This window comes from Lygodium microphyllum, chromosome 3 (assembly GCF_053477565.2).
Source record: "Lygodium microphyllum isolate KBCC chromosome 3, Lygodium_microphyllum_v1.1.10, whole genome shotgun sequence".
Lineage (NCBI taxonomy): Eukaryota > Viridiplantae > Streptophyta > Polypodiopsida > Schizaeales > Lygodiaceae > Lygodium > Lygodium microphyllum.
Window position 1 is genome coordinate 109,097,545 of NC_141137.1, and position 72,089 is coordinate 109,169,633.

General features: G+C 39.7%; 1 protein-coding gene across 1 annotated transcript; it reads left to right on the forward strand.

Annotated features, from left to right (window-relative positions):
* The first annotated feature begins 6,983 nt into the window (after positions 1–6,983).
* On the forward strand, positions 6,984–53,075 carry LOC148038736 (serine/threonine-protein phosphatase PP1-like). The gene is made up of 4 exons (XM_087674580.1): positions 6,984–7,719; positions 51,306–51,865; positions 51,959–52,171; positions 52,767–53,075. Exons 1-4 carry the CDS (start codon positions 7,542–7,544, stop codon positions 52,779–52,781), a joined length of 966 nt encoding a protein of 321 aa, XP_087530706.1. The 5' UTR covers positions 6,984–7,541; the 3' UTR covers positions 52,782–53,075.
* Positions 53,076–72,089: the final 19,014 nt, after the last annotated feature.

Here is a 72,089-nt window from a genome sequence, read left to right on the forward strand (position 1 = left end):
CTCGCTTGAAACGCTTGAAACAATAAGTGGTCCATGGGTCTTGGCGGTTGAGCATGAGCTCCCACTTCAGCAATATCTTCCACCCCTTGATTATAAGTGTTTTGAGTCATGTGATCATTGTTTGTATGGCACGCAGACACGTAGTACACATAAAAAGTTTGGCACTCTGAGCATGGGTGAGTCTTTGGCTCTTGTTCATTCTAATGTTTGTGGACCTTTGCCATGTTAGTTGTTAGGAGGCATGAAGTACTTTGTCACATTCATTGATGATTACTCACATAAGGACTGGGCATATCCCATAAAGCTGAAATATGATGTTTTGGCTACCTTTCAATGTTGGCTTGCATTAGCTGAGAACCAGTTTGGGTATAGACTAAAATGCCTACAGCTCGATAATGGAGGTGAGTATGTCTCTAAAGCCTTTGAGCAGTTTTGCAATGAGAAGGATATTAAGTGTCTGTTGACTGCCCTGTACATCTCACCCTAGAATGGTATACCTGAGTGCATGAATAGGACAATATAGGAAAGGGTCTATAATATGCTTAGCCATGCAGGCTTACTGCAACAGTTTTTGACTGAGGCAATGAGTACAACCATAGACTTGATCAATCAATCTCCTTGCAGTTCTATTAACTTTCACGTTGCAAGGGAGGTGTGGTTTGGAAAACCTCCCTCGTATGATCATTTGTGCGGCTTTCCTTGGTTATGAGGCTTTTTGCCATGTACCCAAGGACAAGCGCACAAAGCTAAATCCTAAGTCTATGAAATGCATATTTCTTGGTTATGGGGATGCAAATGAGATAGGCTATTGCCTATGGGATCCACAGGCTCGGAAAGTCATCCATAGCCATGATGTAGTTTTCCACGAGGAAAATATGCATAAGTAGCATGAGCAGATAATCAAGATACGTAGGGTTATCTTTCAGGAGGATCCTTCTACTCCCAAAGCTAGTTAAACAACCTGCAGTAATGGCTGATGCTCTAGTAGTCCATGACCATGATGTTAGATAGAATGTGCAGGCTTCTCAACCTGCCTTGAGATGCTCTACTAGAGCCAAATGTCCTCTTGAGCCGTTTGAGCCCTCCGTTGATTATGTGGTGATAACAATGTAGGTGAGCCTCTCACTTATGATGAGGCCATGTCTCGTGGTGATAGTTACTATTGGGAGAGGGCCATGTAGTCGGAGTTTGACTTTTTACAAAAAAATCATACGTGGGAATTGGTTACTTTGCCTAGTGGAAAGTGTGCATTGCCATGCAAGTGGGTATACAAGTTGAAGAGCACCCTTGGACGCCCCAAGCCTGCCTATAAGGTCAGATTGGTTGCTAAGGGTTTTAAACAATAGCATGGTGTTGAGTTCAAGGAAGTCTTTTCTCCTATAATTAAGATGACTATGGTATCAGCATTGGTTATTTAGTTAGATTTGGACCTTTATCAAATGGATGTTAAGACAACTTTCTTACATGGAGACTTGCATGAGGAGATTTATATGTAGCAACCTAAGCGCTTTGAGGAAAAAGGCAGGGAACACCTAGTATATAGATTGAGAAAGAACCTTTATGGCCTTAAGTAGACACCTAGGGAATGGTACCACAAGTTTGATGCTTTTATGCATTCACAAGGCTATACACGCAGTGATATGGATTTGTGTTTATACACAAAGAAGGCTTGTGATTGTAGACTTTTGATTTTGGTACTCTATGTGGATGACATGTTGATTGTTGGGAGAGCTCTTGATGAGTTGGATGCTCTGAAAAGTCAGCTCAAGAAGAGCTTTGAGATAAAAGACATGGGACATGCCACACATATTCTTGGGATGCGCATTGTGTGTGACTGCTCTTAGGGCTTCTTTACTTGTCACAAAAGGAGTATATCCAGAAGGTCCTTAAGCGGTTCCGTATGCAAGATGTTAAGGTTATTGACTATCCTTTGCCTTCTCATGTGAAGGTGAGCCAAGCCAATTGTATGCAATATCTGATGAACAAAAGGCCGAGATGGCCAAGATCCCTTACGCATCCATAGTGGGCAGTTTGATGTATGCCATGATAACCACTCGTCCTGCATTTGCAATGGGAGTTGTGGCAAGCTATATGGCTACACCTGGTAGTAGGCAGCAGTGGGATGCCATCAAGGGTATCATGAGGTACCTAAAGGGCATAGTAGATATGTGCATATGTTATGGTGGCCAGGATATAGGAGTCATCACAGGATACATTGACTCTGATTATGTAGGAAATGCAAACAATAGAAAATCCACCTCTAGCTATGTGTTTACCTTTGTTGAGGGTGTTGTTTATTGGATGACTAGGGTGTAGAAATACATGGCTTTCTCTACTACAGCGGCCAAGTATGTTGCCACCATTGAGGCTTGCAAGGAGGCTCTTTGGTTAGGCTATTTGGTAATCAAGATGTGGAAACACCACTGCCAAACTTCTAGCTACAACTAAACCAATGTAGACAAATAGGTGGCAATTTGAATGCTTAAGATAGTAACAAAGGAGCAACAAGTCAACAAGATATGGGAGACCTAAATGACACAAGCAAGATTGAAGGCATGGACATATAGGACTTTCAATAAACTCCAAGTGAACACAAAAAGAGATTTGCATCAAGGAGCCAAATTTGAATCTCATCTGCTACTTCGAGCTTAATCGTTTTTCAAACTTCAACTATTTTAGCACAACAGCTACCAAGATGTTCAATCAACTCCAAAAACTTCAAACTCTCAATCAACAACAAGTTCTTCACAATGGCAAATCAAGATAAGGACCGAACACCTCTCAATAAGTGTGCGATCCTTATGTAGCATTTTGAATCTTTGCCATTCTTCAGATCTCTCATGTAAGGCTGAAAGCTCCATTGTACAACATTGTTATATTATTCAAAAAAAAGAAGAGAAAATCAAAATAAAAATGCATGCATGATCATTCAATTGCAGTTAGGGATTCTCAAATTAGGTACGTCCAGTGACATTGGTTTGCGTGTTTTGTCCCTAATTCCCTAGCCCTTTCATTCATCTCCCCTCCCCCCCTCCACACACACACACACACACACACACACACACACACACACACACACACACACACACACACACACACACACACACACACACACACACACACACACACACACACACACACACACACACACACATCGGGCGTATCAAGGGCAGGACGACATACTTAAGAAGCATGCCTTGCCTATGGTTAGACTTCCCATCAAGATGTGGAAACACCACTACCAAACTTCTAACTGCAACTAAACCCATGTAGACAAATAGGTGGCAATCTGTATGCTTAAGATAGTAATAAAGGAGCAACAAGTCAACAAGCTATGGGAGACCTAAATGACACAAGCAATGAAAGCCTTGGCTTGTAGACCAAATGGCAAGGATATTGAAGTAATGGGCCACAAGCGAAATGTTACTGCTTGTACCATTGGGTGGGGAAGGGAGTGTAGTGTGGCACATACAGAGGCTAAGGATAATAGTGAACACTTGGTCATTGTTGTAAGCTTTGTACTAGACATCCTTGTTAGCTCATTTAAGGTAACCATGTAGCTCTTGAGCATCTTCATTGGATATGGTATCATCCTCAAAACTTAGATAGTGGCATATAATGTATCTTCAATCGAGTATTGGGGCATTCTCAACAAGGTCCTTACACACATTCTCTGGTGCACTTGGAGACTTATGTTATTCCATTACAAATGTGCGCCGTGTTTATTGGATTACCTAAATGGTTTAAGTACCCCATTGTTCATGTATTTAGATGAGGGTGCAAAGTTCATGGCCCTTCTTCTATCGCAATATGTATGTTGGAGGTTGGGGTGCTTTTTTGAAGCTCTCACACCTTTTCTCAAAGGATCTTGGTTGCTTAGTACTTGCATTCTTCTTTTAGTTTCCTACTTATATTCACCTTATTATGATCCTAAGATGAGTTGCATGTCATAGATCTAGTTTAGGTTATTATGTTTTGGTAGTGAGGTGTGTAAACATACTTAGGACCACTACGGCCCCCTTTTTTCATATCTAGAAAGTATTTTCCCTCGGCCTTGTATATATGCCTATTAACTGTAGGATATACTTAGTCTTGCAAATCTTCTCTTTTGATACATCTCTATACACTCTATGTTGTGTGCTCTCAAGCTTCCCCTTCTACAAGTTGAGTGTATGCAATAAGTGAACTTTTGGAGGGAGCTTTTTTGGCAATCTCCATTTTATTTCACATAGTCCACTTGTCTCATTTCTTCTTATGGGCATATTTCAAGCACCACTACTAGCACTACCACCTCCACAACCACCATATATTCTTCTCCTCTTCCTTATCACTACCACATCAACCAACACCACCAATTCTCTCTCTCTCTCTCTCTCTCTCTCTCTCTCATATATTGAGTGTTCTGCTACATGAGCTCAACATATTAGGATCATTGAACACATTCTTATTCCTTCAAGAGCTTTGACACATGAATCAATGACTATCTCTCACATAGCCTCTCGCACACACATGCAAGCATTCATTTGTAATAAGTGACACGACCTTCTTTTAATCCCATGAAGCATGTACTTTGCACACTCAACAATCCAAGTGAGTGCTCCTTTGATGCTCAGCCCTCTATGACCTCCACATGTGAAAGAGAAGCATAGGCATGGCAAGAGAGAGTGCTTGGAGATAAAATGAGCCTGACCTTCTTAGTCCCTCACCCTCACTCTCACCCTCACTCTCTCACTCTCTCTCTCACTCTCTCTCTCACTCTCTCAAGTAAGAAGGCAAGTGTACAAAGTTTGCACACACATGAATAGATTGCTCTATTCGTTCTCATCATTTTTATATACATTTTTAGTGTTGGAGTTTCCCCATCCCTTTTAGGCATCTAGCCTTCTTTTGGGCCTCAAGACTGGTACTCTCTTATTGCATGCTTTTCTTATGGTGACAACAAACTAGAACCTTTGTGGTTTTCCCTCAAGAGCCTATGCTATCATTATAGCTTGCACAGGATCATGCCTGACTTGTCAAATTACATGATAAATTAATACAATTATTGCAAGCTTTTTGTATTTTGAATATACAAGTGCTTCATGCACATTAAGTTGGGGCTAATAATCCAAATAATAATTAGAAAATTAGACTTCTTTCTAGTACTTGCTTGCACATTGCACAATGCTTATTTCTTGTCATTAATATTATCCCCCTCCTAGACAAGTGCTAGTTCCATGGCACTCTCTATCACATAGGTGGCCTGCTTCGGCTTGCATCAAAGACATGGATGCTAGGGACTGCCATGTGTTGTCCTCAGATAAATCCTTCAAACTATTGATGGCGTAGAAGCTTCTTGTTGTAAGGTAGTGGTGGTAGGCATCTTGGTTGTTCAAATTGGTGGTAATCTTTACGATTCTCTTGGTGGGTTCCTATGGTGATTAGTCTTGTGGCAAGTTTTCATGGCAAGTCAAAGGTTAGAAGTATTCGGTCAAGGATGGAAGAACTTGAAGAGAAGCTTATGGTGCATCACTCCTTGGCATCTTCTATACCTCTAATTAAAAAAACCTCTCGTGTAGTCTCCCCCTAAGTGAAAATGCTAGTCTCCTTTTCATGCACATGACATAATGTTGGTTTGGAAGATGGATGAAACTCCAATTGAAAGTCCTATATGTCCATGTCTCTTTTTTGTGTGTTGAGACACCATCTTCATTTTCACCTAACCCCATGCTCATATGCCCATAAAGATCTATGATTGTGCCCCACTTCTTGACCTACCTTCCTCTCTATTCAATCATGTCGCACCCCCCTTAAGGCAATGGTGATGTAATTGACAAATTTTCTTTCCATGAAAATTACCATAATGTATTCTATACCACCTATGCTCGTGTGGGTCACTCACTCACGTATATGATTTGTACACACGTACATTTGTATCCTAGATAAGCTCCATGAAGATATACATGCCAATCACATCTCTTGCCATTAGTAACTTCACATAAACTCTATGTACTTCTTGATTCAATTAGAAAGGAAGTCGATCCTCAATCCATGTAAATTCAACTTCCCTCACACCACTTCTTGCATTAGTACGTTAGTCCTATATGCGAAGACCATAAATTGAGCAAGATTTTAAAGTGTTTTAAAATTGTGGTAGTGTTTTCTCCATTATGAAGAAACATAATAGATTTGAGGTCACCCATGAAGGCCATTTAGGATTAGATTTTACAATATCTTGATGTTGCATCCAACTTATCAAGGTATTGATGATATGTGCAAAACAACTAGGTTTGGGCCCAAAATTCAACCCTTTTGAGCTTGCCCGTGGCATTACTAAGGCTGAAGTTGAGAAGCTACAAGTGTTTTTCACTTCACACGATTCCCTTTGTTAGTAAGGGTGAAGTTGGTGGGCCTAGAAAGCAATGAATTGATTGGTTTGTAGTTTGCTCATTCTTTGATGTCCATGTGGCACACTACTAGATTGGGTGGTGTGATAGCATGACAAAAGCGTGAGAGCCCTTCATTGCCATATGATCGTGGAATCAATTGAAGTTTGCTAAGTGTTGAGGATTTTCAATCCTACTACCATTACTTGAATTCGCTCTATTGTCATATGACTGTGTCATTGATTGAAATTTGGTAAGTACTTAGGGTCTGTGTTAGTCGAGTTTGCTTTGAGCTTTGAGAAGATAAAATGAAACGAGGCGTTTCACGCATCCCCTCTCCATGAAAACCAAGGTTTTGGACCCTACTCCCGTTAGTCAAATTTGCTTGAAGATTGAGAAGATAAAATGAAACGGGTCGTTTCAAGCGTCCACTCCCCATGCAAACCACTCCTAATACTGGTCGAATTATTGCTCGTGAGTCGTGAGAGATACAGACACAACCGAGTGGGGACAAGTGTGAAGCGGGCCTATAAAGGGGTGTTGCAACGAGGAGCTACTAGCAGTGGCAGGGGCCCCTTCCCGCCCACTTCTATTATCTTAATATTGGTTTTGGTGACCCTTCGGCAAACATGGATCTTTCTTTGCAAAAGGTCGATTCCCTGGCGCAGCTCCTTTTGCGTCAGTCATCCATCCACACACAACACACAGAAAGAACGAAAGAAAGAAAAGCAAGGGCCTTTCCCTGTCTCGCTTGTACAGAGGCAGCTGGACTAAGAGCATAGAGGACCCTTTTATGGAAGAGCAAGGAGAGCTTGGAAGCCCGGGTCCTGTGTAAGAAAGAAAGCCAAGGGCTTTTCTCTGTCTCGCTTGTTACACAGGCCGCTGGACTAGGAACATAGAGGCTTCTCTTGTGTCAGAAACAGCAGACAAGGCTCTCTGCTGATCGTGGCTCCAGTGCGATAGCAGAAGCTGCTGCTCCATGTGAGTAAAGACACAACGTTGTTCTCGTCCTTGGGCCTCAGCAGTGATGGGTTCTCATCAGCCGACGCTTCGCATTTAGCATCCGGCTCCTCGGTGCGCACACATACAGGTGACAGATCGATTTGCGGAACCTGGTACACGATCCACCTTATCACCGTCCATCGTCTGGGCCGGAGCTCCCACCTTCGTGCCCACATGGACCCTTCCTTGCTAGATGATATCATTACAAGACTCCTTGAGGTCAGGTTTACCAGGCCTGGAAAACAGGTTCAGCTTTCTGAGGGAGAGATTAAGCAGCTTTGCCAGTATTCCAGAGAGATCTTTCTCCAGCAGCCCAATCTGTTGGAACTTGAAGCACCCATCAAGATTTGTGGTATGCTCCATTATCAATTTGATGGAATATGACCTGTGTTTTTTCTCCCTCAAAATTAGTATGCTTTGCGCAATTTGAGGAGCCAATAAGTAGCTGTTATCTGCCGGAATTTTACTTGAGATCAAGGGAGTCTCTGAGTGTAGTGTATGTAAGTAGTGGTTTTACATGACTTTATTGGTCTTTCAGAGATCAATCTATCCAGAATGTGCTGCAATTTGCTTGGCTTTCGTTTGCTCAAAATATTGGGATCTCAGCTATAAAGCGGCTATAATCCCCTCAATGGAGTTGCTGGAAGTCAATGTATCCAGAACACGAACAAGTGAGAGGGATCCAGCAGGATTGAACACCTCAGTTGGAGGAAAGTAATCCTTCAAGATGTTTGTGGTGTTCACAGTGGCAAACTGCATTGATGGGACACAGTTCTAAAGTTGAGAAAGAAGGCTTTGATGCTTATCCTGATTGTTCAGGATGAAGATGACAAAGTTAATCTTTCAAAAACCAAGTTGTTGAGTCCTGTGATACAAGAAGTTTCTTTTGGCTCTGCTTTTGTAGAGCTCTCGGAAGTCTTCAAATGAACAGTCAGATCTGTTTTTCAGGAAAGTAGATATTACATATCCAATTCGTGGAGTCCTATATTAATGATGCAATACAGTTCTGTTTGTTGGTCATGGATGGTGATGCACAATCAGATCATTATTAGGAGTCCTCTGAAAAATTCTTCAGCTATCTGCTGTTTAGAATCATTTCCAGAGTGGGCTTTCTTGCTTCTTGGAGTTTCATCCAAGCAATGCTTTTGGGTCCTACATTTACCCACATTTTTAACAGCAAGCCACTCAGTGAGTATAAGCAGACCAAGTATCTGATGATTTCAAGGGGACTGAGCAGTTGCTGCAATGCAAGAAATGTACTTAAATTTTAAATATATAAACTTTCAAAGGGCTTTCAAGCCTTAATCATGTTGCTTTCATTTACCAAAGGTAATGCCAACTGAAGGACCCTCTTTCTTCTTGTCCAACATTTTTTCTTTGTCATGAATGTACAAACAGTATGCTGTAGAAGCTCAGCTGAAAATTTTGGTAAAGTGCTCCATTTATCTATTTATGAGTGTATCCGGATACTTGTCCTTTGTTTTGTGAGTGATGCTATGTCCATTCATTGGTAAGAGCGGTCGTAGAGTGGGGGTTCAGGGTTTACTGAACCACAGGATGAACTTTGCTGCCATAAAAATGAGGGAGCAAGTACAGGTACTTAATATTTGACAAGAACCTTCAGTTTCAAAGAGGTGATTGGCAAAATAATGCCAAAGATTAAAGAATATTTGGTATAGACTTGTTGAGAGCCAGTTCCTCACCTTTCTGCTCACTGATATACTAATGGTATAAAAGAAAGATTGTGCATATTGCATGTTTTTGGATGACAAAGTTGAAGAAATGACAACCGAGAAGTCGTTCCGAATACCTAAGATGGATAACTGTTTTGTATCAGGAAGCATGCATTTCATCAAGATTGATTGAAGTGTTGATCTGTTCAGATTTGAAGAACTTTAGTGGATCTCTATGAGTATTTTGTTGTGCTTTGCAGTCACACAATTGCTTCAACAATGCCAGTTACATCCGTAGTATGCAGATGCATTCTTTGATGATAGCATGGTGTATTCAAAGATGGGAAAATGGCATCAAGAGCATGTGGCAAAATTTTGTCGAGTTATGGAAGCATCATGTGGGAAGAAGAGCTTGCAAAGATTCATCTTGAGAAGTGAAGGCTACTAGGGGAATGATCCAAATGTGAGGCTATAGTGGAATGGTCCAAAAACGATATTTATACTTATTATACATAATTTCTCAATACCATGTTCCTAGTACAAGATGTATGAGGAATTTACAGCTTTGTTGCATGATTTGATAAAGAAATTTGTTAAGTTCAAGTGAACTGATAAAAAAATCCTTGCTGATCAGGGTGTCACATCCACATCATGGGTGGGTGCCTTCAACATTAGTTATTGACCACTAACCATTAGGTCACTAAAGCAAGGGGCCTTATAATGTGTTAGCAGTGTACATATCCTTGGTGTCAGAGTGCATATCCTGGGAGCTGGGATCTGCTTTTAGAGCGCGTTTCAATTCTGAGTTAGGTGTATTAAATGTGGCTCATTGGTATTTTGGGCCAGATTAAGTGCTAGCCGACTGGTCATTATCATTTCATTATTCTTGTCTAGTTGTAGGCTGCTCCCCTCCTCCACTCAGTCATTCAGCAGATAGGAGCACATTGCTTCTGTTGGAGAGAGGGAGATGGCGCACTTTGTTGTCTGTCCTCAGCTTGTAACATTGTACTGCTCTTGAGCCTTGACATATGGGTTCCATTTCCTGAGTCTATTCTCTTTGAGCTCTTTTGTGTTCTTGCTGTTCTTTTGTGTTTTTGGCATTTATGGAAGATACATCAGCACCTTTTCTTTGCTTTCATGGCTTCACACTTTTTTGATATGGCATCAAAGCCTGTGTCTCTTGGTTCCGATGCTGGTTGCTGTGATTGACTGCTATTGTCAGGTCTAATATAGAAACTTGTGTTTGCTGCTGTCTTGATCTGGGCATGCCTAGGTGACAGCTCCTACAGCTGGGTGACAGTTTTCAACCACTTGGTAGCCTGTTGCAGGCTATGTTTTTGCTGCCCAACCTATGTTTTCTACTATACAGGTTGTGTTTTGGTTGGACAGCTGCCGTTTTTGTATTTGCTGTTGACATCTTGTTGGTTTTGTGGTTGTTTTTACATTTTTTTGCAGGTCTGATCATTCTCAGCTTGGTCTGGACGCATTTAGAGAGCAGATCACACTTGTCGATTGTTGTGCTTTTGTCACTATACTCTCTTCACGCCTATTCCCATCTGTGTTTTTGAACTATTTGCTTGAATTGCTGAACTCATGATGTTGGGCTATGCATTCCACAATGCCTCTCTCCTATACCCGTTACCTTACTTTATCTTCTTTGCATCTTACCTAAATGGCTCCTCCATGTTGCAATACTAATGACAAGCTTAAGGGACTTGACTGTCTTACTTGGGAGTGCTATTATGAAAGCTTGGTTAGTGTAGAAACAACTTTGGTATATCATTTTAGGATCGGCCTTGTGTCCCTAAAAGCCCTCTTCTAATCTAGAGGATTGGGACAAAGATAACTATTAGGAAGCTGATTTTGACTGGGACAATGACGATGCCAAGGTATATTTAGCCCTTGTTCAGTACATGTTGAAGGAAGTTGTATCAGTGGTTACCTCATGCAAGATATTTTTAGACTTCAAAGGTGTGGGAGAAGCTTCAACTTTTATATGAGGCTTTGTTAACCATGCTAGCTATGACATTCTATGGATAGCCAAAGACTATCATGTTTGAGGTGATTAACACTATTGAGTTACTTCTTCTTAGGGTAACCTAGATCCATGATCAGCTTCATAACTTATGGTCTGGCCTTCCCAAAGTCCAACTTGTGGGAACTACTTTGTACAAGCTTCCTCCTGAATTTGATGTGTGGCTTATGTCTTTTGAGCAAATACATGCTTGTTTTAATCATATATGAAACATCCCTCGTAGGATCCAACCTGCACACGAGACATAATACATGCCATATTCACAAAAATAAGGAATTGGACATTAGACTTACCTTCCAACCATAGAGCCAAAAGGCCTCACCCTCAAGCCTAGGAGTAAGCAGCACTTCAGGTCACAACCACATCCCAAGGGTTGGTATCCCATATCATCAACTGACACCATCCCAGTTTATAGATGTATCAGCCAACAGGCCAAGAGTCCAAGAGTGGCAATCAAACAATAATGTGCATAATAGGCCTTTGAATCCTAAAAATAGAACTTGACTACCCATCCCCGAAGTGTCCTTAGCACATTCGGACTGTCACTTATGACATGTGACCAATGCTACAAGCATCCATGACACATGTGGATGTCCAAGGATAACCCTTACGACAAATGTAGCGACTTCCAAGTAGCCTTTGCTTGGGCTGTTTTTTTGCTCGACCAAATACTTGAGATAAATGGTCTGACGGGATTGTTTAGTCCTAAGGTTGAGAATCAATTTGGGTTTGAGTGGAATACATCAAGCAATATCTTCAAGTTGCAAGACTTTTTGAATCGAAATTGTCAGTTCCCCTTGTTCCAATTGTTCTTTCAAATGACTAACGTGGAAGACGGATGGTAAATCTAGCTTGTAAGACATGCTTCTTATCTTTTTGGTAATTTAGAAGGGACCATTATACCTTGAAGATAATTCATAGCACTTGCCGGTAGTCATGGAATAAGAGTTCTTTGGAATTTCAAGGGAAACCCATGTGCCCTCCTGAAGTTGTTGAGGAGTACAATGTTGGTAAGCATAAAACATGACACGATCTTGGGCCGTTATAATGCTTTCCCTTATAGTCGTCAACATCTTTAGGATATTGTGTAAAAAGACAACCATGGATTGTATTTTTACCTCCTTGATCTTGGTGGGAATTGGTGTTTTTGGCTCATAACCATATATAAGCATAAAGGGACTATAATCGGTAGTTAAATGCTTAGTACTACTACAAGCAAATTCAATCTTGAGAAAGATAACTCTCCAGATTAGATTGTCTATGAGAGACAAATGCACGTTGCATATTCTCTATAGTCTGATTTGTCCTCTTGTTTTGTCCATTGATCTTAAGATGCTCTGAGGATGGTATATGCAAAGGTGTCTAGGGCTTAACGCGTCATGACATGCATATAAAATTTTCTTGTGGATATCTTGATCATCAAACAAACACATATTGTCTTGTTTTGAAAAGTAATCGAGAATGGAATACTCTTCTGCCATCTTTCTCTAAGTAGCTATCTTTTAGGCATTTGGACTACCAAAGCTTTTTGGGCTACTATATCCCTCTTGAACTAGTTGGTAGATCTTACCAAACCGAAGATCGTTTTGGCAACTCCCTTTGAGAGAAAGGTAGATGTCAATTGTAGTTTTGGAGAAGGACAAGGCACTGTTTTTGGAAATTTGACTTAGTTCCATCCTTTCTTTAGTAAATCTTGAAGCCAAATTATTGCATAAGCTTTGTCCATCTCATCTTGTGGTCATGGGGATTGGGCTAATCACAAATGCATTTTAATGAATGGTGGTTAGTCCAAATAATGAACCAAGTGTCGTATAAATGATGACGCCAACTTTTAAGTGTGTGGATGACCACTAACAATTTCTTCTTTTGGGTGGTGTGATCCGTTTGGGTATTGGTGAGCTTATGGCTCTCAAATGCGATTGATTGGCCGTATTAATAAATAATAGTATCCATAGTTTAATTAGTTGCATCTGTAAAAACCTCAAAGGGTTGATTTGGATTAATGATGCGCAACATTGATACAACGCTAACCAACCATTTTATTGTTTGAAAGCATTAATCAAGCTTACCAGTCCTAATAGTGAGTGAACTAACGTGTTTTTTCTTGTTTTGGATACCCTTTAAGCTAACATGTTAAGGATTCAACAATATAAGCATAGGTCTTTATGAATTTTCGATAAAAAAACCAATAAAATTCAAACAAGATTTTACTTGTCTTGTGGTTCTTGGAATAGGCCAATCAAGCACTCCTCCAATCTTTTTGGGATCAATTCAACTCCCATCAATCGAGATGATGTATCCTAGATATAATAGTTTGTATGAAAAAATTTGCAGTTGGATAGTTTTGCAAACTTGCTTTGGTCTTAAGAGACGTAAGACAATAAATTAATGGTTCGCATACTCCTTCTCCAACTACTATAAGTACGACATTGAGGAAAATAACTATTCACTTATTTATAGTAAGTTGGAGGAGGAGCATGCTGGAAATTATTCATCATCTACAGGGAAGTTGTGGGAGCGTTAGTCAATCCAAAAGGGAGGGCGAAAAATTGATTATCCATACCACAGATGCAGTTTTTGGGACATCCTCTAAAGCTATCTGTACCTAAGATTGATCTTGGTGAAACATTGGACACCACAAAGTCGATCTATAAGGTCATTCATTCGAGGTAACATATACTCGTTCTTGATGGTTACCTTATTGAGACCTTTATAATAGACATAGAAGTACATTGTGTCATTCTTCTTTTGAGCAAGAAGGATAAGTGCAGCCCATGAAGATTTACTTGGCTCAATAAAACCCTTAGCAAGATAATCGTAAAGTTGCATAGGTATCTTGTCATTTTTCAGACTAAATGTTGTCAAGAGACGGGATGGATAATGGGTAAAGTATTGATCCTATGGTCTTGTTAGCAGATTAGTCAGCTCAGGTGTGAATCTATGCTATAGAGGCTACAACATTCTATGTAGTATTTATTTGGCATTTTCTGGTGCCCTTTTTTAGGGCTAGAGAGCATTTAATGTTGACCGACTAGCATTAAATGCTGACCGATTGCATTTAATGCTCCCCCCCATTTTATGTCTATATATTGCTAGGGCTCCTTCTTATCTTGTGTACTTCAGCCATCATTTGTGGATTCTTCTGAGGAGAGAGGAGCTGGTGCCAGGGTGCCCACATAGCCAATGACTCACTGTTGTATGTTTCTGTCTCGTGTTCGATATGGATTCCGTTTCCCGGGCATACATCTGAGTTCTCATCTGTATTTGTGTTTATTCTTTCTCGTCTTGTGTGAGGCATGTTGCTTATGTTTCCATTGCTGCACCACTTCTGACATGGTATCAGAGGCACATCTTGTTGGTACGGTACTCTACAAGCTTCCTCGGGAATTTGATGGCGTGGCGAATGCTTTACGAGTGTAGACATCTACGACTCCTGTCAGTTTTCTTCATATGTCCTTTATGCTACTTGAGCGTGAGGCTACTTTGCGACTACAGGGGAGGCTTCCGTCACATTATGGAGGTTTAGGTGAGGCTCTTGCAGCTTCAGAGAGGGGCTTAAAGATGAAGAAGTCGAAGGCCCAGTGTTATCACTGTGGCAAGAAAGGTCTTTTAAGGAAGGACTGCAAAGAGGTAGCGGCTTCCAAGAAGATAAAGGAGCAGAAGATGAAGTGGGATGCGGACTTCTCCGACGAGTCATCTTCTGCCTTAGATTCCGATTCCGATCCTCCCGCCAAGGCAAAGTCCAATGCACGGAAGGGATCCTCTTCTTCGGATCATGGGAAGGGCTTAGTGTCCCCTTCCTCAACTGCTTTCTAGTGGTGGTGATGCAGATATCCCTCACGACTCTCTAGTGCCAGAGAGGGAGTGTGAGAGGGTGGTGAGATGGGGCAGCCATGCCTCATCTATATGTCTATACAGATGCACAGGATCTAGAGAGGGACATCCCTGACGCATGGTGCGAAGTTTGGCAGGTACAAATTCTGGAGCTAGGATTGACATCCAGGTTCATGATGGGCTGGTTACTTGATAGAGAGCGGGAGGCTTTCGTCTGGAGCTCACATGAGGGGACACTTTGGCAGTTTTGGCCGAAGGCGAGGATTCCATGATCACATGTTTAGAGACATGTTTGACAGATTGGTCTTGTATGTCCTGAGTGACATAGGTGACATAACACAGAGAGCTGCTATGATTCTTCTCTATTTTCAAGTGGTGCTGTTATGATCGACATCACCGTTAGATACTCTCCGAGGCATCTTGGTGGTGGGCTGGTCACTCACTGCTTAGATATCCATGGTTCTTCTGGTGGTTCTATGTTGTATAGTTTATGATACCCCATCATTGTGCTATTGTATTGTATCAGATCACCCCTAATCTAAGAGAGGGTGTTAGCAGATTAGTCAGCTCAAGTGTGAATCTGTGCTGTAGAGGCTACAATATCTTATGTAGTATTTATTTGGCATTTTCTGGTGCCCTTTTTTAGGGCTAAGGAGCATTTAATGGTGGCCGACTGCATTTAATGCTCCCTTCCCATTTTATGTCTATATATTGCTAGGGCTCCTCCTTCTCTTGTTTACTTTAGCTATCATTTGTGGATTCTTCTGAGGAGAGAGAAGCCGGTGCTAGGGTGCTCACACAGCGAGTGACTCACTGTTGTATGCTGTTGTCTCGTGTTCGATATGGATTCCATTTCCCGGGCATACATCTGAGTTCTCATCTGTATTTGTGTTTATTCTTTCTCTTGTCTTGTGTTTCAACAGTTTATTTCAGCATGTTGTTTATGCTTCCATTGCTGCACCACTTTTGACAGGTCTAATATACTGCAAGATGCTAGAAGCCCGTCAAGTAATTCGGACTGAAAGACATCAACATATGCGTGTAGAATCGGATCTTGATTCATGTTTGAATATGCATTAACATTACTATTGAAAAAAATTGAATTAGATTGCTAATCAGATGATTCAACTTTTTCAATGAGACAAACCTAAGCAACAATATCTGGATAAAAAAAACATCTACTAAATTCCAAAGTTGATATCATATGTACATTAGTTTTTGTGATCCTAGAGGGTAAATAGCCCTCGATCACATGATAGTGACAATTCAATTTAAAAGATAGTATATGAGTTTTATAGTCAATATATGTAACCAGCCTTCCTTCTGTGGATGGGTGGTAAATCCCTGATTACAACTTAATTACAGACAATTACAACACCCGATTGGCCCCAAAATTGGCGCCCCTTTCAATATTTCTTTAGCTTTATTGAAGAAGAAGTTGATTTACAATAGGATTCTCCCAATCCCTTTCGGTATTCCAACTCCCCTTGCTGTTCAAAATCACCAGCATGTCTTTAATTTGATTTGCCCTTTGATTTTGGGCAATCAATTGGCCTTCACCCGCTTTGATGGAGATGGAATATGCCCCAATTTCAATTTTTTGCTGGTCCCTCCACTTGAATAGGCTAAAAGACAGCTTCAGCCCTGTTAAGTTCAAGTCTCGGAGCTTCTAATTTTTGGCACGCTTCTTGAGGTTGCTGCAAAACCCTAATTTTTGTCGCAGATTAGGGTTTACAGCAGAGAAATCTGGAATTTCTCAGCCTCCAAGGGTCCAAATGCTTAGATATTCGGAGCAAGGCTGTGAAATGGTTGGGAGATAAGAGGAAAAGTTGTAGAGAGAGAAAATTCAGAGTTTTGTCGCGAAGAATGACTGAAAATCAGTCAAATGCAGCTGCTGCCCTGCCACAAGAGCATGTAGATGCAAAGAACTGAAGAAAATCAATCATTTACTGCTGCTGCCTTGCCTCAATAGCCTGTAGATGCTGTCTCCTGCTGTTGATTGGTCTTCTTTTGCCCTTGGCTGCCTCAAAAGGTCCTCCAATGGCTGCAAATTAGACCAGCAGCCTCCCCTCCCTCTCCCTTGTAGGCTGAATTTATAGAAATGCTTCTCTCCAGCCTCTAAAGACGTTTTTCAATCTTGCATGGGCAATTTTGACAAGTGGTAGCCTTCCCAAAGGGTTTTTTCAGCATTTTTCATAATTAAATATTAATTTTCAGTCTTTAAATACTGAAAATTAATCTAATAATTATTTCGGTGCCCTGAAAAATAATTTGATTGGCCAATAATTAAATTGGCTAGGCAACTTCCATTCTCGAGCGTCTCTACGCCATCTTTGACCATCAGATTGATGTTAGGTATTATTAAACGCTACTTCTCTAGTGTCACCAGCTGACACTTATGACTAAATGAATGACTTATAGCAACTTTTGCCTTTGACATCCTGTGATTTGTTCGAGTCTCGGGCTCGTAAATTTACTTTAACCCTAGTTGCACCTCACATGTGCAACATTTACTTAATTGTGTGATTAAAAATTAATCCACATGTTAAGTGAGATTTTAAAAATATGTGTCCTCATGACAATATACAAAGAGGAATATTTATAAAAGAACCATGGTGTGCCATGAATGCCATTGATATTGTCAAGGCTCATTAGTTGGAAGTCCAAGAGCTCATGGTATTGGTGGATTGAAAGATCCAAGCTTGGTACCATCTAATCCTAGCAATCCATAGTAGGGCCCTCCATATAACGTAGATGATAAGCTTGGTTAGTGATAGGTACAATATGGAGTTGCACTTTGTACACTAGTTGACAAGAAAGAAAATTGTGAGTAAAGCCATTATTGAACAAAACACTAACTTGTTGGCCATTCATACAACCGGTGAACTTTAAAGGTCATGTGGGCAAAATACAATTTTATTTATGGAGCAATCATTGCAACTACTTCATTAATGATGCAATCTTCTAATAAAAATTCAAAAGAAATACTTGCAGTCTGTGCAATATTAACCAAAGCCTTTGAAATAGACTTTGTTTTCTTATTCTAAGGACACTTTGTCACCATGAAAGTACCCCATCTAATGGCAAGCAAGGTAATGACCCTTTCAACGATTTTCGCTATGAGCTACTTTGTGCTTATCAACCTTTTTCTTACACAACTTTGAAGGTGATTGTTGTCGAGGCAGAGTATTTCTTTGACTTGAAGGTGGAGACAACTCAATGGGATCTTCTATTGAGTTGCTACCTCTACTTGTAGTTAAACTGTTATGAAAGGCTTTTGCATACCTATAGATGCTCTCTAATGAATGTAATGGATCCGGGAGCATCTCATTTTGCTAGTTTGATGGTAGTTCGAAAAGTTTTATATATATAAAAATCATGTAAATCAATGCTTGAGGATCATCCAAAGCTTTTGTTTTATGAAGAAGATCTTTGAATACGCGTCCAAAGTTTTTTTTTTCATATCGAGCTCAAACAATTTATGAAAATTTTCAATTCAATCATTTGTTACAAAATGTTTTCGAAAAAAGAATTGAAAATTTATGCATGTTTTCTGCTTGGGGCATAGCTGCATTCCCTAAGCATATGCCTTCCCCTGTAATGTAAATTATATCAATCTAATACCTGATACGTGAGCATCATCAAATTGATACAAATCAAAATAAGTTGTTCATTTGGCCAACCATGAGTGAATGTTTGTCTTGTCACATTTCTTTTTTTTCTCTTTAAGGGGATCATGTTGAAATTGAGAGAGGCAGTGTCCTTAGGGCTACAGACACAAATGGAAAATTGGGAGTGCATATCTTGGCCAATTGCCATTGCATGTCTTTGATTTGAGCTTGAAGAATTACGACTAGTGACAAATTTCCATTAGATTTCATGAAAGAAGATGCTTCGAGTGTAACCAACCTTTTGTATATCAATTGTTACCAAGACATATTGGCTCAATGGTTCAATTTAATTTGATACTTATATACTTTGAAAGGTGATTTGTATTATTTGAGTGTTTTAAACTATGATCAAGTGTTTAAGGTTGGCCAATGGCCAACCTTGAAAGAACACCCTATAATTATACTTGGGTCGTCATCATCGAGATCTCTAAGAGAAATCAAAAGTTTAGTTAAATTGTTAGATTGATCGGAAAGCTTAGATGATTAAGACTTTTCCACTTGGTAATCACAATGACTAGAAGCCGATATAATGAGTGGTTTTAGAAAGTGAAATTAGTTGCTCATGATCAAAGAAACAAACCATGAACTAGTGGAGTTATATAATGAAGCTTTTCAAAATCTGAATTTGGCGACTCCTAAAATTTAAGAGCTTACCATTTTTAGAAATTACTCAAATGGAAATTCTGTTCGTATCAGAGGCTCCGAAATTTCGGAAGTAATAAATTTGCCTTTAACAGCTATCTTAAATTCTTAACCATTTGAGAGATTTTTAGAATAAAAGGCTTAGAAGCTTTTTTCTTTAGAAAAGTGACATGTGGTATCTAGAGTAAGACATGTCTCATTTTGAAGAGATAAGTATCTTTACACTTGTTATTTATAACCTTTACTTTCTATTTTTGAGTACCCAAGGTTCACACCTATATATTGGAGGTCTCTCTCTTCATTTTCAATAAGCTCTCATATTGAAATTTTAGCCACATGCTTTGTACTTCCCTATCTATCACTCATCCAAGAAGCACTTTCTACTTTGCTTGATCTAGTCCAGGCACTAAATAAGAAAATCAATTGGCTACTTGGAGTATACAGAAAAAGAGGGTTTCAAAACCCTCTTTTTCAGAATTGCAGCAAATTATCCCTTTATATTTGGTTCAAACACTTAGTGCCCGAGGTTTGTTTCAATAAATTCTTATAAAGGGAGAGGGGCTAGTTTCCCTCTTAACGTGGTGTTGACTCTCATCTTTCTCTCTCTCTCTCTCTACTAATTTTCATGATGATAATGTTAGTGTAACAAATGCGGTAGCGCATGGACAAGACTTAAAGAAAATGATTACAAGAGAAAGGAAGAGAGAAAAGGGGCAGAAGAACGCAAAAATCTGTAGTCAATGAATGCTAAAATGAAGAGGATAGATATACAAGGTCTGTAGATGTATCTCCTTCAGCTGAATCTCTTCCACCAGCACTTGAAAAACAAGTGTGTGGGGTAGATTGCCAAGTGGGCTAAATAGGAGGAAAAAATACAATGAAATAATGTAGTTGGCAAGCAAAAAACTGGCTGATCTAATTAAAAATTGTCGACTATAACATAAATGAATAAAGTAATTGGAGATTAGTTCTCCAGCTGTGACATGGCACCATCGCCTGCATGAGAAACTACCCGTATACTGTGTTTGCTAAAAATGCCCACTGATTGACAGGAATAATGAATAATGCCTTCTGAGAGTACCTTCAAGAACTGGCTGCACCAATGGTAACTTGAGAAATGCTAGTCAAGGGGATGAATAATCTATTACACCCACTCTCAGATCTTGGATGCAGTATAAGGTGTTGTCGTAGAAGAAATTGAGAAGTGCCTTCGTAAAGAAATCTGTAAGATTATCCTCCGCCTTATAGCAAACCACATCAATAGTCTCATCCAAGATTTTCTTCGGAATAAAATGGTATCGAATCTCAATGTGCTTCGACTTAGCATGAAACACTAGGTTTAGCGCCAAAGCAATGCAACTCTCATTGTTGCAATGAAGTGTCGTAGGATTTGTTTGAGGGCAGCCAAGCTCTCCTAGTAACCGTTGATGTTGTACCGTCTCACATGTGGTAGAAGATCCTATACTCTTGCCTCTGTGGAGGAAAGGGCAACAATGGGATACTTTTTGTTGCTCCACGAGATAACACTTGCACCCAAAGTAAAACAATATCTTGTTGTTGACCTTTGGTGGTTAACATATTCGGCCCAATCTGAATTGTCTAGCCTGTAAGAACCAAAGGGGAATTCGATTGCTAGATAATAAATACCAAGATCGGGGGTTTCCCTCACGAACCGCAAAATCTGCATTGCAGCTTGCCAATGTACCATCTTGGGTACACTCATGAACCTGGCCAACAGACCTACAGGAAAGCATAAATCAACCTGAGTGTTAAGAAGCCAAATCAAGGACCCAATCGATTGCCTGTAGTGGGTAGCATCCGCCGCTGAAGAATGTGCATAGGTTGTAGCCTTATAGTTTAGATCCATAGGAGTAGAAATGGCCTTACATCCCTCCATCTCAAACGTGGCCAAAAGCTCTTGCACATACCAGTGTTGGGAGATGAAAATCCCCCTTGGAGTTCGGTAAATCACATGGCCTAATGATAACCATCTGAGTTATAGGTGCAAAGGTGTCATGGAAATCCACCCTCAGTTGCTGGGCAAAGCCTTTTGCAACGAGCCACGCCTCGTGCTTATATAGAGTACCATCATTGTGATATTTGGTCTTGAAGACTCATTTTACGCCAATCACCTTCTTATGAATGGGCCAAGGCACAAGATTCCAATTGCCATTCCACTCAATAGTATCCAACTCTTGCTTCATAGCCTTCTTTCAATGCTGTGATTGCAAAGCTTCCTTCACGGAGGTGGGCTTCCTATCTTGTATGGCACAGGTCATCAAATAATAGTTAATACAAATAAGCTTGATAGTATGTGTTTGCTTCCTCCAAGATTGCCGCAATCCATCCTGTGGTTGCCACTTCTTAGGGACTCCCTCAATCCCTAAATCATAGTGTGTCTCGTGTCTTACAAGGAGGAGGTTGGATCGCTCCTCTACGTGCACCGTTTGCTGAAGTCTCTGGTACATCCACCAGTGGTGGCTCATGCGAGGAAGCCGATGGGGAAGTAGTATTCTCATTCGTAGATGGAGCATCTCCTTGAGGCACGAATGAGCTCCAAAGGTATTGTCGTTAGTGTCCAACTATCTCATGGATCTCCAAGCACGGGGTGCTCATCCCCCTTTGAGATTGAAACTTCCACGAATCGAACATCTTGACTCATTAGACATCCCGGTTAACGGGATCATACAAATGGTAACCCTAGGACCACAAGTTGTAGCCCACAAACACCCGTCTTTCAGAAATTGCTTCAAATTTATCATGCTATGTCCTCAGAATGTGGACATAGGCGTCGTACCCAAAAATCCTAAAATAAGAAACATCGGGCTTAGACTCAAAATACACCTCATCGGGTGTCATACCAACAACAGTCAAAGTGGGGGATCGATTTAGGATTTGGACTGTAGTAGCCACAGTCTCGGCCCAAAGATACTGAGATGTCTATCTATGCTGCATCATGGTGCGAGCCATCTTAATCACACTTCGGTTCTTTTGCTCTAATATGGCATTCTCTTGAGGTGGGTGTGTGTTTGCAAACTCTTGGTGGATACCACGATCTGCAAAAACCTAGCAAGCTCATTAGAAACAAATTCTCCACCCTTATCGGATCGTAATGTCTTCGGATTTAGGTCTGATTGGTTTTCCTCAAAGAGCAATCAATCCTTGAAGTGATAGAATACTCTCGACTTCAACTGTAAAAAATAAGCCCATGTTATCCTGCTAAAATCGTCCACAATTAGCATGAAATACAAGCTCCCCTTAAGGGACTCCGTCCTCATAGGTCCACACAGATATGCAGATACAAGCTCCAAGGATGTTGAAGGTCGCCTCGAAGCCTTGTTGGAAATGACATCACGATGCTGTTTCTCACGAATGCAAGATACACAGTTGCTGGCTTACCACAATGCCCGGCATACCTTGAACAAGTAATCCCTTGGAAGCCTTCTGAAGGCAATCATAATTTAGATGGCCAAACCGAGCATGCCAAAGCTCAGACTGTGTTTGAGAGGGAAGAAAAAGAGAGGTCAAGGTAGAAGGAGATCTTAACTTGTAGACTCCGTTCTCCTCATAACCAGAAGTAAGCACTTGTCTCGATCCATGATCAATAATCCGTAAGGAATCCTCGTCAAACTCAACCAAGAGTCCGAGGGTACAAATCTTGTGTATCGAAAGCAAATGGTAACCCAAGCCTGGCACATAAAGCATCTTTGAAGTATGAGCACCACCTTGCCCATTTGGAATAAGTTGCATATTACCCCTGCCTTGAATAGGGACAGAAGAGCTATCACCGACGAGAAATTGTCCATGCAAAGGCTGCAAATGTGTAATACTTGCAGAAGGAGTTGTGTGGAGAGGCACCATTGTCAACAATCCACTCACAAGAATGTGGGGTTGTCAATGTAGCATTAGAAGCCCTAGAAATTGAGACCTCAATCACCTCCAAGTTGAGGAAGGTAGCTAATGAGGGAGTAGCCACTGCTCTTGAATTCTTTGAAGACTTCTCCTGCTTCTTGTCGTTCTTCTCCTTGTCAAGGCAATCCTTCTCCTAGTGACTTGTCTTGCCACATATGTGACAAGTGGGATCCTTCTCTTTATTCTTCTTTTATTTGGCCTTTTTTTTTTTCTTCTTTTGGTCCTTTCCTTTCTTTTGAGAGAACTGGCTTGTCAATGCCTCCGATTTGGAAGCATTTTGTCCTTTCAATTGCTCCTCTTGGTCCAGAACCATTGGAACCAACTCTTTTCAATAAAGTTTCTTTGTTTGTCTTGAATCAATTAGGGCGGAGTAAAATGCATTGAATTGGGACGGTAATTGAGAAAGAAGAGTTATTGCCATGTTCTTCGAGGTAATTGCCTTCATTGCATTTTGGACTTGCATCTGCAATTGCTGAAGCTCATTAACATGCTTCCACATAAAAGAAGACTTGTTAGTACTCAAAGTCCTTACCTGAACCTCTTGGGATACCTGCTTCATCATGGTCTTTCGATTGTACATGTGATCAAGCTCCAACTGTATGTCCCAAGCCATAGTCAAGTGCTTGATGTGAGCAATGATGGTTGGAGTGTAGGAGAAAAAGAGGAAAGAACGGATGTAGACATTCAATTTGTCCCAATTCGCTTGTACCTTTATCAACTCGGCTTTCTCATTTGAAGAAAGCTTGGAGGCATCATGAGTTGTAGGATGGTCTATAGCCTCGGCCACAAGCTTTGCCAAATCATAAGACTCTAAGATGGTAAGCATCATTACATGATAGATGTGGTAATTCTCCCCATCAAGCTTTTGATCTATAGGAAGAGCCGGTAACAAGGGGACCTTATGGTCCGTAATAGCTTGAAACTTCTCGTCAATCTTGGTCGACATTGTAAATAGAATGACTTGCACAAAACAAGGGCAGCCCCCTCTGACTCCACACACGGTGCCGGTGCTTGCCAGGGCTTTCTCCACTTGTCCTCAAAGAGTTTCACTCGTTGGAGGCAATGATAACTCAAAATCTGCAGTAAAAGGCTGAAAACGTAGCCTTTCCTCCTTCACGAATAACGAAGGCTTGCAGAAAACAACTTCACTTCTTCTCTATGAAACCATCCTTCCTTCTCTAATAGGGTGGTAAATAACCTGATTATGTACTAATTACAACAAGCATAAAATTCACATAAATTGAAAATTCACACTTTATCATTTTAATCTTGGACATTGGACACACTGTTGGCCCAAAAAGTGGCACCCCTTGTGGTATTTCTTTATCTTGTATTGCAAATGGAAGGAGTACAATTGAGATCCTTTGATCTCCTCCTTGATCCAAGTGCTTCTTGCTGTCAAACTAACCAGCAAGCCTCCAAACCAATTTGCTCGTTGTTTTGCTTGGGGGTTGGCCTTCACCTTGCTCCTTGAAAGACAAATTCAGCCCCAAATCTGATATTGGTTGGTTGGCCTTTTAAATCTCCCTAAAATTCCTCAATTTTAGTTGTTGGAATTCAAGTCCTAGGCCCTTAATTTTGAGCACATATCCCGAGTCTGTTGTCGAAATCTTGATTTTTACTATAAATTAGGTTTTACAGCAGAGATTGATTGAAATCTCTTCCTTTGATGGCTCAAACTGTTGGAAAATGCTGAGATGACTTGAGAGATGGTTGGGGGATGAGAGAGAATGTTGTAGAGAGAGAAATTTTAGAATATTGCGAGAAACACTGAAAAAGTGTTGGTGCCCTGTTCAAACAACCATAGAAGCTGTCACCTATAGCTTAGGACCTCCACAAGGATTGCTGCCCTCTCCTGTATGCTATCACTTGTACTAGAAGGACCTTGGGCTGCGGTCACTTGCTCTTGGAGGGCTCCAAATTGTTGTCACATGTTGTAGGACTGATCCTTGGTGGTTGCAAATCATATCAGCAACATCTCCTTGCTTTCTAATAGCCTCCTCCTCTCACACAATGGTTGGAGTAGACATCCACCAGCCCCTAAAAACTTTTGTTGCGAAGAATCCTCTTGATCAGGTTTGCCCATGATCAATTAGCCCTCCTATGCTGCTTTGATACCATGTCAAAGTGTAGCGAATGCGGAAGCATATGGACAAGATTGAAAGAAAATGAACACGAGAGAAAGGAAAAGAGAAAAGAGATAGAAGAACATAGAAATTTGCAGTCAATGAATACTGAAATGAAGAGGGTAGATATGCAAGGACTGAAGATGTATCTCCTTGAGCTGAATCTCTCCCACCAGCACGTGAAAAACAAGTGTGTGGGGCAGGTTGCCAAGTGGGCTAAATAGGAGAAAAGAATGCAATAAAATAATGCAGTCGGCCAGTAAAAAATTGATCCACTTGATAAGAAACTGCTGAATACAACATAAATGAATAAAATAATCAGCCATTAGTCCTCCAGTTGCCACATGGCACCATCGCTTACTTGACAAATTGCCTGTACATTGTGTCTGTTGAAAATACCCATTGACTGACATGAATAATGAATAATGCCCTCCGAGAGTATCTTCGAGAGAATTGACTGTACCAATGGTAACGTGAGAAATTCTAGTCTAGGGAATGAATAATCTCAATCAGATAATTAATCCAATTGGTTAAGTTCAAAGTATTCTCATTCTCATGTTTTTCTTGGTGCTTACGACAAGGTCTTTGGGCTCAACTTTCTCACCATGGCAAGAGATGAAGAGGAGAATTTTGGTGAACAACTGGAAGGCTTCCGACACAAAGATACAATGATACAAGAATCTGGAAGTGGATCTAGAAATTCAAGCTTTGATGGAGAGAGGGGCTAAAGCACGGGTTGAAGTGAAGGTCTTTGAAGATTTTCTTACCGAGAAGGCTCTTGAGACATATGGTATTATGACTGTGAAGGCTTACCTTAGCATGAAAGGTATTAATGTTATTGATGCAACTAAGTCTATGAAAGGCAAGTTGTAACACATCTCCTATCATTCGAGGATCCACACAAGTTGTGACTTCAAAGTCTCATCATATACAAGGTATCTCCTCTTATCCCAAGAATCCCTCCATGGAGAAAGACAAGGAGAGAGTCAAAGAACTGGTTATTTTCATGGTAGTTGAATCTCCAAATATGCGATTAGCAAAGGAAAAGGATGCTAAAATAGACTTCAAGCTTGGAGAGAAGAGAGTCAAGTTTGACATCTTCTATGGTAAGAGAGATTTTCAAAAAGCTATATCTTTTACTAGACAATTTGATGCCGCTTTTAGTAGTGAAGATTGTATAGAAAAATCAAAGATTAGGATGGTTAAAATGCATTAGAAGGATGTTGCTTTAAATTGGTGACTCAAAGTTTATTTAAGGAGGAAAGAAACCCAGGTCGTGGAAAGAGTTTAAGGAGGTTTTCAACAAGAAGTTTTTGCCTTCATCCTTTGAAGACAATATGTAATAAGAATGGGATGAGTTGAAGCAAAGGCAAAGAGATAATATTGAAACATATATTAATAATTTCTTTTAAATTTACATCTCTTAATGAAGTTCCTTCCAATATGGAGATGAGAGTTTATCCATGGATTACATCCAATGGTATGGTGAGTTGTCAAGATGACAAAGCTTGATATTTTGGAAGCAAGCAAAAGGACTACATATGCCATGGATGCTTGGTAAAGCCTCAAAAGAAGAACCTCAAAAGAAGAAGACTATGATGTTTGACCAAAAGAAGTTAGATAAATAAGAACCAAAGCATGAGGATGGAGATATACCATCTTTGCTATTAAAAAATAAGCTAATATTTTTGTAGTTAGTACAATATACAAGAGGTGAGTGATGTTTATCTTGTGGAGAAAAAGGACACATGGCTAGTCAATGTCCTAACAAGGCAAAGAAGGAAAACTAGCCCCAAAAGACACCTCAAGTGAATGCTGTACCTACGGAATCCTTGCAATAGGATGAAACTTTATCTTAGAAAAGGAAGCTTTTTATGCCACTAACAAGCCAAACTACCTCTTGAGCTGTAGAACAAAGTGCACGACACTTGGCCTTTGTAGAAGATATGGCTATGATAGACTGCTTTTTACTTCTCTACGGAATAGCTCCTGATCTGAGGGAGAAAGCAAAACCTATAGTGGAGCAAGGAGTTGAAGGGGGGAGAGAGGGAGAGGAGGGGAGGAGTTGAAGATGGAGGGGTGCCAATAGGTAATCGGGAAGAAAGGGAAGAGGCGAATGGTCTTTTTTTTGGGGGGAGGGGAAAAATTGGAGGATTAGTTGATGATGAAGAACCACCTAGGTCCTACACAAAAAGCACTATCAGTCAAATCATTAGAGGCCACAACCTCATCGAAGATCACATCCTTGCTCACATCGATCTTTCGTGTCTGTGGGTCGTAGAGCCTATAGTCCTTCATGGTTGTGCTGCAGCCCATGAAGATAAGCTTCTTTGACTTTAAGTCAAGTTGCTGCCTTGTTTCTTCTAGTTCTCATGGACATAAGCATCAAACCCAAAGATGCAAAAATGGGAGATAGAAGGCTTCTTCCCAAAGAAAGCCTTATAAGGAGTCATATCTTGCAATGGTGGAGTTGGATAATTGTTACTAATATGTATTACTATAGCATGCGTCTCACCCCAAAGAGAGCGAGGTAGAATTCAATGCTCAAACATTGATTGGGCCATTTCAAGAATGGTTTGATTGGCGTGCTTCACCATACCATTCTTAGATGGAGTATTCGGATGGGTATATTTCATTTGAATGCTGTGCTCCTTGCAAAACTTAGAAAAAAGGGTAAAATAAAACTTACCACCAAGGTCAGCTTGAGCACCTCAAACTTTGAAGGACATTTGTGTTTTTGTAAACGCCTTCCACTTGCAGAAGGTGGAGTACACCTCACTCTTCGACTCCAAGAAGTACAATCACATATGCTTGCTGAAATCATTGATAATTAGCATGAGATAGTTGGCCGTCCTAAGGGAAGCTGTGCATATAGGTCCGCATAAGTTGGTGTGGATCAACTTGAGCGGTGTAGTAGCCCTCCGAGAGGCAACCTATGGATGAGGCTGCCTATGTTACTTGTCTCACAAGCAGCTAGGACACAAAGTGTGAATGAGAGGAAAATCGTGTAATCCCTTCACTAACTTCTTTCGAGAAGCTTGTCAAATGGAGTTGAAATTTAGGTGCCCATAACGAGTATGCCAAAGTAGCCCAAGCTCGTGGGAAGTCCATGTAACGAGTGTAGTGAGCTTGCAAAGCTTGCTCTCTGGAGTACCTGTCCAAAAGATAGAACTTGTAGAAGCATCCTCAATAGTCACAACATCCTTTGTAAAGACAATGTGAGTACCTAGCTATGTCAAACCATGGACAAAGAGAAGATTAAAGTCCAAATCTGGTATCTAAAGGACTTGGCCGTTGAAGGTTGTTGATCTGGCAAAAGGGGAATAGTCCCCACTCCATGAATTGGCATAGAAGAATTGTCAACAATGCTGGTCGAGATCCCTCTAGAATGAAGATCATGAAGCCAATCCTATTGGTAGGTGGTTAACAAGCCATGGCTTCTCCTTAGTGGAGGAAGTAAGGGTTGTATCCTCAACCTCAAATAGATGCACAAAAATAGACTTGGTAGTAGTAGGGGTGAGGGCCCATAGTGTGGTGGGCCCTTGGGCTTGGACTTTTTCTCATGCTTCTCATCTTGTTTCCTATCGTTATTGTTGTGAAAGTGTGCAACGGAAGAGAATCACGAATATGGAGAGAAAAGGAGAGAAGAAGAAAAAGCGAAAAGAGAAGAATGATCCACACTGAACAAAGAAGAAGGCTGAATACAATGAGAACTGATCAGTCCCTACATGCAGCCCAAGGTGTTAGTGAGGGCACTGGATCAGACTGAATAATGATGACTGTACCATCAATAGTGTTTGAGACGGTGACGGAGACGGAGAATATACAACTTACTGTCCATGTCGGAGAAGGAGAAGGCTGCAATCACTGACAGAACATTTGTGAGGTAGAAAAGTGACTGCCCCAACCTGCCAGTCAGCTATAGATAGCTGAAAACCTCAAAATCTGGCTGATCAGCTGTTAGGAGTGACAAAAATCCTAGCCAACCTGCATTAATTGCAATTGGCAGTAATAGAAAATTGCAAAAATGTTGACGTGGTCTCCCTGGACAAAATGGCAGCATCCTGGAACAAAATCGCCATAAAGGTCAATGAAATTGATAACACAATTTACTAGCAACCAGCTTCCTCGAAAGGCTTAATGGTGACTTCAACAAGAATCTCATTAATTGTAGTAGGCTCATGGTCTTGAAGAATCTACGACATAAGGGCATTGTTCACTCTTAGTGAACTATCCCGTTGGGCGTGAATCTTGGTTGATCTACATGGACCAATAGGTGTCTTAGTGAAATGAGTAATCCTTGACTTTTGCATGAGCTGATAAACACACCTAGGAATGATGATAGACTCATCTTGTTGCGTAGGAGACCAAGGACCCTTCGGTACTTGCACCCCTTTGTGGAAGGGACTTTCCCTCACTAAGGAAAGGTAAATACCCCTCATCCGATGAAGAAGGCTTTGTCTTTGATGGCTAAGTCACCCTAGAAGAAACGTGAGGAGATGAGAAAGAGGCAGGAATACAAGTTAGGAGAAGAAGGAACCTTAAAGGGTCGAAGGGGAGAGGGAGATAGTGTAGAAGAGGAAGGAGGGGGAGGAGTTGTAGACGAAGAAGGGGTGCGAATGGGTAAGCTGGAAGGAAAGGGAGGGTTGATGGTTGGGGGGGGGGAAAAGGGGATCAATTCATGATGAAGAACCACTTGCAATAGAAAAACTGTCATGAGAATATGTATTTTTGAAACCTCACTTAACATGTGGATTAATTTTTAATCATACGATTAATTAAATGAGACATATGTGAGGTGCAACTGGGGTTAAAGTAAATTTATGAGCCCGGGATCCGAAGAAATCACGGGATGTCAAAGGCAAAAGTTGCTATAAGTTATGCCACATAGGTACTTGGTGGTATCTGGTGCTTTGTTGGCCTAGGTCATCCATTTGGCCATAAGTGTCGGTTGGTGGCATTAGAGAAGTGACGTTTAATGGTACCTAATGTCAATTTGATGGTCAAAGATGGTGTAGAGATAGTCCGGAATGGAAGTGACCTAGCCAATTTTAATTATTGGTCAGTCAGATTAATTTTTAGGGCATTGAAATAATTATTAGATTAATTTTCAGTATTTTAAGACTGAGAATTAATATTCAATTATGAAAAATGCTGGAAAAACCATTTGGGAAGATTGCCACTTGCGAAAAATGCCCATGCAAGACTGAAAAACGTCTTTAAAGGTTGGAGAGAGGCATTTCTATAAATTCAGCTTGCAAGAGAGAGAGAGGGGAGGCTGCTGGTCTGATTTGCAGCCATTGGAGGACCTTCGGAGGCAACTAGGGGCAAAAAAAGACCAATCAGTCGCAGGAGACAGCATCTTAAAGGCTGTTGAGGCAGGGCAACAGCAGTAAATGACTGATTTTCTTCAGTTCTTTTCATCTACATACTGTTATGGCAGGGCAACAGCTGCACTTGATTGATTTTCAGTCATTCTTCGCGACAAAACTCTGAATTTTCTCTCTCTACAGCTTTCCCCCTCATCTCCCAGCCATTTCATAGCCTTGCTCTGAAGATCTCAGCATTTGGACCCTTGGAGGCTGAGAAATTGCAAATTTCTCCGTTGTAAATCCTGATTTACAGCATAAATTAGGGTTTAGAAGCAACCTTGGAAAGCGTGCCAGAAATTGGAAGCTCCAAGACTTGGATTCAACAAGGATGATGGTGAATTTCAGCTAAATTCAGGTGGACTAGCCAACCATTGGGTTCGGGGCATTTCCATCGTCTTTGAAGTGGGTGAAGGTCAATTGAGTAGCCGAATCAAGGGGCAAAATAGATTGAAGACTTGTTGGTCACTTTGGACAGCAAGGGGAGTTGAAATACCGAAAGGGATTGGGAGAATCCCATTGTAAGTCAACTTTTTCTTCAATAAAGCTGAAGAAATAGCGAAAGGGGTACCAATTTTGGGGCCAATTGGGTGTGCGTTGTCCAAGATCAGTAGGTAAATTTGTATTTTCAGATTTGCATTTATTGCTTGTTGTTGTAATTAAGTTGTAATCAGGGATTTACCACCCTATCCGAGGAGGAAGACTGGTTTCAAGAACCATCAATTGGATCCTCGAAGGTTGTAGCCTCATCGAAGATCATATCCTTGTTGACCTTGGTCTTTCTTTTATTCAAGTCATAGAGGCGATAGCCCTTTTTGGTCATGCTATAGCCCACGAAGATAAGCTTCATCAACTTTGGGTCGAGTTTACTCTCTCTTTTCTTCTTGTCTAGATGGATATACGTGCGCACTTGAAGATGCAAAAGTAGGATACGGAATGCTTCTTCCCAAAGAAAGTCTCATAGGGAGTCGTATCCTTTAATACTGAAGTAGGGGACCTATTGCAGAAATGAATTGCTATAGCCATTGCCTTGTGGGAATAAAGGGCCCTCATGCCTTTTATATGTGCTCGGGTGTGAACACATCCTTAGCACACTTGTACTTTTATATATATATATCTATCTAAAAACCTAAAGAGGTACACTCGTCATTGTATCCACAAGTTGTGCTCACTCTCCTCTCTACTCTGCACTCTCTGTCTCTCTGCTCTTTGGCGTGAGAAAGCATTGCGTGTCTCGATCCTCGTGCCACTGGTCACAACAAATTGGTATTAGAGCGGGTTATGGGCGTGAGGTAACTAGCGGCAGGCAACAGACAGTTGAGGGGACTAGGCTCAGGTCACACACTGCAGACTAAACAAGTTGCAGGTGGCTGACAGGTAGCGCAGGTAGGCGTTAGCAGACGGCGGCGAACTGGACGAAGGCCAGGTGGCGTGCGACACGTCGTGGATGGTGGAGAGCAGGTGACAGTTGTTGCAGGCATTGTGGGTGACCAACCGACGGGCTGTAGGTGTCAGATAGAGACGGCGTGCGACAAACGGCGGGATGGGCTTCATCGACTCATCATGAACCTGACGGGTCATGAACTAGAAGGGTCAATGAACCTCGTCAGTGTTAAAAAAAATAAAATCAAAATTCTTCTTTTAATCCCCTCAATTATCCCTTGTCTTGGCGGGAGTTCATGCACTGGAGGCACATATCTCAAATTTGTGCAAAATTGAACCAGAAAATTGGGGCTTTTCCCAGATTTGGGGATTGTGATGCAGAGCAAGATCATTTGTATCAAAAATTGCAGGAATTTGTGACATTTTGCCTCCAACATTTGGGGCTTTTCATGTACATGCAAGAATTGGGCTGAAATTTACCCAATTTCTTGACATTGATGCACATTGGATCCCGTGCAATTTGGGGCTTTTGCTGTTTGGGCAAAATTTGTGCGCCATTTGGTCAATTTATGTACATGCGGGTTTAATTCCATGCAATTTGGACATCTAGCACTTTGAAAAATTTGGGGGTTTTGCTGAAATTGCTCTATTTTGGCAAAATTGGCCTATTCTATGCATGTCAGAGACAGTGCAGATGTATGGTTGATGCTTTGAGTACAAAAATTTTGGGGCTTTTGACCGTGCATGTCAAATTTTGTGCCTGTAGGTTTATGTACAACAAAAATTGCAGCTAAAATTTGGGACTTCTCATGTAATGTGATGTATTTGCCCTTGAAACAGCTGTAATCAGTTGTGGAGTGTTGTAGCACAAGGTTTAGTGCTTCTGAAAATTTATCTGCAGATCTGAAATTTCTGCTTTCTACGTGGTTATTTATTGCTGGTTGGTACTTGTTTGTACCTTGGTCACTTATGTGACAGTTTGGGCCTGCATTTACTGAATTTTTTGGTCACATTTGGGCTGAAAATCATGGCTGGCAGCAGTAATCTCATGCACATTAAGAAGCTTGAAGGAGCACATAACTTTGCAGTCTGGCAAAAACAGTGCTACAATATTCTGTTGCAAAAGAAGCAAGGAAAGCCGATTAAGACCAGAGGGGCAAAGCTTGCAGATATGGAACAGGAAGATTGGGATGAGTTAAATAAGCTTGCATGCTCAACCATTGAGCTATCGATTTCCGATACCTTGCTTTTTAACATTGAAGGTTTGGATTTTGCCTACGCTATTTGGACTCGACTAGAAGAACTGTATGCACAGAAGAGTGCCACAAGCAAAGTGTATTGGCTGAAAAAGCTTATGGATTTGCGTATGAAAGAGGGTGCAACAATGTCTACTCACTTGAGTGAGTTTAACTCCATTTTTAGCTAGCTGGTTGCCTTGAAGTTCTTGATTGATGAAGAATTTAAGGCTACATTCTTGCTTTGCACTCTGTTAGAGAGTTGGGATACATTTAGGATTGCTATGAGCAAATCTAATGCAATTCTTTTGTATGTTGATGTAGAGAGTGCTCTACTCATGGAAGAAATGAATTGGTAGAACAATGCATCTAGTAAGTCTTCTAGTGCTTTGGATACTAGGGGCAGATCATAGCAGAAAGGCAAATCTGAACACAAGGGACGCAGTAAATCATGTGGCAAGGATGTTGAATGCCATCATTGTGGCAAGAAGGGTCACTTTAAACGTGACTGCTACAAATGGAAGAAAGAAAAAGGAAAGGGCAAGAAGACAAATAATAGCAAGGAAGAGAAGAAAGAGAGTCAGCCCAAGAAGAGCAGTGTCAAAATTGAAGAGGTAAATGTAGTCACTCATGACAGTGACAGTGGGAACGATGTACTCTTGGTCTCTTCACACTCTAGTACACATGCCTTACTTGCAAATACAAATGATAATATGCATACTTAGATTCTCGATTCAGGTGCTTCCTCTCATGTCACCCCTCATCGTGAATGGTTCTCTGCCTATACAAGGGGTTGACATGGTCTTGTCAATTTTGGGGGCAACTATGCATGTGACATTGCAGGTATTAGCAGTGTGCAGTTGCAGTTTTAGCATGGTTTTGTCTTCACACTTCAGCATGTATGACATGTACCTTAGCTCAAGAAGAGCTTGATTAGTGCAGGGCAACTAGATGACGATGGATTACATACCACCTTAAGAGATGGGAAATGGAAGATCTGTAAGGGATCTAGAGTGATTGTCAGAGGTTGCAAGAGTGATACGTTGTATCCACTCCATGTATCTAGTGTGAGTGATCATGTTGTTGCCGTGACCGAGCAGCCAAGTGTTTCTTTGTGGCATGGCCGGTTGGGACACATGAGTCAAAGTGGAATGAAAGTACTTTCTCGTTTGGGTTACTTGCCTTGTCTTTGTTATGCTGATTTTGAGCATTGTGATCATTTTTTTAATGGTAAACATGCATAGACGTCTCATAAGACGTCTCTTTCATTGAAATCTTCTCCTCTAGAGTTAGTACATTCCAATTATGTCAGATGCTAGGGTTATCTTTAGGAGGAAAGAAATACTTTGTCACCTTTGTCGATGATGCTATACGGAATATATGGGTTTACTCTATTTGTAGCAAGGATGAAGTGCTTGATAAGTTCAAAAATTTCTTGGCATTGGTTGAAAATCAGATTGATAAGACACTTAAGTATCTTCGCTCTGACAATGGTGGGGAATATGTGTCCAAGGCCTTTCAGGCATTTTGTGACAGCAAAGGGATAAAGAGGGAGCTCACTGCCCCTCATAATCCACCCTAAAATGGAGTTGTAGAGTGTATGAGTCGAACCATACAGGATAAGGTCCGTAGGATGCTCTCTTATGCTACATTATCCCATGGTTTTTGGGCAGAGGTTGTTATGACAGCTGTACACTTGATTAATTGGTCACCAAACAGGTCTTTGGGGGGGGGGGGGAAGTTCCCCAAGAAGCGTGGTCGGGCAAGCCACCTTCGTATGCACACTTGAAAGTGTTTGGCTGCGAAGCATTTGTGCACATTCGTAAAGAAAAATGCAGCAAACTTGAGCCAAAGATTTGTAAATGCATTTTTATAGGATATGGTGACGAGGGTGAAATAGGGTATAGATTATGGGATCCCGAGTAAAGGAAAGTAGTAGGCAGCAATGATGTTATCTTTCGGGAAGATCCCATGTGTGATTTCTTCAAGTTCAAGACTCGTAAATTTACTTTAACCCTAGTTGCACCTCACATATGCAACATTTACTTAATCATGTAATTAAGAATTAATCCACATGTTAAGTGAGGTTTTAAAAATACATGTCCTCATGACAGTCCTCCCCCTTGAAATCCTTGCAATCGTCCCCGATTGCACTCCCAAATGCATCAAAAGCAAAGTACTACATTGGAATTTTCATAGGGCTTCATAATCAACACAACATTGCGCACTGCTGTTCAACCATTCCTATGCCTAACATATGCTGAAAATTACCAGCAACATAACATAACATAAGACTCGCAAAGAATCTCAAAAACATTGCCAGATTATCATGTGACATGTCTATTTCTCATGAGCTCAACTCATTTGGCAAAACCAAACCATAGCATAGCATAGCCAAGCATAAACCATGGCTAAAACATCAATGGCATCATTTTATATGTTGTTGTCCATGGAACTAGATGTAAACCATTGAAAACTGAGTATAATCAGATCATAAATTGATCAGTTTGCTGATTTAAGAACTGATTACCAACTGCTGCAAATGTGACCCCAAACCGATCACAAACTCATTGCAAAAACTGACCAGCAATCAGTGCAAAAACTGATGCACAATTGATCCAAAAAGTGACTATAAACGGTTCTCAAGCTGATCAAAAACTGAGCTGAAACTGATCAAAATTTTTGTCGCAAAATTGAGGCAAAATTCATGCTAAATTGATCATAAGTTGATGCAAAATATAGTTCCAGTGCTCGGGTGAAACTCATACTCATCTCCATACATCTCACAGTGACTAGTACACCAAGTAGTGATCTCATGGCAAATATACTGTCAGCACAGTACCTTGGATGCATGCTGAATACATTCGAGATCCACTACATACGAGAGCTGTCCATAACTGGAGGAGGGGAAGTGCTACCTCCCCCTTGAGCATCAGGCAATACTTCGGACCCTTGCTCTGCTGAACCTGAGAACTAAAGTCGGCTCTAATCGGAAAGCATCAAGGTAAAGCTGCAACAACTGAGGATGGTCTGCCAAGTCATCCTCTTCCATCCATTTGGCATCAATTAGTGAATAATTCTGAAATTTCACCAAGTATCTCTTGGAAATTTCACCTTTGACCTTTCTTTCCTTATGTGTCAAAATCTGCTTAGATACTAAAATCTCATTTAGCTCCTCAACCTCAGGCTGAATTTCAGTAGATATATCCTCTGGCACATCACTATGAAAAGGTCTCAACAAACTGATGTGAAAGGCATTATGTATCCGCTAATGTGGAGGTAATTTCAGCCAATATGCCACATCGCTGATCTTCTCCAACACCTAGAAGGGCCTATAGTACAATCTTTCTCTTTCTTTCATCTTTTTCAGCCTTGTCTTTTCAAAACGTAGCAATACATAATCACCCTCTGCAAACTACAAAGCACGTCTGTGTCGATCAGCTGTCCTCTTTTGCTTTTCTTGCGATCTTTGAAGTGCATATTTTATCTTTGCATAGGCTACATCCAAGTTGTCCACATAACGATTAGCCTCAAAGATCTTATCCTTAGTTTGTAGAATAGGTAGTACCTTCTTGCCACCCTCAATCATCTCAAATGGAGCTTTGCCCGTAGATCTATGCATTGTGTTGTTGTAAGCAAACTCAACAAAGGGCAAATACTGCTCCCACTGTGTCTTGTGGTTTGAAACATAGCACCCTAAAAGATCTAACACTGTGGAATTTTCTTCCTCAGACTGACCATCTGTCTGCGGATGGAAGGATGATGAGAATTTCAGCGTGGTACCCATATTCTCAAACAAGCCCTTTCAAAATAAATTGGTCATTCGGGGGTCTCGATCACTAACGATCGACTTTGGCATACCATGATATTTAAAGATGTGCTGCAAAAATAATCGTGCCATATGATCAACCTTTATTTTCTTCCTCACCGGAATGAAATGGGCTTGTTTGCTAAACTTGCAAATAATATTCCATATTCCATCATTCCTTGTAGGTGTCTTAGGAAGCTCAAAAATAAAGTCTATTGCAATGTTTTGCCAAGGGCTATCTGGAATAGACAAGGGCTGCGATAAACCCGGCATCTTTTTCCTATCGTGCTTTACCTTCTGGCATACGATGCATGTCTTAACAAACTGTTCTACATCATGCCTCAAAGCTGGCTAATAAAAGAAACACTCCATTGCCTTGATTGTGGCATCAATACCTGTGTCATGCATACGGAGGAACATGACTTTCAGTGATAACTCTAGGCCTTAACTGCCTTGTGACACATAGTCGTCCATACATCATTAGAAATCCATCTCTTAGTACAAAGTGTTCATGCCTTTGGCCATTGCAAAGTTGATCATAAACATTAGCAAAGTTCGAATCAGCAACATATTGCTCTTTCATGGCATCCAACTCAGTGTGATAAACCATGCCGATGACTGAAATTTGTGGCTTACGTGACAGTCCATCAACCACGACATTCTTTTTACCATTAATATGTACAATTTGAAAATGAAACATAGAGATGCCCATCTCATATGCTTCTCTAACAACTTTGTATGCGTCAGAAAGTACCTCAAAGTTTGATGGTTTGTCTACATTGTAAAATCAACCCTTAACAAATAATATTTCCACGTAGATAGTGCATGAATTACAGCCAAGAGCCCTTTTTCATAGATTTGCAAATTCTTTTTTGCACCGTGGAGAATTCGGCTTTGATAAGCCACAACTCGGTCGTCTTGCATAAGAACAACCCCAATGTTGTTACCACATGCATCACATTGAACTATGAATGACTTCCTTAGATCAGGCTACACAAGCACATGATCTGAAGTCATCTTTTCCTTTAACTTTTCAAATGTTGAAATTTCCATTGCTGTCGATCTAAATGGCACATCCTTCTTCTGCGAGGCATGCAATGGAGATGCAATTTCAGCAAAGCCGCGTACATACTTCCTGTAGTAAGAACATAAACCCAAGAAGTTGCGGATCTCATGCACATTCCTCAAAGGTGGCCATGATCGTATTGCTTTAATCTTTGTAGGGTCCATGCGAATACCATCAACCGATACAATATGCTCCAAAAAGTGAATTTTATGCAAGAAGAATTCACTTTTCTTGTCATTGATAACTAGTCTATGGTCATGCAGTTCATTGAACACAATATCCAAGTGTTTTCTATGCTTCACCTTGTTCTTTGAATAGACAATCATGTCATAAAAAAAAGTGCCCACAAATTCTCTATGTGGCCTGAAGATACGATCCATTATTCAATTAAAAGTGGCAGGAACATTCGTAAGTCCAAAAGGCATAACAAAAAACTCATACAATCCAAAAGATGTCCTAAAAGCTGACTTAGGCACATCTTCTGGACTAATGCATATCTGATGATACCCACTTTTCAAATCTATACGGCTAAATATGGTTGCCCCTTGCAATCTATCCATAATATCATCAATCTGAGGAATCGGAAAGCCTTTCTTTATTGTGATCTTGTTCAGGGCACGATAATCAATGCACATACGCCATGAACCATCCTTTTTTTGCACCAAAAGCACTGGAGAACAAAAAGGAGATGAGCTGGGCTGAATCAACCCTTTTTCTAACAACTCATTTACCTGACTCATAATCTCCTCCTGTTGGGCTACACTGACTCTGTAGGGTGGCTTATTAATTAGGTGGGCTACTTCCAGGGATAAGATCTATATCATGATCTTCTAGCCTTTCAGGTGGTAGTTGCCTTGGAAGTGACTGAGAGAAGCAATCGGCATACATTTTCAGAAATGACATGCGATCCTTCTCCAACTTAGACATGTTTCCAACATTTTCACTATCATCTTTATCCTCAGTGTAAACCAAGTACGCTGAAAGATGATTTTTCATTACTTTGGAAATGGCAACTGCAGATACAACATAGACAGATTCACCTTTCAACTTTACATCAAGTGTGAGTACCTTTCCCTTATGCTGAATAGTGATCCTTTTTGCGGGAGAATCAATCACTGCATGCATATGGTGACACCATGGCATACCAAGCAATACATCACAACCCTCAAGTGGAGCAATGAAGAACTCTTCGCTGTCCACATATCCTTGTATGTGCAACCGAAATTTTCCAATGAGCGGTGTGATAGGCTTTGCATGGCCTTTACATGCCATTTCAACTTCCCCCATGGGTCCCATCTCATCCTCTCTGATGCCTAGACGGGGGGCCATGTCAACAGAGATAAAGTTGGCTCGTGCACCATTATCAAAGAAAATCAATGCATGCTGATACCTAATTTGCCCCATGCTCTACACAACTGAGTAGCATCATCATTGGGCTGATCACTAAAAATATTGGACACCAATTCCAGTGATGTTTTGGGCTTCTTTCCTTTAGAATCTCCCCGATTTTCTGATTTTTCGGCTTGCTGCCTATTGGGACAGTCCCTTGCAATGTGACCCTCTTGTTCACAAATAAAACATTTATTTGTAGCTATCAATTCCCTACATTGTGCCAATGTTTTACCGGAGATGGATGCCAGAGTGTGCAACTTGTAGAAAAAACAAGTGATCTGCCTCACCCCAATTAGCATGGCATGCTATAAATAGCAAAAAACCAGCCAAACTGGCTGACCTCCCATAAATGCCATGAAAAATAATAGTTGGCATGCTAAAACTGACTGACCTGCACTAATTGCTAATGAAAATGCTGACTTGGCACTAAATAGGGTAAATTGCAAGTGGAAAGGCTGTGCAGCCCGTGGCAAAGCTGGAAAATGGCTGCCTACTCGGTGTAAACACACATGACACTAGCCGAGAAAGAAATGCACACAAATTTGAATGCGGGAACACAATCAAAACTCCAATGTCTCCATTAGACTTTGACAATGCTCACAACCAGGAGATGATAGAATGACAAAATATGGCAGGCTAACAAATTTCACCCAAGACTTGACCTTCAATTGCCTTGGCGGGTCAAATTTAGCCCCACAATTGGGATAGGCTATCTTTTGAAATCCTTGGCAATTGCTTCAAGCCTAGCTACTGATTTCTGCGTACTAAGTTGTCAATCTTTGGCATGGGTCCCAAGGTGCACCCTAATTACTGCTGTAAATTAGGATTTAGGATTTACAGCAGTAATCACTTTGATGTCCACTAAATTTGTCTGAAATTTGCTACCAATGGCTGAGAATTACTGAGATAGGTTGAGGAAAGGCTGGAGGAAGAGAGATAATGCTGTTGAGGGAGAAAATTTAGAGTTTCATTGATGGAAACTCTTCAAATCTGCTGCTGTGCTAATCAAAGGTGCCCTATTTGCTGAGGCACATCACCATGAAAATATTCAACAAGCTCACATGAAGGGCATTGTATATCCACTAGTGTGGAGGCAATTTCAGCTTATAAGCAACATCACGGATCCTCTCCAACACCTAAAAAGACCCATAATTTCTCATACTAAACTTCGGATATAATCTTTCTTTACCTTTCATCTTTTTCAGCCTTCCCTTTTCAAAACTCAACAATATATAATCGCCCTCTGCAAATCTCAAAGCATGTCTATGGCATTCAATTGCTCTATTTTATTCTGTGGAGACCTCTAAAGTGTATACTTTAACCTTTTGATAGGTTGCTTCAATGTTTTCTACATAGTGATCAGCCTTAAAGATTTTTTCCTTTGTGTGTAAGATAGGTGCACTTTCTTACCACCCTCCACAACCTCAAATAGAGCCTTGCATGTGGAAGTGCACATTGTATTGTTATATGCAAACTCTACCAAAGGCCAGCACTACTCCAATTGTGTTTTATGCTTAGACACATAGCATCTCAAGAGATCTAGTATTGTGGAGTTTGCCTCTTTAGACTGATGTTTAGTGTGGGGATGGAAGGACCAATAAGATTTTAGCGTGGTACCCATGTTTTCAAACAACTCTTTCTAAAACAAACTGGTCATGTGAGGGTCTTGATCATTGATGATCGACTCTAGCATACCGTGGTACTTGAATATATGTTGCAAAAGTGAGTGTGCCAATGATTAGCCTTTATCTTCTTCCTCACCGAAATGAAATGGGCGTGCTTATTGAACTTGCAAATAGTATTCATATCCCATCATTCCTTGTAGGTGTCTAGGTGCTCTACCAAGGTCTATCAGATATAGGTAAGGGCTGTAATAAATCTGGCATCTTTTGCCTATTTTATTTCACTTTTTGCCATACGATGCATGTCTTGACAAACTTCTCTACATCATGTCTCAAAGTTGGCTAATAAAAGAAATGCTCTAGTTTCTTGACTATGGTATTTATGCCTCTATGCCATGCATAAGGAGGAGCATGACTCTTAGTCATCACCTTAGGCCTCTATTGCTTTGTAACACACAATTCCCCATGTATCATTAGAAAACCATGTCTAAGCCCAAAGTGCATATTGTAAGCTATTTTCAGCCATATTGATTTAAAAAGTGGGTATCATCATATTGGAATAAGAACAATAGATGTACCAAAGACTACATTCAAGACATCTTTTTGAATTTATGAGTTTCTTGTCATGTCGTTTGGGCTCATGAATGCTCCTGTCACATTCAATGGGATGATGGACAAAATCTTCAAGCCATATAGAGCATTTGTGGGTATGCTCTTTGATGATATCATAGTGCATTGAAAGAATGAAGAGGAGTAACAGGAAGCACTTGGACATCGTGTTCAATGAGTTACATAAGCATTGACTGGCAATTAATGACAAGAAAAAGTGAAATTTTCTTGTATGAGATCACTTTTTGGGGCACATTGTTTTCAGTTGATGGTATTCGCATGAATCCTACAAAGATCAAGATAATACACTCATTGTCATATTTGAGGAATATGCACGAGATCCGCAATTTCATGGGTCTATGCTTCTACTATAAGAAGTGTGTATAACTTTGCTGAAATTGCACCTCCACTGTATGCTTTGCAAAAGGAGTGGATTTGAGTGGTCATCAATGACATCGGATCTATCACAAGGATATCCTTCAAAAAACTTTTTTTGAATCGTAGTACCTCCATCAAATGTGGGAACGTGTTTACTATTTCCTTTCTTAAGACTTTTGAATATTGACCAAACGTTGCATCTACATCCTTGTGTGTATGACCCACCATCCAAGTGATGAAAAACTCTTCGCTATCCACATAATTATGTATATGCAATCAAAGTTTCCCAATGAGCCGTATGAGAGACTTTGCATGGCCCTTGCATGCCATACTAACTTTTCCCATGCGTGTTATCTTATCCTCTCTGGTGCTTAGATAGGTTGCCATGTCTGTGGAGTTTTTACTTCTTTTCAGCCTGATTTTCTAATATGCTCCTTTTTTAAGTCTTTGAAAACTTTTTATTTGACTTCTCATGAGTGTCTTGGAAACCTAAAACTTTTTCATGTAGCAAACTGTTAACTGTAGTAGCTGTTTCTATGAGCTGTGATATGCTAGACATGGTAGATTTTATGCAAAAATCCTTGATTTATTTTGGTAGCCCACAAACATATTGCTCCACTTGCTCATGAAAGGGAATAGGATAGTAAGAAGTCACGGGCAGCAAGGCATCCCAAAACTTATTGTTATACTACCACAAATTCTTGTATTGAGTTGCATCTAGCTTATTCCAAGGTGTTATAATGTCCAAATAAAAAGCACCTGTCAATGAATTTGAAGCAAACATTTGCTTAAATTGTATCCTTGTTGACGGTGCTTTATCTTAATATTAGAAATGTGGGCCACCACTACAATGCATTTCCCTTTAAGAAAGTGGCTGTCTTTGGAATCTTAAAGGATTTGGTAAAGTTTCCTCCCAAGTAGGCTACATCATTTGGTGAATAAAGGTCAAAGCTTGTAGCCCATCTTATGCACCACACTGAAGGCCTCACAACTCAGCCCTTTTCCACCCTTATCATAGTCCTTTGCTACTCCCTTGGAAGTCAAGTTATCATAAATTTCCTGTTGAAGAAAGGGTGCACTGTTTGCATCCTAATCAATTCCAGAAGAAGCATTTGCATAACCCACATTCATCTCTTGAGTCCCATAAGCACCTAGGGGGTATAGGCATCATGCCAATGCCACCATACATGGGGTTTTGTGTATCACCGGGCATATCTAGATACATTGGATTTTGCATTCCATACTTTAGTTGTTGCATACCATAAGGAGTTGTGCCATACATTCTTGTATATGGTCCTTGACCCACCATAGCACGAAATATAGTACCATTATCAAAGTATCGCGGTTGCTCCATACTTGCATGTATGACTCGCTGTCCAAAACCCTTTGGATTGGCAATGCCAAGATGGCCTTGCATTTGTGTGCCCTATCCCACTGGCACTAATTACTTTTACTTATTTGCAATATTGAGAGCATCTTGAGGTAGCTTGGGCATTTCCTTCAGTACATCTTGCTGCCCTGAAGCTCTAGAAGATGACTTCCTCCTCTTGCCTTAGCTGTCCTTCTTGGAAGAATTCAAGAACTAAGTGAATTGAAGATCCTTTGCCAATTTAGCAGAGATATTAGTTGTTATTCTCATATGATTCTTGAACTTCTCATCAACTAATCGAGTGTGTTAGACCCACCAATTCAAAGAGTTTGATGATATCCTAGCAATGGAACCATGAAACCAATCGTTCTTTTGGAAAAAGGGGTAATGACCTGATTTACACTAATTACATCAATAATAAAATTCATGTAAACTGAAAATGCAAAACTTACCACTTGAGCATGGACAATGGATATGTTATTGGCCCCAAAATTGGTATTTCTTTCCGTATTTCTTTATCTTGTATTGCAATTTGAATGGAATGCATTGAGATTTCTTGAATCTTCTTCGCTCTCCAATTGCCTCTTGCTGTTGTGAATGGCCAGCAAGTTTTCTTGTTAGTTTGACCCTTGATTTCATGTAGGACTTGACCATCAGTTAACCATTGGTGGGTCAAATCGAGCCTCAGTGATAATTGCTTCAATTCTAGCTGTTGATTTTAGTGGATTGAGTCTTCAATCTTTTGCATAAGTCCCAAGGTGTGCCCTAATTATTGTTGATTTCATAGTACTGAACTTTGCTACCAATGGTTGATAATTGTTGATATATGTTAGAGGAAAGGCTAGAGGAAGAGAGAATGCTGAGATATGCTAAGTAAAGGTTGGAGAAAGAGAGAGAATGCTGTTGAGAGAGAATTTAGAGTTTCATTTCCAAAAACTCTTCAAATATGTTGCTATCGTGATAAGAGGTGCCCTATTTACTGTTGCTACTGCTTGGAGCTCTGGGATGGTTGTTGCCTACTTCTCTAGGGTCCTTTGAGATTGTCGCCTCATGTTCCTTGTAAACCTCTACCAAACTTAGAATGGTTTCCATCCACTATTTGCAATCTCCAATAGCCTTTTTTCCACTTACATGGGCAAGTGGCAACCTTATTAACTTTGAAAATGAATTCAGCCCTTTTACCTTGCCCATAAAATTGATTGTGCCTATCCACGATTTAATTGGGTAGACCATTTTGACTCCCAAGTGGCCCTTGACTCACTGATACTTATTAGTCAAATAACTACTCTAGGTCCAAATTGACACTAGATACGACCTACTACCTATCAAGTACAACTTGTTACAAATTTTACCTTTGGTACCAAATTCTGATTGATATCTCGGAGTCCTAGGTGCCCCACATTGTGAGATAACTAACTAGCATATCAAGTAGTCACATTGTACATTTGATTAACTCTTAATCAAATGCTAAGCAAAGCATTAGAATTTCACGTCCTCGTGATAGTTATCCTAGTACAATCAATCTTTGTTGTTCATTTGACTCATGAGCCATTCTATTTGTATATAGGACAATGCTAATGTTGCTCTTGCCTACTCTTCTATTTGTGAAGAGAAAATTGCCAATGGTGTTTTTACTCGCTCTGCTAGCCAATATTTGAGGGAGACTGTAATCAGCCTTCCTCCTTGGATAGGGTGGTAAATAACCTGATTAAGCACTATTTACAGCAATTAACAAATTCACAAAACTGAAATGCACACTTTACCATATAATCTTGGACATTGAACACCTTGTTGGCCCCAAAACTAGCGTCCCTTTTGGTATTTATTTAACTTAATTAAAGAAGAAGTTGATGTACAATGGGATTCTCCCAATCCCTTTCAGTGTTCCAACTCCCCTTGCTATCCAAAATGACCAACAAGTCTTCAATCTGATTTGCCTCTTGATTCAGACAGTCAATTGGTCTTCACCCGTTTTGATGGAGATAACAAATGCCCCAAATTCATTGATTTTCTGGTCTCTCCACTTGAATTTGACTGAAAATAGCTTCAGCCTTGTTGAATCCAAGTCTTGGAGCTTCCGATTTTTAGCACGCTTATTGAGGCTGCTGCCAAACCCTAATTTTTGATGCAGATTAGGGTTTACAGTAGAGAAATCTGAAATTTCTCAGCCTTTGATAATCTCAATGCTGTAATCTTTGAGCAAGGCTGGGAGATGAGAGAGAATGTTGAGGAGAGAGAAAATTCAGATTTTCTTCGCAAAGAATTGAAGGAAATCTATCGTTTATTGCTGTTGCCCTATCTCAATAGCTTGTAAATGCAAAGAATTGAAGAAAATCAGTCATTTACTACTGTAGCCTTGTCTCAACAACCTATAGATACTGTCACTTGGTGTTGATTGGTCTTCTCCTATCCCTAGCTGCCTTAGAAGTACTCCAATGGTTGCAAATCAAACCAACATCTCTTCTCTCTCTCTCTCTCTCTCTCTCTCTCTCGTAGGTTGAATACACTAAATATGCTTCTCTCTAGCCTCTAAAGACGTTTTTCAGTCTTGCATGGGCATTTTTGACAAGTGGTAGCCTTCCCAAATAGTTTTTTCACCATTATCTATAATTAAATATTAAATTTCAGTCTTTAAATATTGAAAATTAATCTGATAATTATTTCGGTGCCTTGAAAAATAATCTGACTAGCCGAGAATCAAATTGGCTAGACAACTTCCATTTTGGAGTGTCTCTGTGCCATGTTTGACCATTAGATTGGCATTAGGTACCATTAAATGCGACTTCCTTAGTGTCACCAATTGACACTTATGGCCAAATGAATGACCTAGCCAACAACTGACACCTGATACCACCAAGTATTTGTGCGACATAACTTATAGCAACTTTTGCTTTGACATCTTGTGATTTCCTCGGTTTCCGAGCTCTTAAATTTACTCTAATCTCAGTTACATCTCACATGTGTGTTAGGAGGACGCGAAAATTTGATGCTTTGCTTATGTTTAATTGACATTTGATTAAAGGATTAATCAAATGTGCAATTAAAAGATGCATATGTGTTGCACATGTGAGGTGCAAGCTACTTTTTTTACAGTTGAAGGCCCAAGGACCCTGTGAAAAAGATGGGTGTCAAAGGCAAAAGTTGTAACAAGTTACACTTATTAGATTTTTGGTGAATTTTGGTGTCAGTTTGCCCCTAGGACCATTAATTGACCATTAAGTGTTAGTGGTGACACTAGGGACTAGGCATTAAGTAATGGATTAATGCTTGTCCAAGGGTCAATTAATGCATGGGACCACTCTGGGTTGCAAATAGCCTAGCCAATTAATTTTTGGATGGGCAAGGTCAATTTTCTGGGCATGGATTAAGGACTGAATTAATTTTCAGAATTAGTTAATTCTGAAAATTAATTAAATGACTGAAAATGGATTAAGAAAGTTGCCACTTTGTAAAACTTTCCCATGCAAGTGGGAGAAAGGCTAAATAGGGCTGAAGGGAGAGAAAAATCTCGTTTTTTCATTTTGGAATTGTTGAAAAGAGGTGTTGGACTGTTGCTGTCAGCTTTTGGGGCCAATTCCCAGCCATTGGAGACCATTTTGGTGATGGAGATTGCATATTCTTGACCTTGGGAAGCTGGCAATTGCTGTTGATGCACTTTCTCCTGAAGATTACAATCTCTGATGCTCCTATTGTTGTTGGTGCATCCGTTTGCGGCTGGTACAGCAGGGCAGCAGCTGATTTTGATTAGTTCTTTGCGACAAATATCAGAATTTTCTCTACAGCATTCTCTCATCTCCTTCAGGCTATGCTCAACCATTCTCAGCAATTCTTAGCCATTTGGAGGAGATTTCAGTCATTTTTTGTGGGCTGATTTGTAATTTCTGCAGTAAACCCTAATTTACAGCAGAAATTAGGGTTTAGCAGCCACCTTGGGATCCGTGCCAGAGATTGAAGGCTCAAGGCTCTGAAATCAGCAGCTGATAATTGAAGATTATTAAGGGATTTCAGGAGCCAGCCCATCCCGAATTGATTTGGGGCAGCATTTGGCCAGCCAAGGGTCAAATTGGAGAAGTAGTCCCAGGTGAATCAAGGGGCAAATGACCCAAAAGGCTTGCTGGTCATTTATGACAGCAAGAACAATTGGTTATCAGGAGGAGATTGAAGAATCTCAAGTTGTACTCCTTCCAATTGAATGAAAGCTAAAGAACTATTGCAAGGGGCGCCAATTTTGGGGCCAACAGGGTGTCTATTGTCCAAGAATGTTATGATAAAGTGTGTATTTCATTTTATGTGCATTTATTTATTGCTGTAATTAACTCTTAAATCAGGTTATCACCACCCATTCCAAGAAGGAAGGCTGGTTTCATGTACATCATTTACTTAACTATGTGATTAAAATTAATCCACATGTTAAGTGAGGTTTCAAAAATACATGTCCTCATGACAAAGACCACCCCTTATGGTGTTTGGGGTGTGGGTCTTATCTTAGAAGCAACGTGTGTACATTATCTTTGCTTATGGATGATTTCAAAAGACTTGTTGAAGAAGTGTGAAAAATGTTGGTGATACTTAGCTGATTAGAGCCTTGCGTTCTTTAGTTGTCACCCAGGTGATCGGTCCACAAGATTTGAAGCATTGGATTCCTATTTTGTGATTGGATCATTGTTCAAAATCTTCCAAGATTTTGTCCAATAGGCTTCCAAAACTGCTTCTACAATCTTTCCATCTAAGGTAGTAAGGTTTCGTCGTATCAAGAGTAGTATTTTGTAGAATGTCTCAAATGTACAACGGTTGGGGGGTACTTGTGTTAGTTGATCTCTTCTTTTGCAGTTGATGGTTGCTTTGGGTTTTAGCTCTTGAATGATGAACATCGTTGATAAAATCAACCATAATGGGGTTGCTTGCATAGAGCTCTATAGGTGGTCTTTTTGAAGAAATTTCTCACACTTGCTCCTTCAAATGCAATTGTCTTCTTAGTTCTTTGTTGTTTGCCTTGGTGTTCTCCATTGATGTTAACTTATAAGGTTGCATTAGATGGTGAGGGGCCATGTGGAGATATGCTAGGGTTTGCAAAAGAGAACATTGAGCGTATGACGATGATTGAAACATAGAGACTTAGACACAAATGGAAAAAATGCAAAACTCAAAAACAAAGGTGAAAGAAAAGTGTGAAGTGAATGAATGAATGATGTAAATGAGGGAAAGGGTATACAAGATGCTCAAAGGCAGAGCTGTCCAACATATGATAACTCTCGTGGGAGTGGGCTGAAGGAGTAGTTAGAGAGTGATGTCCATCGGAGACGGATTCTGAGTGTTGTAACCATCAATCAGGATTGAGATGATGCTGAAAGTGGAAAGGCAACAAGTTGAAATCCAAAGTGTATTAGTCTTGTATTGCTCGAAGAGGAGTGTAGTCGGTCATACATGTTGAGCTAAAAATGCATTACAAACTGATTAGCTCTTTTAAACAGCCCCAAAACTTAAATGTTATTAAACTTTCATTAAAAAAAATGTGTTCCTAGAGAGCTTTTGTGTCTCATAAGCAAAGCCCTAATTTGGGAGGATCCTTTTGCATCTATAAATAGATAGCTGCCCACCATTTACCCCATCGTTGTTTTGCAGGTCACATCAGTCCTCACTCGCTCTGGTGCTGTTGGCGCTAAGATTTTAGTCTTCAGCCCTCATCAGTTTGCTGTCCAGCCTTACCGCCTGCAGCCATGATTGTTCCAGCCCCTAGCACCCACTTTCCTTCTGCCATCTTGTTGCCATGAGGTGCTACACAACTGTGTTTTGCAGCAGGACTGCCAGATCATTATCATGCGTCAGTTCTCAGCATGCAGTTTCTGGTTGTGCAGGCCGCCTTGCATCAGCACACCTCCATTCGGCTGTTGCCTGTTGTTTCTCAGCTTCGGTGACCAGTTTCTAGCCTCTTACCAGTGGTACATGCCGTGTTTGCCAAATTCAGCCTCCAAACTACTACGTTTTGCTTACCAGCTTGCTGCCTTTTCACATTAAACACTCTTTCAGCTTTGATTGGTGGTTATAGACCTTGAGATCTGTCTTTGATGGATGTCACACTCTAACTACATCCATTGCTCTGCCTTTGAGCATTAATTCTGTCCATTATTTGCAGCATTGATTCATTGACGTCAGAGTTATCTTTCTTCTCTGTTTGTGTTTGTGTTTTTGCATTTTTGCATTTTATGTTTGCGTTTTGTGTCTTTGTGTTATTGCCTGAGTTATTGTGTTTTAGTCATGCTCGTATATTTTGTGTTTTACGAGTGCAAACCCCAACATATCTTTGCAACATACAACAATAGATAGCTAGGCGACAGTTGGAATAGTGATGTAGGATTGTGGCAGCCTGCGATAAACTCAAAATGCAGCCTGGGAATTGATTTGGATTATGCAGGACAGTAGGGTGGCCTGCTATAATGGAAACATAGTAGTGTAGGGAAGCAGAATCCAAGTTGCTAGCTGTTGTAGAGGGCGCTAGGGGCTGATGAGCGTGTTGCAGCAGTCGTGGTGGGCTGGACAGCCATATTGGAAGGAGAGCTGATGGCTGTAATCTGCAAAATAGGGATGAACTGAGTGGCTAGGCAGCCTCCTATTAATATATGTGGACCTCCCAAAGTTCACACACAAACTTTGGCAGTAAAATCCGAGTTTTGGGGTTGTTACAATGAGCTAATGAAGATTTAATGTGTAATGCATCTTTTTTAGCTTAACAGGTTAGTCATTGGCAGGTGATTTTTCTATGTTTCTCAACTTAGGGCAAAGATGTTTTGCCAGTCAATGGCAGATGATTTGCTTATATTCCTTAAGATTAAGAAGTCAAATCTGAACTGAACAATTGTTGTTTGGAGATTGTTTTAGTGTTGGGTCCCTATATCAATTGTGAGACTTACAGTTCTCATCAGTCTTGCAATGGGGCCAACTCAATTTGGGCTGGCAGGATATTGACATTTCCTGGTGAGTTGTGGGACATTCAGGTATGTGTTGGTAGGAGTTCACTGAATTGAATGTGCTCTCCCATCAGACATTCATATATTGGAAATTTGAGGGTTGGTCCTGAAAAGTGGGATAGGGAGTGATGAATGTAAGCTTTCAAACTTGTTACCTTTTGTTACTTTGCACTCAGAAGTCTCTAGACAAGCTGGTGGCAGGGTATTGTTATTTTCTGGTAAGTTAGTGGGCATTTGGGTATCCATCACTAGAAGTTTGCTGGATTGAATGTCCTCTCCCATTGGACATATTCTTGTTCTGGAAATTTGAGAGTTGGCCTTTGCATGCTTACCTCAAAAGTGGGATAGGGAATTATGAATGCATGATTTCCTATTTTCTGTCTTTGTTACCTTGCACTGAAAAGTCTCCAGACAAGTTGGTGCAGCATATTCTCTTTATGTTGTGGAAGAAATAGGGCAGCCCTCCAGTTTTCTTGGCAGTGTGCCAGTCCCCCTAAGTGCATGGTTAGAGGTACTTTATTAAATGTTAAAGTGTTATACGATGGCCTGTTTTGGCCCTATTGCAAGCTTTTTGTGTGGAGCAACACCCTTGTGTAGACATTGCCTACCATTTTATTGAGGTGTATAGGATTTCACATGGCAAAACTTATAAAAAGAGCGTCTTTGCAACGATTAAGTTTTTTTCTTCGGACTGTACATGCACACCTTTTACAAATCTAGATCCGATAACACACATATATGGGTTCATGTAGTTTTTCTAAAAGGGTTTCAGACGCTTCTGTGCTTTTTTTTTTCAATGCTTTAAAAAGAGTTCTGTTTCACAGCATTCGTAATGCCTGCTTGGATCAGGTGACATTCATGGTCAGTATTCAGACCTGTTAAGGCTTTTCGAATATGGGGGATTGCCGCCTGAGGCTAATTACTTGTTTCTTGGTGATTACGTTGACCGAGGGAAGCAGAGCTTGGAAACGATATGCCTTCTTCTGGCTTATAAGATAAAATTTCCTGAGAACTTCTTCCTGTTGAGAGGAAATCATGAATGCGCTTCAATCAATCGCATCTATGGGTTTTATGACGAATGTAGGAGGCGTTTCAATATCCGTCTTTGGAAGACATTCACTGAGTGTTTTAACTGTCTGCCTGTTGCTGCTCTTATTGATGAGAAGATTATTTGCATGCATGGTGGGCTTTCTCCAGAGTTGAAACACTTGGATCAAATTCGCAAAATTCCACGGCCAACAGATGTTCCTGAGTCAGGGCTTTTATGTGATTTACTTTGGTCTGATCCTGAAAAGGATATCATAGGATGGGGAGAAAATGACAGGGGGGTTTCTCATACGTTTGGGTCAGATACAGTTGTTGAATTTCTCCAGGCACATGATTTGGATCTGGTTTGTCGAGCTCACCAGGTGGGTTTTCCCTGTCTACATTCTTCTGTGTGTTGAAGATTTTATCATTTTGTGATTCCGTTATATGATTCTTGAAGTTGGTTAATGTGACAGGTTGTTGAAGAGGGTTATGAGTTTTTTGCAAGCAGGGCTCTTGTGACCATATTTTCTGCTCCGAATTACTGTGGTGAATTCGATAATGCTGGAGCTATGATGAGTGTTGATGAGTCACTCATGTGCTCCTTTCAAATCTTGAAGCCAGCAGAGAAGAAGAGCAAGTTTGGCTTTAACAGCTTTGCAGCCAGAGCAGGAACACCTCCCAAGAAGGTTTGTCTACAAAATCACATTTGCTAACTGTATTTCTTGGTATCAGGGGTAGTATAATGGCCGAATTGGCACTTGCAATTCTTGAGGTCCAGTTGTGAGCCTTGTTCTTCTCTATATGCAGTTCCAGCTATTTGCATATAGTCTGCAGTGAGTTGCTTCTATTTCCCTAGTTGAACATGCATAGATGCTACTTCTACAGAAGTCAATTCTTGCAATTTATAATATTAAAAATGCCTCCTTCGACCTGTACAATATGTTTGATGGCCAAAATGGCACAACCTCTTGGTTAGCGAAATGACCGGGCAAGAGCCTTGTAACACATACTACCTTGGGATCTCTAGTAACCGTATAGTAATCGTTTTGGAGAGGTTCTAAGTAGCAGGGAAATGTGGGTGTTTGTTGTCTCAAGTCAGGGGTGGTAATCAAATTCTTTGATAAAGTTTTAGCATGGTTCTGTGGAGAGGATTGTTAGGCAGCTAAATATTGTTGTTGGCTTAGGTGGTTCCAAAGACTGCAGCCTTGTTCTTTTGGCTGTGACTTCCCTGGGACTCAGGACTAAGATTTACAATTGCCTAACATGGTCTCCTCCTTGCAGGGTAACAAAGCTTAAACTATGGAGGATGACAAGCTGTGCATTGTGACAGAACAAAGTTAACTTTGAGAATGCATCCCGCTTGTGATAATGTGATCTTTTTGGCTTCAGTAGCTGTTAATCAAAGCTATACTAGCTCCTAAAAGGCACTCCATGCAAAAAGTGCAACAGCTTTACACTGTTTCTGTGTTCAGAACTCTCTTTCTTTTTTATTTTAATAGGCGTAGCTTCTTCCAGCATTCATTGCAAAGATGCTACCTTTTTATCCAGGTTGTATTTTCACGAGCAATAACATTCCAAAGATTATCAACTGACTGATCTTGGTATTCAGAGATGTACAAGAGGGGAGGTCTCTTTTCCTACTTAGTGCACTACCTCTGCCAGTTTCTTTGTTTGTGGCTTAATTTCATATCTATTTCTAATGTTAATTGGTGGAGAACATCTGGGGTACTTGCTATTAACCTTTGCATTAAGGTCGTGGGATGAAGTAGTCTTGATTTTTTGTTAGCCAAGGGTGCAACCTTTTGGTTTTTGAGGCAAATGACGTCTCGTTCATGAAAAAGTTAGAAGAATATGGTCAAGTAGGAGGGATCAATAGAGAACCTTGAGGGAGTGTTTTTAGTCTTGCACATGCATCTAGCCAACACAAAGGCCTGTTCTTGTGCACAATACCATTAAAGATGTGTTCATGCACATTTGCACACCAAAGATAGAACAAGTGCCATTAACATGTAGCATGCCAAATTTACTTGTGAAATGAAGACGAGGTCTACATTGCAATCACTTTCTACGATGGATTTAACTGCAATCACTTTCTACATTGCAATCACTTTCTACGATGGATTTAACTGCAAACATTGCATGAGTCTAGGTGTTATTGATCCATCACTAATCCCTTTTTAAAACCTTACACAAACATTGGAAAACTTAATATTTTTTGATGCCAAACTTGTATTTAATTGGGCATACATGCAATAGCCAAATGATGTGCACATTTTAGGTACGTGTAATAACTTCACATTGTCTTCAAATGAATGTTATGCACATTTGTGGTACGTAACAAGTGTATCTTAATGTGTGTACACACGGTGTGTGTTCATGGTCCAAATGTTAGAATCTTGGTGTCTCCTTGTTATAATGTTTACTTGCATGGGAGCACATTGATAAATGATGTGGAAGTTGATTTGTTGGATCTCTCTTTTATGTGGCTACTTTTTGGGATTCATTGTAATTTATTTGTCTATTTTGTTTAATAAGCTTTCAACTTTCTTCTTACCATTCCAGAGAGGCGCCTTGGCTTCTCGAAGAAGCCCAAAGTCACCGAATAGGACTCCCCTTGCATCAATTTTAGTATGCGCCTTGGCTTCTCGAAGAAGCCCAAAGTCACCGAATAGGACTCCCCTTGCATCAATTTTAGTATGCAGTCATTAGGAGCATTTGGATACATAGGAACAAGAAGTTCTTTGGAAGTGTCTCTTTTTTTGTCCCTCTTAGTTTGCAACAATGTAAGTGCGATGTATTGACTACATTGAAAGGTCTAGGAAAGAAGGCCTCTATTTATAACACCTGTTTCAAAGTCCTTAAGTGTTGTAGTTTCTCAGTTAGATCCGTCTCCCCTTTTGGTGGAAGATGTAAACCTTTTTTTTGGGTTAATTCAATATAATACCGCATTATTTAAAAAAAAATCCTTCTTACCTTGTAGAAACATGCAAGTGCAAACCTTTGGATTTACTCAAGAGTTTCACTCTCCTAATGCTTTAGTAATGTAGATCCTTGAATCTATGGAGGTGCAAACCTTGAATCTATACTTGACTTTATTGTTTTCCTTATACTATATAAGGCTTTGATTTGATATTGCACGTATTGTTTTCTTGTGTACATGAGCTTATGCTCAATTCCTTGTATAAATGGAAATTTGCTAGTCTTTTGCTCTTCATGGTCTTCTCAAAGTTGCATAGATAACCTTGAAAATGTATTGATTTCTACTTTTGTTAGCATGGAAAACCATGTTTTAAAAGATAGTAGTTAGTGAGGGATTAAGGGGTTTGTCATTTATCTGCGCCTCTAATTTGAATGGATTTATTTAGAGTTGAATACATAGGCACGTTTCAAAAGGTAGTACTTTGACCTCCTCAGAGTTGCATAGATGACCTTGGAAATGTCTCCAACTTTGAATTAGATGATTTGTACTTTTGCTAGTTTCTTATTGTCATGTCTTTAGAATAGTGTGGATAACTATGCTTTAAAAGACAACAATTTGTGAGAGATCAAGGGGTTTGTCATTTGTGTGCATATCATTTGAACTAATTGAATTAGAGTAGCGTATATAATCTCATTTTAAAAGGAAATTGTATTTGAGGACTCGAGGGGTTCACCATTTGCTCTCTCTCTCTCTCTCTCTCTCTCTCTCTCTCTCTCTCTCTCTCTCTCTCTCTCTCTCTCTCTCCCCTTTGCCCCCCAAAAAAAGAAGAAACAAATAACTATAGGTTACACCTCCCCAATTATTTTAATTTGCTAAGAACACATTCATGGTAAGGATGTGGCTCAATGATAATTCACTTCCTTTTTGATATCCTAACATAATTGGCCAAGTGGTCATAGCAGTGTGAAAGATAAGAGGGATGGTAGTTGGGGATTGGAATCATCAGAGTGAAAGATGGATAAAATGGCTATTTTATGGTTGAAAATGCTTTTTGGGGATTAACTATGGATCATCTTTTTGTAGTATTTCGTTATTGGAGCTTCATTGTTTGCTCAAGAATGAAAGAATCATGGTTGAAAGGCTTAATGAGGATCAATTATGGATTGCATTTGCTATTCAACAAGCCTTAAACTTTTGGGGGTTTGAAATAGTTAAGAATCAAGCATCTTGTCGAGCTTCATTTCTTGTTAGAAAAAGGGTGAATTTCACTCGGGAGGATGTGCTATTCAACAAGCCTTAAACTTTTGGGGGTTTAAAATAGTTAGGAATTTAGCATCCTTTGTGCCATTAATTGAGCCATTAAATGTCTAGTGGTGACATTGGAAGACTTAGCATTAATAAATTAGTGCTAGTCTTAAGCCAATTAATGGTGGGATAACTAAACATCCTATGGGGGCTAGCGCATTAATTGTGAATGGACACTAGCCAGTTCTTCGGTAGGTTCAAATGAACAATTCATTAAAATTTAGAGATTGATTAATTAATACCAAAAAATGCAATTAGAAGGCTTCCACGGGGTAAGATATGTTGCCACTTGGCAAAATCACCCATGCAAACTAGGTGAATTGTTTGGGGGTTGGTTGTGGGTCATTCTAGCTAGTTAGAGGCTACGAGAGGTAGGAGACAGGCTATAGACGGTAGGTGCTAGTAGTTCCAAGGCATTTTTAGCTATCCAAAGAGGTCCATATAACAGACAATAGCTCTCATGATGTGGCCTTCAAGCTACTCCATTTTGGGGCAGGTGATAGCGATTAGGGGCTCTTAGATCAGCAAGGCAATAACATTTCTATTACCAAAGATCAAGGTAGCACAATTGATTCATGCACTTTTTGGTGAGAGACTTGAAAATTTCATCTTGGTGACTTGGTTTCTAATAATTACCCTTTCCCTTTGGCTCTGCCATTAAAATGTTCCTCCTCCACAACTTGGGTAAGGGCCACTTTCTCTTCTCCTAAGATAATAATAGGTGCTTGAGATTTGGAATTAATGCCTGGTCTAATGTGTCCTCTCCCATCTCTCTTGAGATGGGTATTTCACTTTCCATTTGCTCCTCTTTGCTTTCATCCTCTATTTGTTTCCTTGTTATCATGCTAAACCTAATTCTTAAAGCCTTATTGATAGAGAGAATAATAAAACCCCATCTCCAATCTTGAATCACATTGCGATTGCTCTTAGCCATGGTCTTCCAAAGATTAATGGAAAGGATACAAAACTTGCAAGAACCATATAAAAATTTATGCTTATGGAAACACTAAAAACTTGTACCTCCAAATCTTGAATGATATCGAGGCACTGACTTTGAATGATTGTGAGCCTATTTGAAAATCTTGGAAGATTGATCATCTCCAAATGTAACCTTTACAAGAAAGCATATATTCATTATGTTAGGCTTCCATTGTAGAACATAAATTTGAAAGCTCCTCCAAAATGTGCGCATTCATTGTCCCCTTCTTTGTTCTAATTCTTTGGCTAGGTGCAACATTCCATTACATGAAGTATGCAAATTAGGGCACACAATTCTATTACATTCTTTGGCTAGGTGCAACATTCCATTACATGAAGTATGCAAATTAGGGCACACAATTCTATCAATTAAACGTATGTCACAGCTACAATCTAGTTGGCTAAGTCCCTCTTTAAGTCATAACTTTCTTTTGCATCATGTATCCTTGAGATAATTCTCTTGGACACTAACAAAGTCTTCACCAAGCTAAACCAAGGCAAGGAAACCACTAAAGGTTAGTTAGCATCCAAGCTTACAAAGGAAATCAACAAAACAAGACATCTAGGATTTGTCTAATGTACAAGGCATATACTTTTTAAGGTTTTGACCATACTTGTAAGGAGGGATATACTTTTTAAGGTTTTCACCATACTTGTAAGGAGGGATTGCCTTCCCAACTTTGAATCTTGATTTGACCTAAAACTTGTTGGTTGAGTATCATGAATTGTCAAGACGTTAGTAAAGACCTTATAAGTGATATTGATCTAAGTTAAAAGGATACCCTAGACATTTATGAAATGCTACCAAGTAATCTTTGTACTAAAAATATCAAATTAGCAACTTGGAACTAGGAACTAGGAACTAACAAGGAATAACACTAGATATCTAAGAAAAAGAGCTTTGAATCTATGCTATCAAGCCTATTAACTAAAGTGCAAAGAAAATACACCATTGAATTGAACACAAAAAGTGACAGACCCTATAATTTGAGAAGTAAAAAACCACAACCTACCTCTTTCTCTTGACAAGCATCTTTGTGTGTGTGTGTGAGAGAGAGAGAGAGAGAGAGAGAGAGAGAGAGAGAGAGAGAGAGAGAGAGAGAGAAGAGAGAGAGAGAGAGAGAGAGAGAGAGAGAGAGAGAGAGAGAGAGAGAGAGAGAGAGAGAGAGAGAGAGAGAGAGAGAGAGAGAGAGAGAGAGAGAGAGAGAGAGAGAGAGAGAGAGAGAGAGAGAGAGAGAGAGAGAGAGAGAGAGAGAGAGAGAGAGAGAGAGAGAGAGAGAGAGAGAGAGAGAGAGAGAGAGAGGAGCCCTTAATGACTAAACCTTGCAAGAGGAATGAAAGATGACTATCACGATGATAAGGGCTATAGAACAACTTGTTGTAACATACTTTGCCCTTTGTACACTAAGAACAAACAAAGCTCAAAAGTGCCTTCACTTGGAGAGAGCTTTCATTAAAGAGCCTCATTTATGTGATCTTTGACTACATAGAAGGATGCATAGACGTGAAATAGCATCTTATAATGTCGGAAGACCGGATTAACAACTTCCATGAGGCCTTGCAAGCCAATTCAATGAGTACTATAGAGCCTCAAGGACACAACTTTTGAGGAAGATCATTGGATGAGGTAGTCATAGATGTAAAAGCCTCCAGACTAGCAAGTTAGAATGTAGTAGAAGTTATAATTTAATGGATCCTTCAACCATAAGAGGCTAGGCATCAACTTACCTTCAGTTTTTAAACCATGTTTACAAGAATAATTCTAGGGGTATGCCACATTTACAAAAAATTTAGGGGTGTAGCAAATTTACAACTGATGTCTTTATAGAAAAACTTCCCACATTAACACTTTAATACTCTTGACTACTCTAGCCTTCAGAGTCCAACAATATATGTGACACAAAGATGTGAGAATATGGATCTTGCCCCGAGAAGCATGACTAGCGATCTATTGCATCAATCTCCCATTTCTAAAAAATGTCATAAGAAAGAATGTCATTTCTAAGTTCAAGTTTCAATATGCTCTTACTATTCCTCTCACTCTCATGGTAAGACTAGCACCAATGATTCATGTCCATGTATATACTTGAACATACATATCCCTCTAATAGGATTCTTTAATGGAGGGTAAGTTTTTATGGATAGGGTCTTCTGCAAGCTTCTTTGTGGTTGCTCTCATGGATGTAATAAATCTCTTCTCCCCACAGTACTTGCCTCAAAACTAGCTTCTCTCCTTTCATAATGACAGTGTCAAAATATTGGAAAATGCACACAATTGATCTCTCCATTGTTTGAGGTAATCTGTAAGTGTGTGTGTGTGTACACACCTAATTACCTACATAAATGTTATGATACATAATGGATTTGTAACACCCCTTGAAATTAGGCAATCTCTTTGTGTCTTTGTGTCTATAAATACTCAGAAAGAAAAGATTAAAGTTCTAAAGACACTTGGAACTATTACACTATGGAAAAACGTAGGATTTTGATTGATGATGTGTTTAATAGAGGGTCATTGTAAAATGATGATATAAGTTGAATGTAAGATGACATACGTTGAATCTAGCTCTCTTCTTTATTCTCTCTCTTCTTTGCTTCTACTTGCCTCTCTCTCTCTCTCTCTCTCTCTCTCTCTCTCTCTCTCTCTCTCTCTCTCTCTCTCTCTCTCTCGTGGGTCGTAGAGGTGTGGGTCGATGGCAAGAGCCATGGAGGGCATGAGCGATAGGTAGGAGAAATAAGTGGCGAGCAGCCATCGCGTGCACGTGCGCGCGCACACACACACACGCACGCACGCACGCCACGCGCGCGCGCGCACACACACACACACACACACACACACACACACACACACACACACACACACACACACACACACACACACACACACACACACACACAAACCCACACAATTTTCATTTTTATGACAGCCTTCTTATTAATGTCCCAAACCCCTTGATCTTCTTCAACACAACAATAAAAAACACAGTCTCTATATTTTACATCTGTCCAAAAGACTTTGTCGTCCTTGATTACTCTGATTACAAGTTTATGTTAATAAATGATGGGTCATTACATTTTTGTCTATACAACCTTTCTTAATATGGAAATAATGATCTCCAAGTATGGGTATTTATTAAAAAGGTTCAACAAGAAAAATCATCTCCCTTATGAACCTATAAGGTTCATTCATAGAGGTAGTAATAGACCCTCAAAGTGGGTACATAAGGTGGTCCTTTCATGTTTCTATACTACTAACTCAATATGGGAATTTGAATATTCAATTAAGATGACAATAAAACACTTCTATGATGATGGGTTTTGAAAAGGTGAAAACATGGAGATTGGTGATGTCCTATTTAAAGAAAGAATTCCTAAGACTTATGTTCGATATTTTCAATCTAAAGGCTCTCCTCCAAGGTGTGAATAGGGGGAACCTTGCTAGTGTGGATAGGTCCTGCTGTGTGGTACCTACCACTCCTAGGCTCCCTTAGTTTGTGGGTCAAAGTGGGCACTTTCATATGAGCCTCTCTCTCTCTCTCTCTCTCTCTCTCTCTATTTATAGATTAATTCTATTCCAATAATACAATTATGCAAATAAACTTATAAAAGAGACGATTTCCCATTATACACTCTACCATAAGATCCAATGCCATAATGCATGCATCACACGCAAAACATCTTGTGAGAATAGTCATTCCCATGTTACTTATTTATAGTCAAACCTTTGTTAAATTGCACAAAAAACAACTATGTGCATGTCTCGATATATTTTCAGAATATTAGATTTTTATGTGGGGACGGGACCTACTTTGTATGTAACTACGATGGATGGCTTTGAGTTTATGTATGTGCATCATAAACAATCAATACTCCTAAACTTTGTGTTAATAAAAGTACACACATCCTAAATACTCTAGAAGTGTATAGTACAACTTATGGTTTGGTAAGAAAATTTACCCCCCATGCACATAAGTGTTGAACTGACTATAGGCAAGAAGTTTCAAACTTTTAGTGCTAGTGTGCATGACAATAAGTACGCAAAGTATGACCCACATGTGTCCTAAGGGTACATGCATAGGGCAATGAAGACCAATTGTGTGTGGTGCCTAAGGTGATCATGTAAGAAAAGGATAAACTTGCTATGTGCCCTAAAAATTCATCTTTATAAGGTTTAAACATATGCTTATGTTTAGACAAGATGCATCTAGGTACACAGTTTGTATGAACGTATATACATGAACCAAAGTATTTAACATATAAGTATGAACCTATGTATGTGTTACACACTTATGCAACACATGCATACACACTTATACTTCATTTTCCTCTATATGCTTACTTCTACATGCATGGGTTTAACATCCAATTGTATGTGGTGCCTAAGGATATCATGCGAGAAGGGGATATACCTGGTAGGTGCGCTAATACTATACTTGCACTCAAATTCGTTGCGTATGTGCCTATGCTCAAACATATTCGTGTAACTACCCCTTGCATACATAGGACGATGCCTTAAACGAAGGAGTGTCCAAGAATGTAAACCCTAATTGTATGTGCTATCACTGTTTTGTCTTATATCTTATGTAGGTAGAAAGCCGCCTAGTAAAGAGTGCGGATATAGCGCTCATTTCCCACTAAAGTAGAATAACCTTTAGGAAGACTTTACGAAGGCGCTCAACTCATCGGAAACGACATGGTTCTGGTGACTATGGCATCGCTGAATGGATCTGCATCCCGCTTAGATACTGGCACTTGGAGCATTTGTTCTCCCTCGCTGTGCCAACCCCTTCCTCCTCCTTTCTCCGTGTTATTGCCATTACCACCATTCCCTTGAGCTGTGACATCTCCCCATGCTTCAAGGCATCACTAGCCCTTAGAAGAGGCCACAACTTACAAGGATTTCTCAGGCCCTTTTCGCTATTATTCTTGGTCCTTTTTTGTACCTTTATGAGATCATGTTCCTTATGATACAACTCCTCTCTCTACCCCTACGTCCTTGCTGCTCTCTGTGTCCTATGTACAATTATACTCACCCTTCCTTCTTATTTGGACTCTCTCATCACTAATTCTCTACTCATACTCTCTGTTTAATGTTTTGGCTGCTATACTTTATGCCCTAGTTAGTGAGCTCTATTGAATTATTACCTACTAGCTAATCCATGAATTTAAGTATATGATAACTTACCCACTAATCCACTACTCTTATTCATCTTATAGTTAGCCCCAAGCTATGTTATATGCCCTGGTATGTTTGCTCTAAGATAGTGAGCCCTATTAACTACTCCATGAGTCTATGAATATGTTGACTTACAACCACCCACTTAAGAATCATAAACCACAAAAAACATGACAAAGGGGGGAGGATGCCATTTTTTCGACACCTCTCCAATTCATTAAAAATTTGCATTTTGTGACTCTCTGCATCAGGTTTCATGTTGTTGGCCATGGAATCCCTGAATTCTTCACTCTGCATCACGAAAAACAGTAAGTAATTTGATGCATGAAAAGATAGAAATCTAGACTTTCTCTCTTCTCTTTCTTTCTCACTGTGAAAACAGGTTCATATTGTGATGAGATGTGAGTAATGGATCAAGGAAGTGCAAAGGAGGCATCAACGGCGGCGACGACTGTAAAAGAGCATAGCAGCTTCTCATTTTCAAAATATGATTCGTGCATATGTAGATTGTAGAGTAAGCAACCTTTTATTGAATCTTATATTGTATCACTTGTTCTTACAATGAAAAATAGTTAAAAATGGTTGATATGTTTGAATATGTCTAAAATCATAGAATGATTAGTAATTTTTAGCAATTCATGTAATGGTAGTCAAAATTGTAAAATCTGTAATGTGAGATTTAATAGAAAAATGATAATTTCATGGATTTTTATGGTTGAAATAGTATTCCTATGGAACTATATTGAATATAATGTTGAATCACACTCCACGTAAGCTTCATAAATCAGAAAAACTAGCAATTAATATTAAAATAAATGATTATAAATAATGAATAATAGTTTTTAAATGAAAAAAATAGTTTAAGAATGGGAAAAATTATTGAAAATTAGGGAATAGTCCATGAGTGTATAATGGCTATAGAGCATGATGTTGTCCTCAATCTACATCCATTTGTATGTTAAATCGATTGTTCAGAGGATGTTTTTATGGAGAAAATATTGTGAAACATAGGAAACACCCTATATAATAAATAAATACATAAACAAGCTAAAATATCAATATTTTTACATATAAATATAAGTGTCTGTGCATTGAAATAAAGCATACAAGACTTGCTTCATTTAAGTTTAAAGGAACAATGGCATGGATTAGTGTGGTATTGTTTCTAAGTAACAAAGCAATACATTAAAAACAAAATCATTGAAAGAATGTTTTTTCATACGACATGTAGGATGATTTGTGGTTAATTTGTTTAAGCACGCATTACACCTTGCATTTGCATTTTTATAAATGGTAAAACAAGAAAGAGAAAGTCTCCTAGATGCATTGCAATTGGTTGTTAAAACTATTAACCAACAATGAGAGTGTGAGGAATCCTGAGCTATAGAATAGTATGATTTTCTTTAAGAACTCTTATGTGAGGAAACAAAAATATCTCTCGAAAGGTGCAATTTGAAAAAAGAGTAGACAACTTTATGCTTATGTTTTATGGTTTAGATGGCACATCCTGGGGCCAAACCCGGGGGTGTACGAGAGTCGTAGGAGCCATAGTGATTGGCTAGGAGTGCTCTATATGTGTGTACAACGAGGTGTTAGGAACCTATATGTGTGGGATACTCCCTCTATTAGAGTAGGAATGGAAAAAATCATTGGACTACAAATCGATACAGACATGTGATTTATTTAGAGTAGTCTTAGGTCCTGACAAGTGATACATTTGTCGGGAGCTGCTGATAAGTGGTAATTTCCAAATCTTGGTTAATAAGAACCAGTTGTTGAGTGTATGCCAAAGAGCATTGAAATAGATCCATTATATCTTGATAGACACCATCAAGCCAAGATTCAACATTAAGAAAGAGATGTAAGGGCTAGACAATGAGTTGAGATTATTAGGAGGTATTCTCCTAAGCGTAATAGCCTTATATCCTTGAGAAAGAGAGGTCTTGTTGACCCAATTAATATCACAGTCAATCCGTTAGGGGGAGGAGAAAGCTCTAGTGTTTCTCTTTTTCCAAAAAGTCAATCTATTTAGAGTAGGAGTGTAACATCTTTGGTACAAATCCCTAGAGCAAACCCGATAATCACAATGGTACATCTCATTGCAATAGCTGTATGAATGCTAGATTTGCTAGCCCTAGGTTTCCCTCTATCCATTTTAATGGGTTAGAAAAGGAATATGTGGAGCTCCACAACATCAATGAGTTCCATAAATTAATGCTCAATTGCTAAATACATCTCATGATGCTTTTCAATATGACTCTGAAAGGAAGAACTATAATGTGGTATCATGGCTTGGAAGCCGTAACAATGGGGGAGGGGATCGTGACGGAGGGAGAGAGAGACTACGCCCTGCTCACGTCCTTGGGACAGAGCTACCATGGTGGTAATGCGAAGCACATGCTCCTTGCCCGGAGGTGGGCATGATCTGGTGGACGTGGAACTGGCCTAGCATAGCTTGGCAGCCCCGATTTGTCTGTCTGATAGCAAGTTAATCTTCGAGGGATTGAGAAGACGAAGCTAGAGGTGATCAGCACCAAGAAGATTAAGAGAGAGATCAATGAAAATGCATGTATGTTTACCCTTCTCTTGGCAAAGATTGATGAGGATCAACCCTCTTTTAATCAGCCATCTACTCCTTCAAAAGATATGGATACTTGTCTTTGTAAATTGTTGGAAGAGTATGATGATTTATTTCAGCCACCTACCTCTCTTCCTCCAAAGCGTGAAGTGGATCACCCCATTGACTTGCTTCCAAATACCAAGCCTATCAATAAACCTCCATATCGCCTTTCAAAGGTGGAAAGAGAAGAAGTTGAGCACCAAGTAAAGGAGCTAATTGAAATGGGTCTTATACAACCAAGTCAATCTCCCTTTGCTTCTCCTATTCTTCTAGTCAAGAAGAAGGATGGTTCATTCCACATGTGCATAGATTATCAGGATTTGAACAAGATCTCTATCAAAAATAGGTATCCAATACTAAGGATTGATGATCTTTTGGATGAATTGAAGGATTTCAAGGTCTTTTCAAAGATCGATTTGCGATCGGGATACCATCAAATACGCATGAAGGAGGAGGATGAATACAAGACTGCATTTAGGACCGAGAGGGGATTGTATCATTTTATGGCTATGCCCTTTGGTCTTTCAAATGCTCCAGCCACATTCCAAGCTTTAAGGAACAAGATACTTTAGCCACTTTTGTTCAAGATAGTTTTGGTGTTCTTTGACGACATATTGATATACAGTAAAGACAAAGGGGAGCATTTACAGCATGTTAGAGAAGTTTTTGATGTATTGAGGAGTCACAAGTTGTTTGCCAAAGAAACCAAATGTACATTCATGACCAAAGAAGTAGAATACTTGGGACATATTGTTGGAGAAAATGGCATCAATGTTGATTCGAAAAAGGTCCAATGTGTGAAAGATTGGCCTACTCCAACAAATACCACTTCATTGAGGGGTTTTCTTGGTTTATCTTCTTTCTATCGAAGATTTATCAAGAATTTTGCTCATGTGGTTGTACCATTAACGGATATGTTAAAGAAAGAAGCCTTATTTTGGGATGAAATAGCCGACAAAAGCTTCAATGAGCTAAAGCAACTCCTTATTTCAGCACCCATATTGGTTTGTCCCGACTTTTCTAAGGTCTTTGTGATCTATGCAGATGCTAGTGGGAAAGGATTGGGGGTTGTTTTAGCCCAAGAACATGGTGTCATTGCATATGAGAGCATAAAAGTTGATGAAAAAGAGAGACAAATGCATGTATATGAGCAAGAGATGCTAGCTATACTACATGCAGTCAAAAAATAACATCATTACCTCTATGGAAGTCATTCACTTTAAAGTGAAAAGTGACCATAGGGTGTTGAAGTACTTCCTCTCATAGCCTAACTTGTCTCTTAAGCAAATAAGGTGGTTGGCAACTCTTCAATCATATGATTTTGAGATAGCATACACGGTTGGAAAAGGAAATGTAGTGGCGGACACACTCTCTAGGATGTGTGCATGTAATGTATCTGCCATCTCCAATATATATAAAGTTTGGATAAATGATATACAAGAGGAATATATGATGGAGGAGCATGTTGCCACAATAATATAGAAATTACAGCAAGGGGTAAATGAAGAATATCCAAACTTCAAATGGTATAATGGACTTTTATGGTACAAAGGAAAGGTCTATTTGATCCCTTAAAGTAATTTTAAGCTGAAAGTCCTTCAAGAGATGCATTCTTCACCCTTGGCTGGCCATCTTGGTCTCTTTAAAACTTTATACAAAGTGCACAAGAGTTTCTATTGGAAAGGCTTATGGCGGGATGTGAAGGAGTATGTTTCTCATTGCTTGGAATGTCAAAAAAATAAAGATTCTTATTTATTACTAGTTGGTCTCCTTCAAACTTTGCCTATCCCACAAGGAAAATGGACTGACATTTCAATGGAATTTATTATGGGCCTCCCTACCACAAAGCAGTGTTGGAATAGTATTTTTGTTTTGGTGGAGACTTACCAAATCAGCCCATTTTATTCCAACCAAGACACAATTTTCAGCAAAGCAAGTAGCCAACCAATTCATGGAAGGAGTGTTCAAGCTACATGGTATGCCTTTGAGGATAATGTCAGATAGAGACACTAGATTCATGGAAAATTTTTGGAAGGGTTTGTTTACTTCCATGGGCACTACTCTTACCCCTAGTATGGCTTACCACCCTCAAACTGATGGTCAAACCAAGAGGGTTAATCGATGGGTGGAAGTGTGGAGCCCCAAGAGGAACACCAAGGAAAAGGGGATTCTACTACAAGAAAATCTATCTTGTAACACCAAAAAGATTTTATTTCATTCTTTTGATCATCAAAACAAAGAAAACAACAATTCTTCATGCAACATCATAGTAGACATCTCCCACGGATTTGATAGAATCAACCATAATCTTCAACATCTTCATAAAATCCTTTAATATAACAAAGAATATAAAATAATACACCATCTTTTGAATGGAAATCAATCACACAATATTCATCTTCAATGTCTTCATAGTTTTCTCTCTCAATCTCTCATATACAGTTACACTGTTTTGATAGAATTGACTATCTCTGGATCTCTCTCTCTCTCTCCATCAATAGTACATCATATCCTCACTACAATACTCTCATAATAACTCTCAATAATCCTTCTTAGGTCGTGGATGCACCTCCCAAGAGGTATGTCTGATATGAAAGGTCACGAGAGCCACTACAATGTCTATTCACAGCTCACTACTATCACTGTCACTCCAGTCTTCTCTTTAGTCTTCATCCTTTGTTTTAGCTCTTTTGAACTTAGATTCATCATTTCCAAAAGTTAATTTTTTTTTTCAAAGTCACACATACATTCTACAGAACACTTATAGAAGATCTACAGAACAATACAGTATGGTACTAGAGCAGATACAGAACAGTTACAGAGCAGAGACATAGGCTCTATAGAAGGTTTACAGAGGGTTACAGAAGGTTATCAGAACCTCATAAATCATACTAAAACCATTCCAAACTATCAAAAAATATTCATAAACTTCCAAAAGATTTCAATCTTCATCAATCATCAATCCATGCTTCATACAGAAGAAAATCAGAACAAAACATAAGCTTTACAGAAGGTATATAGAACCAATCAGAACCTCAACAAAACCTATCAAAACATCACAGAGCTTCATATTTCTACTGAGAATCATCATGAGCTTCCAAAACATAATCAATATCATCCAGAACACTCTCAAACACTTCCTTTAGCAATCATACATCACTCTAAATCCATCAAAAATCAATAAAAACAACAAAAATTAGTAAAAAATTCAGTCTTTTTCCACTCTCAACCTATCCCCACACTTAGAAAGGAAGCGTCCTCGCGACCTAAGGAAAAGAAGAATATAAGTTTACTAAAGAGCTCAATTTTGATCTTCTGTAGGATCTTCAATAATCTCTCTTAACCACGACTCCAACTTATCACCTGTATTTCTAGAAAAAACTACTAAAGGAAAACTTCGTTATTTATTAACTCATCTGATAATCAATTGGAAGTCATAACAAATTTGTAAAGGATATAAAAGGTTTTTCTTCAGCTTTCCACCATAGGCTTTCCATCCACCATTAATAGTTTGAAAAGAGCTCGTGAACAAATTATTCAACCAGCATGAACTCATCACATACAATTATTAAAACACATACACTAAAGACTAACAATGACCATCTGAATGACACCTCCAAAAAGAGAGATATATATAATTAATAATCATCCAAAATACATTGCAAAGGCATCAATGAAGGTGATCCATTTTGAAGGTTTGGTGGTTTCGAAAACGATCCATGGAGAAGGACTCATCCACAAATGTCTTTGGAGGATTTTGAAAGAACTGCAGGCAGTACATCCTTTCTAGCAAAACAAGGTATCTGCTAGGTAGACATAGGGCATGAAAATACAGGACATCCAACTGTTGGGAATCAATGTTCACATTGACATTCATACAAAGCTTTGGAATGTTCTTTTGATCATTATGGGAATGCCTATGCATGTGTGCTAGATACCAAGCAAAAATGAGCTGTCAATCTCACTGAAGGATCTAGAGATTGTGAATATTGGTGAGCAAAATGAAGGTAATTCTGGTATGCTTGACTAGTCGCAATCCAATCCCCTGGAATTAATGGCCAGTTTATCTATGGTCCCGTAAGAGAATCAGCTGAGCTCCATCCTCTTCTTCTCAAAATCTGTTGATCAAATCCATCGTATTCACTAACCAACTGAGGGGGTTGAGAAATAGAAGTGGCAGGAGATGGAAGTGGAATAAGTAAAAGAGGATGAAGAGATGGATAGGCAAAATCATAAAAGGAGGAATAGACTAAAGAAGGAGTGATTGAAAATTTAAGTGAATCAGTTAGGAAAGGTGTTAGTTGATGATAAGCAGGAAAAGTAGAAGGTATATGGATAGATGGAGAAGTGCATGGTGGAGAGGGGAAAAAGACTCGATCTTCGATGAAAGAACAATAGGTAAATATAGGAATTTGAGAAAAACCTTGAGGTTGGAAAAGAAGAGGTAAGATAGCTGTTGAATTGGTTTGATAAGAGGAAAGATAAGTACCATAGCGATGATCCATTTGTTGATAGTACAATAGGCTAGGAATAGAGGGACCTAAAACAGATCTTCTTTGGTAGGCATAAAAAAAAGATGAATCAAATGGATGGTTTTTGGAAAGATAAGCTAGGAGATTCACCCTCAGTTGGTTAGTGCTCTGCACATAAGTAGAAGCTGTATTTTGATGTTGATTCAAGACTACAGAATCAATCATTGAATGCCATGAATTGTTAGGGCAAGTAGCCACTTTGGAAGAATAACACGGGAACATGTCATCTATCCGCAACTCCAAATAGTTGACATATAAAACAGCTTATAAAACCACATCCCCCACATACCAGGCTAGATCTACATCATCTGAAATCAACAGATCACCTCGTAGATACATGTAAGACAACAACATGGTATCCATTGTCACAGAATCTTCAAACACCATACGGACCACTTCTATCAGCAAATCAGGAGAGCAAGCCCCACTCTAACCATCCCTCTAGAAGAGAAAGATCCATCGTTGAAAGCTTCATATAGAAGGCCAACTTCTGCAACTGAAAGTGGACAAAGAAAGAATGGGCCGAAGGAACATACTCTTGAAAGTGCTCAAATGTAGACCATAACAAATCCATCCTGGATTGCAATCTTTTCACTTTATCTTGAAACAAGGGACACAATGTGGCCTGTCTCTGGAGAACTGCCAAGTTTTGTTGAGAGATAGAAGGAATAATAGGAACGTTGAGGCTTGGAGGAATGGACCATGACTGTGCCAGTCGGTCTTGCAACTGCTTAATCTGGGAAGCTTGTGATTCCATTGTATTATGAGCAGTCTGTAAAGATGACAATTTTGCATCTAAAAGAGTCTGAAAATCTTGAGCTTCTTTGGACATTTTCTCTTTCTCCTCTGAGACTCTAGTGACCTCTGACTGAGCTTCTGTTAATTGAATCTTCAAAGAAGACATTTCTTCTCTCTGGGTCTCAATAATTTGGGTCTGCTGCTTCATCTGCTTAAACAAATATGCAAGTGTGTCTTTAGCAGAGGCTAACTCTGTAGTTGCCTTATGCAACTGGTCTTTGGACTGCATCAGTTCTTCATAGAAAGAAGCATACAACTGTTGAACACAAGTGTCACTGAGAGTTCAATCGAACTCTGGATGTCATTACAAAGGAACGGAATAGCATCTCCTGACACTAAACTGTGCAGTGAAGGGACTGATATTTCCAAAGAACCCTCTCTATGTGCCCTGAATAAATTATTGCATGTGAGGTAGGCAGGGAGGTCACTGCCAGAAGTAGCAAGAACTGTGACTGAAGTAAGGACTAAGGGAGTTTTATCTGCCACACACTTCAAGCACTTCTGCTGAATGAACAATGGAGGAGGGGAATCAAGATCCTGTATGTCAATAGGTTCAGACTCTTCTGAAGGTGGTGGGGGAGAAACTGGATTAGATGGAGGAGATGGTAGCACACCCTTCTTAAGGCCTGAGTATGTCAAGAAAGCATATAAGTAGGAACCATAGGTGACATTTGTGACATTTTCTCTGGTTACTTTGACAAAATGTTGGTCCATCTTTGTAAGCAAGTAAGTACTCCAATCAATGGCCACCCCTTTTAACACCATCCTAGAAATTGTGAAGAGTTCTTTGGACAAATAATGGGATGGTGTTTTGGCAGGCATAAACCTGTCTTGGAGAAACTAGTAGACTAACTTCCAAAGAGGATCAATGATCATGGAAAAAGATACTCCTTCACTTTCTTGACATCCAGAATCTCTTTGGTCCGCTTCTGTAACAACTTGAAAATCTCATTATTGGAGAATAATTGTCTAGCTATAACAAAAGGATCTCCTTTGTAGGGAAGAGAAAAAGCCTTCCCTAACCCTCGGGGTGTCAACACCATGGAAGCACCATGAACTAGACCCGATTTCTTACTGTATGATGCAAGAAACTCATCACATAGGGATGGATCATCTGGAATCAATGGGAATGAAACAACCAGGAAAGTTGCAAGTCCTGCTTTCGCTATAGGCTCAAAAGCCAGTAGGGACGAATAATCCCTATTGATCAACGGGACATACTGGATAGGAGGAGGATCGTGAGGCGCCATTCAGATGGAAAATACACACACCACAACACAGACAATCACAAAGAATGCCTGCAAAATAACTAAAATAGCTATAAAAAAGAAATCAATAAAAAAAAGTACACACATATAGACGTAACTAACCAATTTACCACCCCAAACAACCCACATCCTAGAAAAAATCCGGCATGACCTCTACACATATGCGACCGAAAACTTCATGCGATGCAATAAGCAAGCACCCAAAACTCTGTATCAGGAAAAAAAGAAAAAAAACTTCAAACCGCACTCGTAATCGTAGCACATAAGAAAACCATAATACCATAAAAATCTAATCAGGACCTAACCATAACTTTGACCAACAATTTCAGCTAAGAGGACTTTACGTGTCCATCCCACGAAGCGTGTTTATTAAAAAGGGATAAAAATGCAGTGAGGGAAAATGGTTTTAATGAAGGGTTCATTTTAAGAAATTATTAACAATGGGTGACATTTTATTAGGTGATAAACCTTAATAAGAAAACGACGGTTCCTTCTTAAAATTTTAATTACAATTTATTAGGGTGAAACGGTGCTTTAACGAAACCGGATCTGCGATTCCCAGACTGGGGTCTCTAAATGTAAATTCGTTAATTAGAAATTAATGGTGATATGGAGCGCTTTTTTGCCAGCGCGTGCTTTTTTGTGACGGTTGGTTCATTTTTATTAACAATTAAGGTGCCTCTGAAGTGCACGTAGGGGGCGTGCAAAGTGAATGACTTATTGATTTTAATTATTAGAAACTGTGTGTTTAGCGCGAGCGTGCGTGTTTTATTATTATTATTATTATTATTTTATTTTTTAATTTTAATTTTAATTTTTGTTTTTTGTTTTTGGTTGTTTTTAAAAGTTGTATTTTAGGTGTGTTTGTATTGTGTATATTGTTTGGTTGTGTTTGTTTGTTTTGTTTTTTAGAAATAATTAAATCGAGATATAGGACACATGAATATGTTGTGAAGTGTAAGGGTGAAATTTTAGCAATCCAAAAAATGTCAACAATGTGTTTGAAT

Excerpts from the sequence above, each read along its gene's own strand:
- LOC148038736 (XM_087674580.1), top strand. The coding sequence starts at position 7,542 with ATGGACCCTTCCTTGCTAGATGATATCATTACAAGACTCCTTGAGGTC. Across the intron at positions 7,720-51,305 it reads AGCACCCATCAAGATTTGTG|GTGACATTCATGGTCAGTAT; the intron begins GTATGCTCCATT and ends TGCTTGGATCAG. Across the intron at positions 51,866-51,958 it reads TGGTTTGTCGAGCTCACCAG|GTTGTTGAAGAGGGTTATGA; the intron begins GTGGGTTTTCCC and ends TTAATGTGACAG.